This window comes from Bombina bombina, chromosome 4, assembly GCF_027579735.1.
Source record: "Bombina bombina isolate aBomBom1 chromosome 4, aBomBom1.pri, whole genome shotgun sequence".
NCBI lineage: Eukaryota > Metazoa > Chordata > Amphibia > Anura > Bombinatoridae > Bombina > Bombina bombina.
Window position 1 is genome coordinate 53,556,672 of NC_069502.1, and position 72,089 is coordinate 53,628,760.

Consider the following 72,089-nt stretch of genomic DNA (forward strand, 5'->3'; position numbering starts at 1 on the left):
TGCTTTGGAGATTTTAAATACAGTAATTTTCTTAATACACAGACCAAAGACACACAGGAAATAAAAGAAGGGGAAAAAATAACCTTGCCGCAACTCTCCGTCCCTCTCCCTCCCTCTGAAGTGTTTTTGTTAATAAAAATGAATAGAAATATATTGTAAAAAAAAATATTATCCTCATTACACTTTGTAACAGAATCACTTAAAGGGAAATTGTACTGTTAAATATTCACCCTTTTAATATATTACCAAAGATCAATTTTACATCATTTACATGATATTAAAATAAATATAAGTGAAAAAAAGAGAATATATATCAACAGGTGAAGGAAATAATGACTTAAACATTCGCCTTTTTTTTATTTAATATGTAGATATCCATTCAGAGGCTTATTTGCAACTGAAAGGTTAGAGGGATCGGTATGACATACGCACCAGCTGTGAGCCATTTGTTCACAATGCATTATGGGTATAGGGATGTCTGGGAATTCCTACTTCACAACAGGCATATCTAGGTGCTTAAAGGCAACTTTCTGCCTGCAAGCATCAAGGGCTAATCCCTAATCCTTATTTACTCAAGGATTGCAAATGGAGTTTCAGTCACACGCACATACACACATTAGGTCGCTGTAAAGATCTCCTACATGTATACACCATTTATTTATATATTTGTATGTATTTGTTCCTAAGGGCTTTGTACTTGGGGTTGTCTGTTTGGTTATAGAATAGGGACACAGGTGGGAAGAGACCCTGAAGTGGTTTCTGGGACTATCACCAACTGGCCAAATTCTATAATTAACCCCTTAATCCCCCTAGGATGTTCTATGTGGTCCTAAAAGCATCGAGCTTTAACGCTCTTATGATTGCATGGAGCATCCTACCTTTTTTGGTGTTTTGCAGCCCCCTCTTTTTGTTTAAAGGGAAATCTGACAGGGGGCGTGCCTAGTATTATAGGCAGTCCCCCATGATCCGATCCCGAACTTGAAATCACATGATCGCATTGACGATCGCATGCTTTTATTTTTCAATGTTAGACACTTGCCCCAGGCATGAAGGGGTTCACTCATCAATTCATGCTTTTAAACTAGCTGAGTGCGATTGCTGTGTTTTTTTTTAAAATGGCTGCAGATTGGAAAGTCTCTTAAAATTGCATGCTCTTTCTGAATCATAAAAGTTTAATTTTGACCTTAGTGTTCCTTTTAAGTATAAGAAGGTGATGGATACTTTATAATAGGGCTTACAAAAAAAAATAATTTAAAAAGCATTTGAAACAAATAAATGAAATATTGAAATACAAAGACAAAAAAAATATTGTTAAATTGTATTGTATTAACATTCATAATATAAAATATATAAAAAAAAAATCATTTCACAACTAAAGCTGTTTCTAGTTATTTTGGCCCTCATCACTTTTACACAAAAATGGCAGCTTTTTCTGTGAGGTACCCATATATATTATACCTCACTTTTTTATATCAAATAAAACACATAAAATAGTTGCACCATGATTCATCCTATAGAGAATTTCACAAAATGTCATCTATTTTTACACTTTCCTATTTATTTTTAATCCTGTAATTATTTTTTGGAGAAACATAAATCTATGAGTCCCAAAGTCAACAAGACAACAAAATGTGACTGGCGGTTACTGTTAGGTGATCATTATCACTATTCTAATAACTTAACAGCTAAAAGGACATGAAACTTCTTAATGGAATAATGGGACCTCCCTCTTTCAAATTAGGGGGTCTTTTGATATATTTCTATGGTGAAGGAGGTTATAAAGCCCTCTTAGGAATTATCAGAACCCCCCTAATAAACCAGAGCTGTTATGGCAATCAGCTGGGAGCAGAGAGGACGCAGGACCCCTCACCTGAAAGAGCAGAATTGCTGTTTTTAAATAAGGGGTCTCAGGTATATCCTTGTATAGTAGGGGGACATCATTATGGGGTAGTGCACCCCCATGATGTTGTTACATATGCCTCTGTGTCTGTCAGGTGATCAGCGACTAACCACATGACCTCTCCTCTTTTAAAAGAAGATTGTAGGGCTTATTTTTGGGTGAGTATTGGTGCACGGCCCTCACAGGATATGTGCATATGCGGCACAAAACATAATAACTTTTACTAGAAGGATTTTTGCTAATCAAATTATATTGCAAAAATGCTTCTATTTCAAACTGAAATGCACCCATTGTTTGAGAAACCACCTGTGGAGCCCTTTGTGAGTATACTGCACTCTTGCACTAAGGTGCATAGAAATACTATGCCAATGTGATATTCTTTGAACACAGATAGAGACACAAATCTTTTGGGAGAATCATGGAACACAGAAAGGAATTCTTTGAAGACTCCTAAGAACCAGCGCCTCTATTTGCCATATATATTGATTTTACAGCCTTGAGAGGGACTGTTGGAAGCCAGCAGTTCTAAACAGAAGGAAGTACCTATCCGTATTGTATACATTTTTTCTACTTGCTTTAAAATAGTTAAAAAAATATTTTTGATTTTCAAATGTTATTTTTGAATTTGAATGTTATTTTCGATTTCAAATTATATACTTTATGTTATTTTCAAATTTGAATGTTGCTTTCGAATTCGAATGTCCATGAATGTTCACATATACACATTAGAATTTCGAATCTGTATATTCAATATATTATGCACATTTAAAATCAAAATGAATTTGCATTATTTCAAGTTAGTATTAAAATTCAATTTTATATTAAAAAATAAACATAAAATTTGAATATTTGAACGAATATTACTGAATGTTAATTAAAATTTGAATACCAATATTCGAAATTAGAATGTTTAATAAACATTTGATATTCAATTTGAACGGATTAATGTATAAAAAATTTTTATTTAAATTTCAAATGTTGCAAAATATTCGCCCATCACTAATCTTGAGCTTAGTCTCCAGCAAGTTAAAAATACTGCACAGGGCGTCTACATTTTTAGAACTATTGGATTAGCACAACATCAACCTAACGCTCAAGCAATATTTGACATGAATGTTGCTGCATGCCCCATAGAAGTTTATTATGTGTGGGATTTAGCACACTTGTACCAGTGACGTGCAGTAATAGGAGGCAAGGGAGGCAGTGCCTACCCTGTCCAATCAGAAAAAGAAGTTTTTATTTATGATTAAAAAAAATAAAAAAAGTTTGTGTATTTTTTTTTGTACATTTTGTGACCACGCCCCCCCCAGCTACAATACCCCCCCCCCTTGCCGGCTCCACAGATGCAATACCATCCATTCCCATCCATGTTGCGCAATTAAGAGGCAGTGAGCTGCTCCGCTGCCCTCCATTAATTGCGCAACATGGATGCTAGCTACTGTTTAGTGCTCACTATGAGCTAGCGCCACCCAGTGGTGTCTCACCGGGCCCATGCCTCTCTCTAATAGAGGCGGTTCTCTTAACCGCCGCTATGAGATGGAGGTGACCACAGCCAATCAGCATCAGTGCTGCTAGGGAGGCGTGCCGGCCGGGCTTGTTTGAAGCAGTGACTGGGACGGCTGTTGGCGGGAAATAGTGAACAGGGGGAGCTGCAGCAAGAGAGTGGACTGTCTGAGAGACCGGTGTCAGAGTAAACAGACCGGTAAGTAATAACAGTTTATTTGGGTCATCAAGGTCTATTCCCCAATCCCCTCCCCCCCCATGCTATACACACTCACAGTCACTCGCATACCCTCTCAGCCAGGCCAGCAGACTAGAGCAGTCACTCAGAAGAATGTGTGTCCACCGGCTGCAATATACTTTATTTCAGGATCATCTCTCCTCCTGGGCACTCTGTGTTGTTAAGCAAGTTCTCTCACTGCAGCTGTAATACAGTATGGCTATGTGATGATCGTGGCATGATGTTATTTTTTTTCCTGATCTAAGGGACTGAAGATTCAGAATCATTAGCATTTTCTAATGGGAAATGCTAATGATTCTGAATCTTCAGTCCCTTAGATCAGGAAAAAAATAACATCATGCCACGATCATCACATAGCCATACTGCTGCAGTGAGAACTTGCTTAACAACACAGAGTGCCCAGGAGGAGAGATGATCATGAAATAAAGTATATTGCAGCCGGTGGACACACACTGTTGTGAAGTCAGTAGGGGGCTAGGGACCTCAGGCAATTCCATATACTGAGCTCAGCACTTTCCTGTAACGGCTCTAACTAACACACAGAGCCTGCTGCCTTAGCACAATATAGTAAGTGATTTAGAACTGAGGGGAAATGCAGCCTACAACGGCAGCTGTTATATGACAAGTGGGAACGCTGCCTGATAAGAGAACTATAAATCAAATCCTTCCCTCAGTAGCCCAGCCCTGCATTTACAACCCCTTCGTTCTCAGGGAAGAGCCTGTCGTCCTCCTGCTGCTTAGTGCTGCTATGTAAGGAATGTGCCCTTCTTCTTAGTTTGCTATGTAAGAATACTCTATCTCTAACCTGTGTTTTCTCATGGATTGTGGATCTCTACTTGAAAAGGTGCATGTATGTATTTAGGGAGTGCACTATTTTCTGTGTTATCAATTACTAGTTAACCTCTTTGATGCCTGTGGATTTTAATGAACACTGCTTACAATGGAATGCAGTAGCTCTGGCACCTTGTAAATTAAGAGCACTCTGCCTTCCTTTGTAAGCCTTCCCTACACAGCTAGCTATTGTGTAGAATAAATCTCATTTTACATTTCCACATGTCAGTTTGCATTGCAACACACACAGCACATCACTAATGCATGCAGTTGGCATTTAAAGTTAAAGAAGAATTTTCTTCCCATTGTGCCTGGGTCATTCCTGTCCTTTCTGGGGGAATATAATGAATTTGCTGATTTGTAGCTCTGGTTCTTATTGGAAATAGGGGGAAAATGTAAATATATTACAGTGAAAATCAGCACAGAAATGTAGCTTGCAACATTGCTGCTGATTATGGATTGCAAAACTTTTCTTAGCCTTTATCCCAAACCCTAAAAATAACCACATCTCTTATCTCTAACCCCAAATATTTATCTATTTCCATGAGTTATGAGTACTGGATTTGCATATTTAGTATTTACAAATTGCATTAAACTCTATGCTTTTTAAAATAAATATAAATATTAAATATAAATAAGCACATGGCTCTTTATAAACACTGTGTGTGCATTTGTAAGCTTAGTATACAAGTCTGTTTGTCATTGAGTCAAGTGAACTTAGTGAAGAGTGCTCAGTGGTACTAGTAGTGCTTTATCTTTTACTATATATTGAATTATTCCTGTTTTTATTTTATTTTTTAAAAACTCCCCTCCTTTATCCCTGCATGAGCCAGAACACAACACTTGATATGTACAGTGTGTGTGTGTTACTGTCTGTGTGGGTTTGGGGGGGTCTGTGTGTGTATGGATCTGTGTGTGTGGGTTTGTCTGTCTGTCTGTGTGTGGATGTGTGTGTGTGTCTGTGTTTGTGTGACTGTATGTCTGTGTGTTTGGGGGTCTGTGTGAGTGGGTCTGTGTTTATGTGTGTGGATTTTTCTGTGTGTGTGTTTGGGGTGTCTTTGTGTGTGGGTCTGTCCCTGTGTGTATACCTGTGTGTTTGTGTGGGTATGTGTGTGTCTGTTTGGTAGGGGTCTATGTTTGTGGGTCTGTCCCTGTGTGTGTCTTTGTGTGTGTGGGGGGTCTGTCTGAGTGTGTGTTTCTGTCTGTGTGTTTGGGGGTCTGTCTCTGTGTGTGCATCTGTTTGTGTGTGGGTCTATTTCAGTGTGTGTGGGTCTGTGTGTGTGAGTCCAGTACTTGTGTTATGTGCTATTTCCCATAATGCTCAGTCACCATTTCAGCTGGGAAATCTAGTTCCAAAACCTCTGGAGGGTCACAATTGATGAGCCCTGTGCTGTAGGTGAACATAACTAACTCTTTTCAGGTGCAAAATATTTGTTGGTGCCAGTAATTTAGTGATATTTATATATGTGTGTGTGTATGTATGTATATGTATGTGTATATATATATATATATATATATATATATATATATATATATATATATATATATATATATATATATATATATATATATATATATATTTACACACACACATATATACATATATATGTGTGTGTGATTCTTGTGCGTATCATTGTCAGTGCCTCACTAGCCGCTGACGTCACTGCACGTCACTGACTTGTACTCAGTGTGCATTTTAATATAACTCGTCAGATAAATATAACTATTGATTGCCCTCAACTGATCTTAACACATAACATTTTTGCACTCCACTTGATATATTGTCCTATATGCAGGTCACAGTAGACATATACACATATACCCAAAGGTATATGAAGATAACATAATATATAATATTTTTCACACTTATTGATAGTTTTAGAGTTTTGACATGTCATGACATATACAAAAAGTAATGGTTCCTCACTGAAAAATTGCCTATACTATATGTGACCACACTCTACAAACTCTAAAACAGCTCAGCACAGGGAGAGAAATGATCCAGTAGGTAACCCCTTAAAGGGATATGAAACCCAACTTTTTTTTTTTCTTGCTTAACACAGAGCATGTAGTTTTAAATAACTTTTCAATGTATTTCTATTATCTAATTTGTTTTGTTCACTTTATATCATTTGTTGGAAAGTATACCTAGGTAGGCCCAAAAGCTGCTGATTGGTTGCTGCACATATATGTCTCTTTTCATTGCCTTTCAGCTAACTCCCAGTTGTGCATTCCTGCTCCTTCAACAAGGAATACAGAGAGAATGAAGCAAATTAGATATTAGAAGTAAATTGGAAAGGTGTTTAAAATTGTTGGCTCTGTCTGAATCATAAAAGAAAAAGTTTGGGATTCATGCCCCTTTAAGGACAGTGAATTTAAGAGAAAAACTTGCCCAAAGTACCAGAGAATGTTTTGCATTTTTTGCCATCACTCCATTTAAACAGACATATAGCATATGTTTTTTTTTTAATATAATTTATTTATCTATCAACACTATCTGCTAGATTATGAGTTTTGCATTATGAGTAAAAAAGCAGCGTTATGGGTCATAACGCTGCTTTTTCACTACTGCTGTTACGAGTCTTGTAGGTACAGCTGTCCTGCACACTTTTTTGGCCGTACCGCAAATTAACTTACGCAATTTGCGTAAAGTCTTTTTTCAATGGGACTTCCATAGCGCCGATATTACAAGCTTTTTCTGGGAGGCCATAAAGTGAGCGGTACAGCCTATCCCGCAAGATTTGTAACGCATTCTAAAATCAGTAGTTATGAATTTTACTCTAAAAGGCTGTAACATAAAACTCATAACTAAAGTGCTAAAAAGTACACTAACACCCATAAACTACCTATTAACCCCTAAACCGAGGCCCTCCCGCATTGCAAACACTAAAATACAATTATTAACCCCTAATCTGCCACTCCCGACATCCCCGCCACTATAATAAACATATTAACCCCTAAACCGCCGCACTCCCGCATTGCAAACACTAGTTAAATATTATTAACCACTAATCTGCCACCCCTAACATCGCCGTCACCTACCTACATTTATTAACCCCTAATCTGCCGCCCCCAACGTCGCCGCCACTATACTAAATTTATTAACCCCTAAACCTAAGTCTAACCCTAACACCCCCTAACTTAAATATAATTAAAAGAAATCTAAATAAAAATTCCTATCATTACCTAAATAATTACTATTTAAAACTAAATACTTACCTATAAAATAAACCCTAAGCTAGCTACAATATAACTAATAGTTTGCATTTATTTTAACTAGGTAGAATAGTTACTAAATAGTTATTAACTATTTACTAACTACCTAGCTAAAATAAATACAAATTTAACCGTAAAATAAAACCTAACCTGAGTTACACTAACATCTAACCTTACATTACAATTAAATAAATTACCTAAATTAAATACAATTACCTAAATTACACAAAATAAAAAAAGAAATTATCAGATATTTAAACTAATCTAATAGCCCTATCAAAATAAAAAGCCCCCCCAAAATAAAAAAATAACCTAGCCTAAACTAAACTAAACTACCAATAGCCCTTAAAAAGGCATTTTGTGGGGCATTGCCCCAAAGAAGTCAGCTCTTTTACCTGTAAAAAAAAATGCAAACAACCCACCCAACAGTAAAACCCACCACCCACACAACCAACCCCCCAAATAAAATCCTAACTAAAAAAACATAAGCTCCCCTTTGCCATGAAAAGGGCATTTGGATGGGCATTGCCCTTAAAAGGGCATTAATCTCTATTGCTGCCCAAACCCTAATCTAAAACTAAAACCCACCCAATAAACCCTTAAAAAACCCTAACACTAACCCCCAAAGATTCACTTACAGTTTTGAAGACCAGACATCCATCCTAAAAGAGTCCGGGAGAAGTCCTCAGCGAAGCGGCAAGAAGTCCTCAATGAACCTGGGAGAAGTCTTCATCCAAGCCGGCAGATGTGGTCCTCCAGACAGGCAGAAGTCTTCATCCAGACGGCATCTTCTATCTTCATCCATACGGAGCGGAGCGAGTCCATTTTCAAGACATCCGGCGTGGAGCATCCTCTTCTGTTGATAGCTAACGACGAATGAAGGTTTTAAATGACGTCATCCAAGATGGCATCCCTTGAATTCCGATTGGCTGATTGAATTCTATCAGCCAATCGGAATTAAAGTTGAAAAAATTCAACAGCCAATAGGATTGAGCTTGCATTCTATTGGCTGATTTGTATTTATTTGAACTAGGTAGTAAATAGTTAATAACTATTTAGTAACTATTCTACCTAGTTAAAATAAATACAAACTTAGCTGTGAAATAAAAATAAACCCTAAAATAGATACAATGTAACTATTAGTTATATTGTAGCTATCTTAGGGTTTATTTTACAGGTATTTAGTTTTAAATAGGAATAATTTAGGTAATGATAGTAGGTTTTATTTAGATTTATTTTAATTATATTGAAGTTAGGGGGTGTTAGGGTTAGACTTAGGTTTAGGGGTTAATAAATTTAGTATAGTGGCGGCGACGTTGGGGCAGCAGATTAGGGGTTAATAAATGTAGGGAGGTGGCGGCGATGTTTGGGGCGGCAGATTAGGGGTTAGTAATATTTAACTAGTGTTTGCGATGCGGGAGTGTGGCGGTTTAGGGATTAATATGTTTATTATAGTGGTGGTGATGTCCGGAGCGGCAGTTTAGGGGTTAATAAGTGTAGGTAGGTTGCAGCGACATTGGGGTCAGGAGATTAGGGGGTTAATAAGTGTAATGTAGGTGTCGGTAATATTGGGGGCAGTAGATTAGGGGTTCATAACTGTAATTTAGGTGTCAGTGATTTCCGGGGCGGCAGATGTGGGGTTAATAAGTATAATGTAGGTGTCAGCGATGTCAGGGGCAACAGATTAGGGGTTAATAAATATAATGTAGGTGACAGCGATGTCGGGGGCAGCAGATTAGGGGTGTTTAGACTCGGGGTTTATGTTAGGGTGTTAGGTGTAAACATAAATTTAGTTTCCCCATAGGAATCAATGGGGCTGCGTTACGAGCTTTACACTGCTTTATTGCAGGTGTTAGGCTTTTTTTCAGCCGGCTCTCCTCATTGATGTCTATGGGGAAATCGTGCACAAGCACGTAAAACCAGATCACCGCTGCCTTAAGCAGCACTGGTATTGGAGTGCGGTATGGAGCTCAATTTTGCTCTACACTCACTTCTTGCCATATAACGCCGGGTTTATGAAAACCTGTAATACCAGCGCTATAGGTAAGTAAGCAGTGACAATAACGTGCAAGTTAGCACCGCACCCCTCTTACAGCAAAACTCGTAATCTAGCCGTATATTTTTTTACTAGAAAACCCAATGTATTCATCTAGCACCATTTTGGTATGTGTCATGCAACAATTATATATATATATATCTTTAATTTTGTCACAAACTTTGGGTTTGTTACTGAAATTATTTACACACAAGTACTGCAGTCATAAGACATGGTTGTAAAATCTTCTCTCCGAAACAGCAGACATGCATGGCTTTGTCATTGTTTTTGGCAATTAGAAGGCAGCTAAATGCAGCTGAGAACCACACTTCTGTAATTCCCAGTAGTGAAAGGGTTAATGAAGTAGCTTGTAAGGTTTATATTTTCTGTAGTGTAGAGATTACCCTCTCACCTGGCACCTCCCACCCCCTGATACCTACCTGATCCCTCCCAAACAGCCCCCCCCCCCCCACTAGTCACTGCCATCTTAGGTATTGGCAGACTGTCTGACAGTATGCAGTTTAGGGAGAATATTTATTATTTTTTTCAGTAGAATAGGGACCCCTCCTCATCCACTCACCTCGCTGATCCCCCCCCCCCCACACACACACACACAAGCAGCTCTCTAATAGGGATCGGCGAATGTGTTTATATTCTAATTCAAATGTTATTAAAAAAATTATTGTAGAAATTCGATTTAGATGATAGAATGTTGATAAGAACGGATATTCTTAAAAATTCTATTATTGAATGTTATTTATAGTTTTCGAATGTCACTTTCAAATTCGACTGTCACTTTCGAATTTGAATGTCACATTTGAATGTCACATTCGAATACTATTTCGAATTTGAATGTTACATTTGAATTCGAATGTAGAATTAAAATTCGAATATTACAAACATTTAACAGTATTAGACTAGAAATACTATTTCGAATTTGAATGAATACATAGCTAAAAATTCTATTATTTGAACGAATATTTTCGAATTTTATTCAAAAATTCAAAAACATAAATTCGAAAATAGAATGTTAGAATGTTCTATAAACATTCAAAATTTGATTTAATCGAATGTATCAAAATTCGTTTTAAAATTCGAATTTTTAGCAACATTCACCCATCCCTACTCTCTAACCCTCCCCCCTCTCACTAAGTGCCGCCATTTTAGGTACTGGCAACTGTCTGCGGTACCCATTTTTTATAGATTTTTTTGTTTTAATTATTTATATATGTTTTAAAAATTCTATAGTGTAGTGATCCCCCTAACCCTCCCCCTCAACCAATTATATGGAGTAAAGATGGGGAATGGGTAATAAAGGGATTATCTATCTTTTTAAACAATGCACATTTTGGAGTAGACTATCCCTTTAAAAAACAAAATCTGAAAAATTGTAATCAGCTGCATCATTTTAGAAATTCTTACATTTTAAAAAAAAAAATCTAAAAGAAGCTGCAGAAGTAGCAAAAATGTCCCCCTAATGCAAGTGGGTTATATTTTAAAAAGATAATTTTGCACTATGGAATTTGGTGCCACTTTATAAATAAACAAAATGTTGTTGGAGGACACAGTGAGAAAGTTACAGATTTAATTGTTTCCAAAACATTTTTTTTCATGCTAATCTTTTGCAATGCCCCGCAGATCGTTAACGTAATTAAATAAACAAACAAACAAAAGGAAACATTAGTTAGAGCCATTAATTACTATAGCTACTGTATTACCCTTTCTACTGACTGTATTAGGTGGGTAAAATGATAACATGCATTGGGAATAAAGGGAGTAAAACAATAAAATAGAATAAAAAATTACATATTTTTATTGTAGTTATTTAAATAGGTCTAAGAATCAATAAAGAAACTGAAATATCACATTTTATATTATAAAATATAAAATCAAATTTACAATAAATAGTATGGTTCATTGCATGTTTTTTTTTGTAATAAGGGTTTGGATATGCGAATAAAATTGGTAAATAAATATGAATAATGCTGTCTACACATCTGTGGAATAAACTGCAATAATTTTTAGAGGAATAACGACTGGGAAAAAAAGTATTTATTATAATTACTAAAATAAATGTCTCTTGTAGACTATTGATTATTTAAGAGTGAAATACAAATGGGTACAGAGAAGCTACAAAAACAAAAAAAAAATACAGTAGATGAAATTATACTTCTAGTGGAGATTGTAAAAGAGAAAGGTACTAAAATGTTAAATTTCAATTATCTCAGACATAGATAAGACAAGGAAGTGTTATATATAAAGGTAAAAGATAAGATAATCAGATGTCTTCTATCTACAAGCTCAGCCTATTTTAATGGGTTCTGGTTTCAAAGATCAAAAACAGCTATATAAAAAAAACTAAAGAAGTAATATCCCATCATTTTATACTCTGCAACTGGTTTAAGACGTCATTTGAAATATGTTAAGGGGAAACCAGTTCTGTGTTATTATGCCCCCTTATTTTTTATTCTTTTTTAACATTAACCTTATTATTATTATTATTATTATTATTATTATTATTATTAATATTATTATTTATTTTATAGTACAGGTGACCCTCAGTTTACAACGGTTCAATTTGCAACGGTTCAGAATAACAACCTTTTTTTTCAGTCATGTGACTGCTATTGAAAAGCATTGAGAAGCAGTGAATTGATTAAAAAAGCCAGTAGGTGGAGCTGTCTGCTTGTGTTGCAGCAAAGATATGCAAGCCAAGCAAGCTGAAATTAATCAGTTTAACCAGACCTGAGCTATCGAGCAGATTTCAAAGGAACAAGATCTTCCTGTCTATAAATCAGTCCAGATTTGAATGCATAGAAATAACTGTTTGCAGAAAAATGCAAGTGAAGTCTGTGATGTGTGATTATTTTATTAGGTTTATAATGCTGTTTAGCAAATGTTTTTGTTCATTTAAATTAGTTTAATTTTATATTCTGTGTTGTGTGATTATTTTATTAGGTTTATAATGATGTTTAGCACGTAAAGTCTTCATTTTAAAGCTTTAAAAATAATGTATTAGGTGTTACTTATGACAATTTTGAGAGGGGCCTGGAACCTAACTCCCTCACTTCCCATTGACTTACATTATAAATTGTGTTTCAATTTACAACGGTTTCGATTTACAACCATTCCTTCTGGAACCTTACTCCAGCGTAAACTGAGGGCTACCTGTATTCGTGTTACAAAAAGGCCACAGCTTCTTACAAAGAGTTACAATTTATCATTTGATCTAACGTTGCAAAAGACTGTGATCCGGTGCAATCTTGTAAACCAATGGAGGTCATAAAAAAATAATTAGAAATATCTGCAAAACTGTAAAGTTTTATGAAAATATATTTGATTTTAATTGCAACAAAGTCACAGGTACTTCTAATGCTGCAGTTTTGTGTTTTGTTTAGTTGTTTGTTTTTTGCCTACGGTTACAGTTGAAGGAAATGTTACATTTTAATTTAAAAAAAAAAAGCTATTTGTTTTATCATCTAAGTTCACAGAACCATTGTTATTTATTAGGATATAATAAAAAAACGGAAGCATGAAGCTATGAATGACAGTCAAGAAGTGCACATCTCCCCCAGCCATCACTGCTGTACACAAAAAGTATGTTAATACTTTATCACATTACCATTTCAAGTCGCACTCTAATCTGCATTGCAAGTGGAAGCTAAATTGGTATCACTTATCCTTAATAAGTCCTAGAACCATAAAAGTGTATTATTTAGAATTGTAAAGGACTTGCAATTACTATACAAACAACAGAAACAATGACTGAAAATTGGTATTGCCGAACAATAAAAAAAAAAAAAAAAAAATTATTGAGTAATTTTGTTTAAGGCTTTTTTTTATTTGCTTTTGCACAAACTCCTTTCTACCTTATGTTTACAGAAAAATAAACCTCTGATTAGAAGTCTTGTCCTGCTTAATTAATGTAGCATACTAATGTGATTGAGCTATAAGGGATTGTATATTAAAGAAATACATATTTTTAAAAGAAATAATTATATACATAGAAACATGGAGCATTCGTGTAGCTAAGATGTAAACCATTTGATCATATCTAGATTGAATTTAATAATTTAAAATATACTTTTATCTATACAACTGTACTTGACTAATAAGGCCTTTTGCAAAATATAATGGGCTAGATTACAAGTGTAGCGCTATCGTTTGAGCGTGAGCATTATACATTTAGTGGCCATTTGCACGCAAGTTAAATTCCACTTGAATTACAAGTAGAAAGTAAATGTGAACAAAAAATAAAAAAAAATCCGGAACAGCCAAAAGAATGCAAGCTCAATCTGATTGGCTGATTGGATCAGCCATTCGGATTGAACTTGAATCTGATTGGATGATTCAATCAGCCAATCATATTTTTCCTAACTTAATTCCGATTTGCTGATAGAATCCTATCAGCCAATCGGAATTCGAGGGATGCCATCTTGGATGACGTCACTTAAAGGAACCTTCATTTGTTGGTAGTCGGAAGGAAGAGGATGTTCCGCGCGGGAGGTCTTGAAGATGGAGCCGCTCCTCGTCGGATGGATGAAGATAGAAGATGCTGCTTGGATGAAGATGTCTGCCGGTCCGGATGTCCTCTTCTACCCAGATAGGATGAAGACTTCTGCTGCTCCGGATGTCCTCTTTTGGTCCATCGGTGCACGGCTGGGTGAACACGGCTCAAGGTAGGGAGATCTTCAGGGGGTTAGTGTTAGGTTTATTTAAGGGGGGTTTGGGTTAGAGTAGAGGTATGTGGGTGGTGGGTTGTAATGTTGGGGGGTGGTATTGTGTTTTTTTTTTTTACAGGCAAAAGAGCTGATTACTTTGGGGCATCCCCCGCAAAAAGCCCTTTTAAGGGCTGGTAATAGAGCTGTTAACTTTTGTAATTTAGATTAGGGTAGGGACATTTTTTATTTTGGGGGGCTTTGTTATTTTATTAGGGGCTTAGAGTAAGTGTAATTAGCTTAAAAATCTTGTAATCTTTTTTTATTTTTTGTAATTTAGTGTTTCTTTTTTTGTAATTTAGTTTAGTTTATTTAATTGTATGTAATTGTAGGTTAATTATTTAATTAATTTATTGATAGTGTAGTGTTAGGTTTAATTGTAACTTAGGTTAGGATTTATTTTACAGGTAATTTTGTAATTATTTTAACTTGGTAGCTATTAAATAGTAAATAACTATTTAATAGCTATTGTACCTAGTTAAAATAGATACAAAGTTGCCTGTAAAATAAATATAAATCCTAAAATAGCTACAATATAATTATTTGTTATATTGTAGCTAGTTTAGGGTTTATTTTACAGGTAAGTATTTAGTTTTAAATAGGAATACTTTAGTAAATAAGAGTTAATTTATTTTGTTAGATTAAAATTATATTTAACTTGGGGGGGTGTTAGGGTTAGGGTTAGACTTAGCTTTAGGGGTTAATACATTTATTAGAGTAGCGGTGAGGTCCGGTCGGCAAATTAGGGGTTAATACTTGAAGTTAGGTGGCGGCGATGTTAGGGAGGGCAGATTAGGGGTTAATACTATTTTTTATAGGGTTATTGAGGCGGGAGTGAGGCGGTTTAGGGGTTAATAACTTTATTAGAGTAGTGGCAAGGTCCCGGTCGGCAGATTAGTGGTTAATAAGTGTAGGTAAGGTAGCCGCGACGTTGGGGGGGGCAGATTAGGGGTTAATAAATATTATGTAGGTGTCGGCGATGTTGGGGGCAGCAGGTATAATGTAGGTTGCGGTGGTGTCCGGAGCAGCAGATTAGGGGTTAATTGTGTAATGCAGGTGTCAGCGATAGTGGGGCGGCAGAATAGGGGTTAATAAGTGTAAGGTTAGGGGACGGGGTGTTTAAACTCGGGGTACATGTTAGGGTGTTAGGTGCAGACTTAGGAAGTGTTTCCCCATAGGAAACAATGGGGCTGTGTTAGGAGCTTAATGCTGCTTTTTTGCAGGTGTTAGGTTTTTTTTCTGCCCAAACTGCCCCATTGTTTCCTATGGGGGAATCGTGCACGAGCACGTTTTTCCAGATAGCCACTACCGTAAGCAACGCTGGTATTGAGGGTTGAAGTGGCGGTAAATTTGGCTCAACGCTCCCTTTTTGGAGCCTAACGTAGCCCTTCAGAGAACTCTAAATACCAGCATGGTCTTAAGGGTGCGCTGGAAAAAAAAGCAGTGTTAGCTACGCGGGTCTTTACCGACAAAACTCTAAATCTAGGCATAAGAGAATATAACGTCCCCCTGTTCAGCTCAACAGCCAAGGCTGGAACACTTGCTACAGAAAATTAAAAAACGCTTGGATTTTTTTTGCTTTGTTGGTACAATGTTAACTTCAGATTTGAAACTATTTTAAACTGTGTACATTAAATTTGATTTTTTTTTTGCAAACATTAAATACTTTTGCTGAATACTTTTCATATCATTTTATAAGCATCATTTAAGATTTTTCCTTAGTAATTTCAATACACTTTTTAAAAGTGACAGTCTAGTCCAGAAATTGTATTGCTTAAAAAGACAAATAATCCATTTATTGCCCATTCCCCAGTTTTGCATAATCAACACCGTTATATTAACCATTTAAGGACACAGCTTTCAGTTTGCTCAATTGTTTTGTGACGGAAAAATTCCGTCATATGTCCTTAAGAGGTTAATGCACTTTTTACCTCTGTAATTACCTTGGATCTAAGCTTCTGCAGACTGTCTCCTTATCTCAAATCTTTTGACAGACTTGTATTTTAGCCAATCAGTGCCCTCTCATAAGTAATTAAATGGGCGTGAGCTCCCTGTTATCTTTATGGCACACATGAACTAATGCCCTCTAGCTGTGAAAAACTGTCAAATGCATTCAGATAAGCGGCGGCCTTCAAGGACTTAGAAATTAGCATATGAGCCTGCCTAGGTTTAGCTTTCAACAAAGAATAGCAAGAGTACAAAGGACATTTGATGATCAAAGTAATTTGGAAAGTTGTTTAAAATTGAATGCCCTGTCTGAATCATGAAAGTTTAATTTTAACTAGACTGTACCTTTAAACGGCTAATTTTATTAAGCTACACTTTATTAAGCTACAGAATAGCTTTTATAGAGCTGTACTGTTGTAGTTGTGCCTTTGCATTTAGAAATGGAGGGTATGCCCCTTAGCAAGATATTTTAACCTTCATAAAATCCAGTGAAGAACCCCATAGCACAGACTATTTTTTTTTTAATAATATTGTGGAGAGCTTCAGATTATTGGATCCTTATGCACAAACAGCACAATTAATAGTGAAAACTATAAGTTTCTATGGGAGCCATAAAATATTAGATTTCCCAGCATCAGTCTTGCTGTATTGTTGCTAAGCAGACACTACATCACCATTTTTGGCTTATAACCTGGGTTATGCTTGGTTATTGGTTTGCTAAATATAGCCACCAATCATCAAGCGCTATTCAGGGTGCTGAACCTAAAATGGGCCGGCTGCTAAACTTTATGTTTCTGCTTTTTAAATAAAGAAAGCAGGAGAACGAAGAAAATTGATAATAGGAGTAAACTAGAAAGTTGCTTAAAGTTGCTGCTCTATCTGAATCATTAAAGAAAAATATTGGGTTTAGTGTCCCTTTAAAGGGTCATGAAACTTAAATGTTTTCTTTCATGATTCTGAGAGAGCATTCAATAATAAACCACTTTCCATTTTACTCCTAGTACCACATTTGTTTTATTCACTTGCAATCCTTTGTTGAAGGTGTAGCAATGCACGACTGGGAACTAGCTGAACAAACTGGGTCAGCCAATGACAAGATGCATATATGTACAGACACTAATCAGCAGCTAGCTCCCAGTCAGGTATTGCGGCTCCTGAGCCTACCTAGGTATGCTTTTTCAACAAAAGTTATCAAGAGAATGAAAAAACTTAGATAATAAGAAGTAAATTGAAAAGTTGTTTACAATCATATGCTCTGAATCAGGAAAGAAAACTATTTGGGTTTCATGTCCCATTATCATTATTTATTGGAAACAACAGTGACGTATTCCTCAGTATCAACAACTTCCTTTCTTTCTTTTTTTCAATATGGCTTCTTTTTTGTGACTGTGCTGTAGTCATTAGATTTTATTATCTAATTTTACAGACATTGTGTGCTGTTTAGGTGAAAACAAATTGTATTTCATTTGTACTGGGATTCAATTGTGCAGTAAGAATGAAAGAGATATGTGATATGTGAAAAAATATAAATCTGGAATCAACAATTTTATTATAAATGTATCTATCTATGTATCTGCCTTTCTCTATGCCTATCTCTCTATCTATCTATCTATCTATCTATCTATCTATCTATCTATCCATCTGTCTATAATATTTCTGTCTGTCTGTCTGTCTATCATCTATCTATGTATCTATCTATCTATCTATCTATCTATCATCTGTCTGTCTGTCTATCATCTATCTATCTATCTATCTATCTATCTATCATCTGTCTGTCTGTCTGTCTGTCTGTCTGTCTAAATATCTATCTGTCTGGTATCTATCTATCTATCTATCTATCTATCTATCTATCTATCTGTCTATAATATTTATGTCTGTCTGTCTATCATCTATCTATGTATCTATCTATCTATCTATCTATCTATCTATCATCTGTCTGTCTGTCTATCATCTATCTATGTATCTATCTATCTATCTATCTATCTATCATCTGTCTGTCTGTCTATCATCTATCTATCTATCTATCTATCTATCTATCTATCATCTGTCTGTCTGTCTGTCTGTCTAAATATCTATCTGTCTGGTATCTATCTATCTATCTATCTATCTGTCTATAATATTTATGTCTGTCTGTCTATCATCTATCTATGTATCTATCTATCTATCTATCTATCTATCTATATATATCTATCTAACTGTCTGTCTATCATCTGTCCATCTGTCTATCATCTATCTATCTATCTATCTATCTATCTATCATCTATCTGTCTGTCTGTCTAAATATCTATCTGTCTGGTATCTATCTTTCTATCTATCTAATCTATCTATCTATCTATATATCTATCATCTGTCTGTCTGTCTATCATCTATCTATCTATCTATCTATCTATCTATCTATCTATCTATCATCTGTCTGTCTGTCTGTCTAAATATCTATCTGTCTGGTATCTATCTATCTATCTATCTATCTAATCTATCTATCTATCTATCTATCTATCTGTCTATAATATTTATGTCTATCTATCTATCTATCTATCTATCTATATATATCTAACTGTCTGTCTATCATCTGTCTGTCTGTCTATCATCTATCTATCTATCATCTATCTGTCTGTCTGTCTGTCTAAATATCTATCTGTCTGGTATCTATCTATCTATCTATCATCTTTCTGTCTAGCTATCATCTATCTATCTGTCTGTCTACCTATCTATCTGTCTATTTATCTATCTATCTATCTATCTGTCTATCTATACATTTGTATCAGTTTTTGGTATTCTTTTTTCACAATAAAAATATAAATAACTAAAAAAATTAATTACAGGAAATGGGAACAAAACAAATAATAAAAGAATATTACCTAAAATGCAATATAGTGCAATATAGTTCTAATAAATTTTTAATCATATACTCAACATTGTAGTTTATAGCAGTTCATAGCAGTTTAATTTTCAATTTTATTCTCTCAAATATGTAACAAATTTGGTAGTAATTAAAAATTAAATCATGGGATAACTTGGATTCCAACCGCACAAACGTAAATATTTATATAAATAAAGAAGTCAATTTACATTTCTATGAGGAGGTTCTCTGATGAGAAAGTAAGGATTTACATTTTAAAAGTTTATGCTCATTGGTTAGAGGTTGGTTTCTTCCAGAATATAAAAACCCCACCATTTATTTAAAAAAGGACTGAGACACTAATAGCTTTAAACATAACTTCAGAGAGCAGAAGATATATTGATTTGCAGAGAACGAACATATTATGAAGATGACACAAACACACTTCATTGCAACACTTGCTTGTCTGTTAGGGTCTGCATTCAACGTACCATTACCAGTAAGTCAATACGTTATAATGCTTTAAAACACGGTCATGCAGATTCATTTAAGTTTTAATTGATAGGTTTTGGTTAGTTTATCTATGATTAGATCTTCAATTTTTATTTATAAATTTAGATATATTTTATTGATATATTTAATATATTTTATTGATATACATTAATATTAGTCCATATCAGTACAAACTCCATGTATTCTAATGCTTGTGCATTTTGTTTTTCGGAATTTTACATTTCATCGAACATATTTGATAGTTATTCAACAACATTCTAATGTCAAAAAATCTTTTTCTTTCAGAATTTATTTCCAAAAGTTAAAAATATTGGTAAGCTAACCCTTCTTCTTTTTTTTTTTTTTGTTAATAATAATTATTCAGCACCATTATAATTATTCAGCTATTGATTATATAAATTATGCCTTTTATGTTATGTATTTTATTATTTTATTTATCTGCTACTTCTGATTAGAATAAATATATCATAAATAATAGTAATAACAATAATAATAATGATATATTATTTTTGTAGGCAAAAAAGATAACCAATAAAATGTTTTAATGTAATATAAACCTATTACTTAAGCTTTTTAATGATATTTTTCACTAGTTCTCTTGTTTCGTAATGCTACTATAGCTATGTAATTATGGCAAAACATTAAGAATTCAAATAGTGCATAGCAAACCCATTTGTTAGGGCGCCATTATCCTTGGGCTTGAGTCATGGATTTGGAGCCAATGACGGCATCACAATTCTGCCAACTTTTTAATTTTCATATCATTTTTTTTTCAAGGAACATATCCACCAGGCACAGATTTTAAAGCCAATGAAGGTAAGTGCAGAACAAGATATAGAGAAAAGATTAAAAAAAAATGTTCAGGATATTTTTCACTCATCATTTTTGCTTCATTTACTTGAATTTCAGTCTTTCATTTATTTATTTTTTAGGAACAACTCCATCAGGCACCGATATAAAAGACAATGAAAGTAAGTGCATATTAAGTCATGAATAGAAGGTAAAAAAATGTTATCATGTTATACATGGTAGCCTAAACTAAATAGAAGGACCTCATGATTGGCACATAGATCTGTAGCCACTACCTGCAGCCAAGCAGCCATTTTGTTTTTGTGTGTAATTGTGGAGCACGGCCTAGTAAATCTCCTGTAGACAATCCTTGAAAGCTACAATTTACAGTGTATTGTGGCCTAAACAGTTTTCTCAGTTCTAGATCTAGTTTATTCTCTTGTTCTATCAGCCTTCTCTTCTGCCTCCTGATAACCACTCTCCCCTTCCTTCACTACTACTGAGGCAAGCTCTAGGGTTTATATAGTCAAGACAAAAATGTATTATAGATGGATGACTATTTCTATAAGCTTATAGGCTATAGAAAATCCTAAATCTACACATTTTATGATTGAAACATAATTTTAACTGGATGTAAATCTTTATATTTGTTTATTTTTAATTTATTTATTATTATTGGGTGCAGAATAATTAATATAAAATAGTTTGAATTATTGACACCATTATATTTTTTCAAACATAAATTATCTAACATATGTACTTGGATTTTACATATTACTACTCACTTATGATTTATGTGTATATGTATATATATATATATATATATATATATATATATATATATATATATATATATATATATATATTTATTTATTTTAGAAACAAGGCAACCAAACAAAGATCAAAAAGACAGTCAAAATAAAGGGACAGTCAACACCAACATTGTTATGGTTTAATAAGATAGACAAACCCTTTACTACCCATTCCCCAGCTTTGCACAACCAACATTGTTATATTAATTTACTTTAAACCTCTCAATTTCTGCCTTTTTCTTATCCACTACAGATAGACTCTTATCACATGCTTTTTTATTAGCTTTTCACAACAGGAGACTGCTAATGCATGTGAGCCATATAGATTACATTGTGCTCACGTCCGTGGGTTGTGCATGACACTGCACTAATTGGCTAAAATGCAAGTCAATAGATAATAAATAAATAGCCATGTGATCAAGGGGCTTTCAAAAGAGGCTTAGATACAAGGTAATCACAGAGGTTAAAAGTACATGAATATAACCATGTTGGTTATGCAAAACTGGGGAATGGGTAATAAAGTGATTGTCTATCTTTTTAAACAATTCAACATTTGGAGTTGACTGTCCCTTAACTGCAAAACAAGGTCTAGACAGATGCTGGGTGTGCCACTACTATTGTATTAACAAGATCCCAAACAGGGTGGTGCTTATTATATCTGCCTTACACTCTTTCAGCTATCAGAACTGGAAAATCCACAATTTTCAGACTTAAACGGATATGAAACCCAAATGTTTTCTTTCATGATTCAGATAGAACATACAATTTAAAACAACTTTCTAATTTAGTTCTATTATTAAATTTGCTTCAGTCTCTATGTATCCTTTGTTGAAGGGGCAGTAATCCACTGCTGGGAGTCAGCTTAAAGGCAATAACAAGAGGCATATATATGCAGCTACCAATAGGAAGCTTATTAGCCTACCTAGGTATATTTTTCCACAAAGGATACAAAGAGAACTATACAAATTAGATAATAGGGATACATTGGAAAGTGTTTACAATTGTATGCTCTGTCTGAATTGTGAAAGAAAAAATGTGAGTTTCATGTGAGTTTCATGTCTCTTTAAATTACAGAAAAATAGGCAAAATAAACAATGCAAGGTATATAGCAAATTTGTTTTATTCTGTATAATTAGTTTTATATTACAATCAGAAAGGGTTTACTGTCATTTTAAGCTACATTAAAAGAGGACTCTATAAATAATGAAAGTCTACTATTTTTCACTGCACATAATTAGATTTTTTTATTTATTACAACCATAAACTGATGAATGTACCTTTCAGTATCAGGGGTTTGAGAATGTTTTCTACTGCTGGTAGCCAGACCGTTTTTTTCATATTATTAAAGGTCTTTATTTCTGAATAGACTGTCCTTAAATGGACAGTAACGTTAAAATGAATTTACTTCTGTTATCAAATTTGCTTTGTTTTTTTAATATCATTTGTTGAAAAGCATTCCTAGCTGCTGAATGGTGGCTGCATATATACAGTATGTCACTTGTCATTGATGCTTTTTTGAGAATAGAAGAAAAGGGAAAATGTTATGTTCTATCTGAATCATGAAAGAAAAGAAAAAATGTGTTTTGTGTCTTTTCAACTGTAAATATTATTATTATTATTATTATTATTATTATTATTATTATTATTATATTATTATTATTATTATTATTATTATTATTATTATTATTATTATTATTATTATTATATTAGTATTATTATTATATTATTATTATTATTATTATTATTATTATTATTATTATATTATTATATTATTATTATTATTATTATTATTATTATTATATTATTATATTATTATTATTATATTATTATTATTATTATTATTATATTAGTATTATTATTATATTATTATTATTATTATTATTATTATTATAATTGTTATTATTATTATTATTATTATTATTATATTATTATTATATTATTAATATTATTATTATTATTATTATTATATTATTATTATTATTATTATTATATTATTATTATTATTATAATTATTATTATTATTATTATATTATTATATTGTTATTATTATTATTATTATTATTATTATTATTATTATTATTATTATTATTATATTATTATTATTATTATTATTATATTATTGTTATTATTATTATTATTATATTATTATTATTATTATTATTATTATATTATTATTATTATATTATTATTATTATTATTATTATATTATTATTATTATTATTATATTATTATTATTATAATGCAATAAAAAAGAGTAATATTGTTTTAACATTACAAGTACACATTATATATAAGCCCTAGTTCCATTAAATATGTTAGAGATCATGGCTTATTTAGGTAATCACAGACTCACATGATAGGATGCCCATTGTGCTTAAAGTGCCATAAAATAGCTTAAAGAGACAGTGAAGTCATAATTAGGCATTCCTGATTTAGACAGAACATATCATTTTACTTATATTATTTAATTTGCTTCCTTCTCTTGTTATCATTTGCTGAAAGGCTTATTAAGGAAAGCTCAGGAGCAGCAAAGAACCTAGCTCCTATCTGTTGATTGGTGGCTGCATGTGTTCAGTTATAACCCAGTGGTGCATTGCTGCTCCTTCAACAAAGCATACCAAGAGAATGAAGCAAATTTGAAAATAGAAGTAAACCGGAAAGTTGTTAAAAATTGTTTGTTCTATGTAAATCATGAAAGACATTTTTTGGGTTTCATGCCCGTTTAAGATTTGTGCATATGCCTATAATTATTTGTACAAATGATGCTAAATTCATGAACAATGAATGCTGTAACTAACGCCTTGATAGTGACTATAAAAAGTAAGTTATGTAAACCCAGCTGTAATCCACCTCCCAGTGAGGGAGTTCCTGCAGCAGCTTTGAGTACAAACTGATGCTTAAGTACCTTGTACATTTATAAATTGTCCTGCTCCTGCATTGTGAGCCCTGAAATCACAACAAAACCACTCACTGCCTTTCATAGCAACATAATTGGTTTGGTTCAGACTGGAGAGAGTTTTCCTGTGAAACCCCTAGGTGGTCCCTGGGAAATACATGATGTGGCCTGAGGAGCGTTCTTTGTTCCGGTTCCTCCTCTTTTCCCAGTCAGAATTTCTACAAATATTAAAGGGATATGAAAACCCACATTTGTTTCTTTACTGATCCAAATAGAGCAGCCATTTTAAGTAACTTTCTAATTTACTTTCTAATTTACTTCTATTATCAATGATTCTTCATTCTCTTGTATCTTTATTTGAAAAGGCAGGAATGTACATTTAGCCACCAAATCAGCAAGGGCTACCCAGGTGCTGAACCAAAAATGGGCCGTCTCCTAAGCTCACATTTCTGCTTTTCAAATAAAGATATCAAGATAATTAAGAAAAAAATGATACTAGGAGTAAATTAGAAAGTTGCTTAAAATTATCTGAATCATGAAAGAAAAATGTGGATTTCATATCCCTTTAACTTGTATTCTACTTTATTTTTTCAGCTGATTTCTTCCCTCCGGGCTTCATTGCTGTGAATAACGTATTTGTAATTTGTCATTTCAACAGCTTGATAGCTTTTTTGGTATCTGGAAAAATGCTAAAATAATAAAGACAAATGTAGTTCTATTAATAATATGTTTAGACATAGCTTTAAGTGATTAGACTGTAATTATTATGTGCAGTTTTATTAGAGGGACATAATACTCATATGCTAAATCACTTGAAACTGATGCAGTATAACTGTAAAAAGCTGACAGGAAAATATCACCTGAGCATCTCTATGTAAAAAAGGAAGATATTTTACCTCACAATCTCCTCAGCTCAGCAGAGTAAGTTCTGTGTAAAAAGCTATACTCAGCTGCTCCCAGCTGCAGGTAAAAAAAAGAAAAAGAAATGAACTGCAGCCAATCAGCATCAGCAGTGCTGAGGTCATGAATTATTTTACTGTGATCTCATGAGATTTCACTTAACTCTCATGAGATTTCATAGTAAACTTCCTTACACTGAATAGGGAAATAAGATGAGAGTGCATGAGGCTCATCCCTTCGGCTGTCCCGGGACAGACATACTAATTTGCTGCTTAGAACTAGAAGTCCTTTACAATGGGATGTGGCTACTGAGAAACTTTTGAGGTAAAATATCTTTCTTTTTTACATAGAGATGTTCAGGTGATATTTTCTAGTCAGCTTTTTATAGTTATACTGCATCACTTTCAAGTGTTTAAACATTTGAGTATTATGGCCCTTAAAGGGACACTGTACCCAAAAAAATTCTTTTGTGATTCAGATTGAACATGACATTTTAATCAACTTTCTAATTTACTCCTATTATCAAATTTTCTTCATTCTCTTGGTATCTTTATTTGAAATTCAAGAATGTAAGTTTAAACGCCGGCCCATTTTTGGTGAACAACCTGGGTTGTACTTGCTGATTGGTGGATAAATTCATCCACCAATAAATAAGTGCTGTCCAGATTACTGAACCCAAAAAAACTTAGATGCCTTCTTTTTCAAAGAAATATAGCAAGAGAACAAAGTAATATTCATAATAGGAGTAAATTAGAAAGCTGCTTAAAATTGCATGCTCTTTCTGAATTACAAAAGAATTTTTTTGGGTTCAGTGTCCCTTTAATATAAACATATAAGGTATTGATGCAATAATGTTGTTCAATTGGTTATTGCATATCTGTACTTGTTTTTCCTGTCTTTTAATTTATGTATTTTTTTATTAACAGATGGATATGACATCTATACCACAGTAATAAATGCCAATCGCAGTAAGTAGAAAACAATACTTTCTTGACTGAGATAATTGTATTTTTGTTTGATAACTGTACTATAATTAGGAATGGGCAAATGTGCTGAATGTGTAATTCGTTTGGAAGAACAAATAGTCCTGTGGACATTCATTTTGGACAATTGAATGTTGATAAGAATGAAAATCCAATAAAATTCGTTAATCGAATTCACTTTCATTTTTCGAATGCTCAGAATTAAATCGAATATCCACATTCGAAATTTAGAATGTAACAATAATGTTCAGTAGTTCAATAGTTCATGTGGTAGAGAATTTAGTAAATTGATACTTAATAGATACAAATATATCAATTTGAATGTTTCTATTTTAAATATTGCATAATTTGAATATTACATTTAAAGAGAGCATAAGAAATACTATTAGAAATACATAGATTCGCAATTTTTAAATTCTAATTTTGCATAATTCGAATCAATTTATTAGAAATATTTGAACTGAATATTACATTTAAAGAAAGCATTCGAAATTTTATTACATTAAACAAATGTTAAAATGTTGATCATACATTCAAAATTCAAAATGAACAAATGTGTTAAAATTTGTTTCATTTTTTAAAATGTTGCAAAACATTCGCCCATCCCTAACTATAATTATGTTATAAATTGTGACTACACTCATTAAAGGGACAGTAAATACATAGTAATAACAAGGTATTTCTGTTGGTGGTTCTACAGAGTGGCCGTCTAAATTGTTTTCCATAGTCAAGCTCCACCTACCATTTGTCTTATTTAGAGGAGCCAATCTGGTCTTTAGTTTGCAGACAACAAGGCTAGTCACAGCCATAATAATTGTTTTGCAGTTCAATTAGCTGTGAGAAGTCAGCAGGTGCATTTCAAGTGCTGAAAATTAGAAAATCCTCAATTTTCAGAGCTGATTTACATGAAAGGGGGGCAAAAAAAAGAATTAACATATATTGCAAAGCTATTTCATTATGCATAACTAAACGGTCTATATATAAATTTCAATGTTTTAGTGTCCCTTTAATAAAGTTCTAGTGAGTATTAAGTTAATTGGGATTTAGTGTTTTGTTTTGTTTTCAGAATAATGCATAAACAGGCACCAGTTGCTAAATTTTCATTATATCTAATGGACATATATATATATATATTCTATTTTTCTTGTAAAATCCTTTCTTGACTTTGGATGTAGAGATTCCACATCATATGATTTACATTATTTTGGTTACGTTATTTTAGAATGTAACTAACTAGAACAGGAACAACACATTGGTAATCTATAATTCCTTATTATGGGCATCTCAGAATTACAGTACTACAATATCACAGGGAGGAGAAAGAAGATTGAGATTTGTTTGCAATGTTATAAGTTAATTATATGTAAGTTCTTTTAAAAAAATGTATTATTTATTTTGCTTTAAAGGGACATTAAAAACCTCAGAATAGTAATATAAATTGTTTAATTACATATAGTAAAACAACTTTGCAATATCCTTTCATTATTTATTTTGTTCTTCTTTCCTGTAATTTCATTCTGGCTTTCCAATTCATGTTAAACATGGAAGACATGGACACAGAGCTATATTCCACACAGTCATTGGTTGCACACTCTAGTAGGCCATTTATAACCATTCCTAATTTGCCTTAGCATGAAATGGTAACTTAAGTTACAATATGGTAGCCCTTTATGGATATTAACTTTACCCTTACTTCATTCAATATTTTAAGAACTAATGTAATTTTTAAAAATACATGTACAAAATATTCTTAGGCTGAGCTTTGCTCTGGGTACATCATTCAATAATGTATTTAGTGTTTAATGTCCCTATAATATGTAGCTTATAAAAGCAAGGCTCTATGATCTGCTGTCAGGTGATCATTGTTATTATATCAGTTGACAGCTATAAGGCTGTGCCAACTAATTTTTTGAAAAGGTATAAAAAATACAATAAATGTGGTTACTTATTTCAGAATGTAAGAGGCTTATATACCAGGGCGACATAGCTTTCAAGGTTGGACGCAACGCTTATAGCTGCACAGACTGCTTGTGGCCCAAATCCAGCAGCGGAATTGTCAACGTGCCATATGTTCTATCATCTGATTACAGTAAGTTGCATTGATGACTGTGTTTGGATTGTGTACATCAAATCATTTAACATATGGTCAATAAAATATTTATTTCTAGTTTATAATTGTTAATCTTTCTTGCAGGTGACAGTGACATATCTATAATCACTGCAGCTATGCAAGAATTTATGACTCTGACATGTGTGAACTTTGTTTCTCGTTCGGTAGAAACAGACTATCTGGATATTAAGCCTAATGATGGGTACGTTTTATTGATATGAATATGTGCATAGACATGGGGTTCACTTCTCCATATGAACACAAAGCAAACATCAATATAAAATGTCAACAATCAAGTCCAAATTAAACTTTCATGATTCAGATAGGGCATGCAATTTTAAACAACTTTCCAATTTACTTTTATCATCAAATTTGCTTTGTTATCTTATTTTAGTTTGTTAAAAGCTAAACCTAGGTAGGCTCATATGCTAATTTCTAAGCCCTTGAAAGTTGCCTCTTATCTCAGTGCATTTTGACAGTTTTTCACAGTTAAGAATTGGTAGTTCATGTGTGTCATATAGATAACATTGTGCTCACTCCTGTTAAGTTATTTATAAGCCAGCACTGATACATTCTATACAGTGTAAGCAATATTTTAGATGGAGTTTAATTAATCAGTTGTAATGAAGATAAACTATAACTTACTTTTTAATGTAGCGCTGAAGTTCAAATACCCGGCGCAAAAATATATATTTTTTTTTAACAATCAGTGCTCTAGATACAAAAAAAAGTGTGAGTGACGTATAACAAGAGTGCTGATTAGACAAGAGTTTTTAAAATGTGTCCCTTTAATTCAGACACGTTTTAAAAAGGGCTGGGCTTTCTCTCTTCCACCTCCCACTGGGAGGTTGATTTTCTTTCTGAAGCCTTTTCTTTACAAACCTTTTCTGTAGCCATTATTGCAAAATTCAAATTTTAAGAACAGCTGAACGTTTCATTGGGCAAAAGCAGCTTTTTCAAATGACAAAATAAAGGTAAATGATCTACAACTTAATACACTTCAACAGGTAAACTGGATAAAGGGAAGACAATTTTATAGAACACTGTCTTTTTAACATTCCAAAACCTATGATAAATTTTTTCAACAAACAGTATTTTCTTGAACATTTTGTTAAAAGGACAGTGTACTCAGGCTTGCAGTGTATAGTAGTTTATTGTATTAAAAGGGATGTTTAACAGTAAATACATGCTGCTAGACATAATTATGTATTCAAAGAAAAGATTAGCCTTAGAATAATATACAGATGTATTGTTCTATTAATTATTAATTATGTATCAATTAAATTAGTCCTCAAAATATTGAAGATATAACGTTTTAGTTTCTACAAAGTTATGGCCATGTTTCAACTTAGATTTTCCACCTATCTCTCAGTTCAGCTAAGGACAATTAGGGATAGATATAAATTAGGCAATAAAACAGAATTTGCCATTAATTAAAACTAATTTTATAGAAACAAAGACTTTATTATTATTATTATTATTATTATTGGTTATTTGTAGAGCGCCAACAGATTCCACAGCGCTGACTTTACACATATATTCAATATTTAATAACTAATATAATTGTAGAAAAATACATCTGCATATTATTCTAAGGCTAACCTTTTCTTTGAATACATAATTATGTCTAGCATGCGTTTACTGTTAAATATCCCTTTAAATACAATTAACCACTATATGCACACGAGGGATAGAAAGTTCAACATTGAAATGTGCCTAAATGCATTTAATATTAATGTTTGCAATATATTTTCATTAGCAAAAATGTTTCTGGTAAAAGTCACAACTGTTTCAGTGGCATATGCACATAAGCTACGTGTGACAGTGGATCAGGATTCAAACACCATTTCAGCTCAGAGAGATGGTGGTTAAAACATAATTTGTGTCATGCAATCCACTGCTGACACTCTGAGAAGGTGTGATTTTTTAATGCTGGTGCACAGGGCCTTCACAGCATTTGTGCATATGCCTTTGGAGTTTGGAAAACCGTAATAATTTCTACTAGACGCATTTTTGCTAATGGAAGTATATTGAGAATATCTGAAAATTAAATGCATTTGTGCACATTTCAATTTTGACCTTTCTATCCCATAATAGGACACACTACACATTTTATATTACAATCTCATACTCTATAATATCCCTTTAAAGCTAATTCAGGAACACCCTTTAAAAAGGGCTGGGCTTTCTCTCTCTTCCATACCTCACTGGAAGGTTCTTTTTTTTTTCTTGAAGCTTTTCGTTTGCATAGTTTTTCAGTAGGCAAAAGTTTAAGCAGAAAAAGCAGATAATTCAAACAACAAAATAAAAGTAAAGAAACTATTTGTAAACAATATAATACACTCCAGTCTGTAAAATAAATAGTTTGGAACAAAATAAAAGCAAGGAATATTTTTCTGTGTATGTCCCTTTAAATCAAGTGCATGAGAAACGATGCAAACTTTGTTTTAACTGCTTTTACAAAGTAGTTTTAATTTAATTTTTTTGCATTTTTTTATTTCAGTTGCTGGTCCTTCATTGGAATGACTCATGGAGTTCAGACCGTATCTCTGAGTCAGGGTGGCTGCATTAGACATGGAACTGTCCAGCACGAGTTGAACCACGCTTTGGGATTTCTTCATGAGCAGTGCAGAAGTGACAGAGATGACTATGTCACTATCATGACACAATATATATCACCAGGTAAGGGGCATGTCCTGATATGTTATGTCAAATGTATTGCGTTATATGTAATTAAACAACTTTGCAATGCATTTGATTTATTTTTAATATATTTTAGCTCCAAAAATGTAGCAATTTCTAATTCTCAGAACATGAAAAGCACCTTGCTGACTCTCAAGGCTAAATCATTATATATCTGTACCTAATTTGCTTTAACTGGTAACAACATCAAATCAGATCCCTTTATAATAACAATATGACTCTAGCTAGTCTTGTTGTCTGCAGTCTAAAGCCCAGATTGGCTCCTGCAAATAAATTAAATGTTGGGTGGAGTTTGACTATTGAAAAATAATTTCAGTAAAAAGGATCTTAATCTAAGTCTTGGCTAAAAATGTTATTCTATAGCAACACAACAGAAATGTCTTGTAATTACAAGGTGTTTACTGTCCCTTTAAGGATTAAATAACCTTAAAGGGAAATTAAACACATTGTTTTTCTATTCAGAAAGAGCATACAATTAAAATATATAATAATATATAACAAAGTCACCTAGGCAGGTAGCATTCATATGTCTGGAACACTGCTGCCATCTAGTGCCCTCACAAATGTATAACATTAAAAACATTATTTCTGCAAAACTGATGCAATATAGTTCTCCTAACATGTGCACACTCCTCAGCCTAGCTACCTGTTTTAAGCAAAATATACCAGATAGAACAAAGTAAATTTGCTAACATATGCAAATTGGATTTTTTTTTACTTTGTACACTCTATGACGTGTGATTCTCTATAGATTTTAATAAAATACATGTTTTACCACCAGATTCAAAATTTACCAATTCAATTGAAACTAGCCCTTTATCTACTTGTACCAGAAAGTCAGCTTTTTTTGTCTAGCAAAACCAACTTAAACTGAGTTTTGCAAGGTGCTAGTTGTACAATGTGACTTGACAACGCATTTGTCTTTATAATTTTCTCCAAGTCAGCTGTTTTACTTGACTTTTAAGAAGTTATTACTTGGTCAGTTCTAAGTCAGATTTTTGTGAATATCCCATTTTGTACTAGGGAGACAGTTACATACACGTTAATCCCCAAGCGTAAAAATTACATTACATATGTTGTTCCATGTAAAAGTACATCTATTTACGTCTTAGATTTGATAAAATATTTACCTCATTTTAACCCTACCTTAAAATATAGCTGTTGGATATACTGTATAGTTAAGCAATGTTATGAATTATTGCCCTGCCCTTAATCATTGCACACAGTCTTATTATGAAGTTTATGTAAGCAAATTCAGAGAAATATTTAATATTTGATATATTTGTCAATTTATTACAATCTGTTTGTTAAGACATTTATATATCCCAGGTATTCCATCACTTGTAATTATGTTTTTACCATCAACAAAACCTATATATACAGTTACTTAGCTAAACTAACAATAACCCAATCCAACTGCTCTAATGTGTTAAGTGACCAGTAAATTTCATTCTTATCTGATAAGCTTCATGAATCCTTCTCTTTTATAGATAAAATGGGTAACTTTAATAAGGAGAACACAAATAACCTTGGTATTGAATATGACTACTCATCAGTAATGCATTATTCAAGGTAATTGAGATTTTTGTTTAGTTTGTTTCTTTTTTTCTTTCCCCTTTCTCTTTACTTCACACTCCCCTATTCTGAGTACTGAAAGGGACATTAAAGGGACAGTCTACAATAGAATTGTTATTGTTTTAAAATATAGATAATCCCTTTATTACCCATTCCCCAGTTTTGCATAACCAACACAGTTATATTAATACACTTTTTACCTCTGTGATTACCTTGTATCTAGGAACCTTCTTCCAGCCCCCTGATCACATGTCTTGCATTTAGCATTGTTTTGTGCTAAATCTTAAATAACCCCCTGTGCCTGAACACAGTGTAATCTATATGGCCCACATGTACTTCCAAGTCTTTTGTTGTGAAAAACAATTTTAAAAGCATGTGATTAGAGGCAGCCCTCAAGGGCTTAGAAATTAGCATATGAGCCTACCTAGGTTTAGTTTAAACTATATATACCAAGAGAAAAAAGCAAATTTGATGATAAAAGTAAATTGGAAAGTTGATTAAAATTACATGTCCTATCTGAATAATGAAAGTTTAATTTTGACTAGACTGTCCTTTAAACACTTTGAGATGGTAATACAAAATGATAAATCATATATATATATATATATAGAAAAAAAACTTTGCAATATACTTTCATTATTTATTTTGTCCGCTTTTCCTGTAATTCCATTCTGAAATTGTGAGCTTTTCAGTTCCTGTTAGAAATAGAAGTGCAGAACACTGTTATATAACAGACAGCCATTGGCTGCACTCTCTAGTGACCTATTTATAACTGTCCCTAATTGGCCACAGCAGAGAAGATAACCTAAGTTACAACATGGCAGCTCCCATTGTTTTATAGACACTAAAGCTTTACACTTATTTTGTCAATATTTAAACAGCTTATGATAATTTAAAAAATACATCTACATGTTATTGTCAGACTAATATTTTCTTTGAATGCATCATTCTATCTAGCATTTATTTATTTAGGCCTAGATTTGGAGTTTGGCGGTAGCCGTGAAAACCAGCGTTAGAGGCTCCTAACGCTGGTTTTAGGCTACCGCCGGTATTTGGAGTCAGTCAAAAAAGGGTCTAACGCTCACTTTTCAGCCGTGACTTTTCCATACCGCAGATCCCCTTACGTCAATTGCGTATCCTATCTTTTCAATGGGATCTTCCTAACTCCGGTATTTAGAGTCGTGGCTGAAGTGAGCGTTAGAAATCTAATGACAAACTCCAGCCGCAGAAAAAAGTCAGCAGTTAAGAGCTTTCTGGGCTAACGCCGGTTCATAAAGCTCTTAACTACTGTGCCCTAAAGTACACTAACACCCATAAACTACCTATGTACCCCTAAACCGAGGCCCCCCCACATCGCCGACACTCGATTCAATTTTTTTAACCCCTAATCTGCTGACTGCAACCTACGTTATCCTTATGTACCCCTAATCTGCTGCCCCTAACACCGCCGACCCCTATATTATATTTATTAACCCCTAACCTGCCCCCCACAACGTTGCCGCCAGCTACCTACACTTATTAACCCCTAATCTGCCGTCCGCACGCCGCCGCCAGCTACATTATAGCTATGTACCCCTAATCTGCTGCAGTGACGTGCAGTGAGTTCAGAGGCTGGTGAGGCATTAGATATGACACGCCGGAGAAACACATGTACAGAGGGCCGCGAGTACCCCCAACAGGGCAGGTTTAAACGATAGCTGAACCAGTGCACAAGTGACATAATCAGTTGATGGGTGAGAGCAAGTTAGTAACCACTGAGTTACTGATCAGCTGATTATTTCACCTGTGCACTGATTCAGCTATAATGAAAACCTGGCCTGTTGGGGGTACTTGAGGACCATTGTTGAGAAACACTGCACTAAAGCACCAGCTCATCAGAAATGTATTGATTACCTGGAGAATAAAGCACACATACTCTGCTCACTGACACCCACACACACTCTGCTCACATACACACTCACAGAATTCTGTGGCACAGTGCCAGTTACTAAGCAATTAGAATGATCCACAATCTCTTCTCTACTCACTACTGTATTGTAAAAATAGAAATAATTTACCATACAAGTTTTACACAAATGACAAATTATCAATACTGCCAACACAGCTGCTGCAATATGGTGTTCAATAAACGTACGTGCACATCCCACTTAGGTATGCTCTTCAACAATGGACACCAAAGGATACCAAAAGAATTAAGTACATAATAATAAAAGTAAAATAGAAAGGTTTTTTTTTTTTTTTTGTGCGCAATTTCTATCTGAATGATGGAAATGTAATTATGACTTTCATGTTCCTTTCAAAAACTAATTTGATTTGCTGACATGGGGCCAGTAACAGTTGATGCTAATTCTCAAAATATAAATAACTAGAAAAGTCTATTAAAATAGCATGCTCTACCTCAATCATGAAAGTTTAATTTTAATTTCTAAAAACATTTAACTGCAATAATTACATATATTTTTTAAATGACTCATTATCTCCTTTTTATTAATATAAACTTGTATTAAAGCAGCACATATTAAAAACACAATGCAACAGCTTTCAATTGATTTGTGAATTACAAGTTAACAGCAGTCTTTAAATAAATGGAGACACAGAGAAAAATAAAAATAGATACTGCAGCCTCTGACTGAACAGACATAACATATATGGAGTTTGTACCAAATTAAATAAAATAATATTCAATGCCAAAAACTTTAATTTAAATAATGTGGACACTGCACACTTAACTTCAAACTCTGGGTTTTAAATTATGGATTTAAATTTGAATTGACCCTTTGACTTCCTGTCAGTATTGGGCTATGCTCACTTACTGTCCCCCTGTTAATGAGCTGTATCTGAACACAATTTGTGAATCACAAGAGATGTAGAATACTACTTTACTCTTCTGCTTGGTGTCATCTGTTCTTAGGTTACCTCAGCTTCCAGTTGTGTCACATGACTCTGCTCACTGCATCCTCCTTCTGATTAATTTATATATATCCTTCATTTGCTAGGAGGCATCAAGAGGGGTGCCTCCTATTGGTCCCAATTTTTGCTGCTAATATATTGACAGAACACAGGTGGCACTGCAGCACAGCTTTTCCTTTGACCCATGTACTGCAATGGAGAGAAGTGTTCCTGTACATGCCCCTCCATAGCATTACATGGGGGGGGGAAATATATATTTTTTTATTTTTTTATTGTTTTAATTAAAATTTAATTAAGCTTTGGCCACATATGGCAGGGTAGGCACTGCCTCCCCTGCCTCCTATGAGTGCACGTCCCTGATCTGCTGCCCTAACATCGCCGACCCCTATATTATATTTATTAACCCCTAACCTGCCCCCCACAACGTCGCCGCCACCTACCTACAATAATTAACCCCTAGTCTGCTGACCACAAAGAGCCGCCACCTACATTATAGCTATGTACCCCTAATCTGCTGCCCCTAACACCGCTGACCCCTATATTATATTTATTAACCCCTAATCTGCCCTCCCTAACATCGCCGACACCTAACTTCAATTATTAACCCCTAATCTGCCGACCGAATCTCGCCGCTATTCTAATAAATGTATTAACCCCTAAAGCTAAGTCTAACCCTAACACTAACACCCCCTAAGTTAAATATAATTTAAATCTAACGAAATTCATTAACTCTTATTAAATAAATTATTCCTCTTTAAAGCTAAATACCTACCTGTAAAATAAATCCTAATATAGCTACAATATAAATTATAATTATATTATAGCTATTTTAGGATTAATATTTATTTTACAGGTAACTTTGTATTTATTTTAACCAGGTACAATAGCTATTAAATAGTTAAGAACTATTTAATAGCTAAAATAGTTAAAATAATTACAAAATTACCTGTAAAATAAATCCTAACCTAAGTTACAATTAAACCTAACACTACACTATCAATAAATTAATTAAATACAATACCTACAATTACCTACAATTAAACCTAACACTACACTATCAATAAATTAATTAAATACAATACCTACAAATAACTACAATGAAATAAACTAACTAAAGTACAAAAAATAAAAAAGAACTAAGTTACAAAAAATGAAAAAATATTTACAAACATAAGAAAAATATTACAACAATTTTAAACTAATTACAGCTACTCTAAGCCCCCTAATAAAATAACAAAGCCCCCCAAAATAAAAAATGCCCTACCCTATTCTAAATTACAAAAGTTCAAAGCTCTTTTACCTTACCAGCCCTGAACAGGGCCCTTTGCGGGGCATGCCCCAAAGAATTCAGCTCTTTTGCCTGTAAAAAAAAAACATACACTACCCCCCCCAACATTACAACCCACCACCCACATACCCCTAATCTAACCCAAACCCCCCTTAAATAAACCTAACACTAAGCCCCTGAAGATCTTCCTACCTTATCTTCACCTCACCGGGTATCACCGATCGGTCCTGGCTCCAAAATCTTCATCTAAGCCCAAGCGGGGGCTAGACATCCATCATCCGATGGCTGAAGAAGTCCAGAAGAGGCTCCAAAGTCTTCATCCTATCCGGGAAGAAGAGTAGATCCGGACCGGCAACCATCATCTTCCAAGCGGCATCTTCTATCTTCATCCGATGAGGACCGGCTCCATCTTGAAGACCGCCATCTCGGATCCATCCTTCTTCTCCGACGACTAGACGACGAATGACGGTTCCTTTAAATGACGTCATCCAAGATGGCGTCCCTCGAATTCCGATTGGCTGATAGGATTCTATCAGCCAATCGGAATTAAGGTAGGAATATTCTGATTGGCTGATGGAATCAGCCAATCAGAATCAAGTTCAATCCGATTGGCTGATTCAATCCTATTAGCCAATCGGAATTCGAGGGACGCCATCTTGGATGACGTCATTTAAAGGAACCGTCATTCGTTGTCGTTTCAGAGCATGGTTTGTAAGAATCAGAATATTTTCTAAAATGCTATTTACTTAAATGGACAGTCAAGTCAAAAATAAAATTTCATGATTCAGATTGGGCATGCAATTTTAAACAACTTTCCAATTTACTTTTACCATCAAATTAGCTTTGTTCTCTTGGTATTCTTTATTCAAAGCTAAACCTAGGAAGGCTCATCTGCTAATTTCTAAGCCTTTGAAGGCCGCCTCTTATCTCAGGGCATTTTTACCGTTTTTCACAGCTAGAGGGCATTAGTTCATGTGTGCCATAAAGATAACATTGTGGTCATGCACGTGAAGTTACCTAGGAGTCAGCACTGATTGGCTAAATGCAAGTTTGTCAAAAGAACTGAAATAAGGAGGCAGTCTGCAGAGGCTTAGATACAAGGTAATCACAGAGGTAAAAAGAAAATATATATATATATATATATATATATATATATATATATATATATATATATATATATATATATATATATATATATATATAATATAACCATTTTGGTTATGCAAAACTGGGGAATGGGTAATAAAGGGATTATCTACCTTTTTACATAATAATAAATCCCCGTGTAGAAATGTCAATTATATGTTATTAGTGTAAAAAACTAATGTATATATATATATATATATATATATATATATATATATATATATATATATATACATATGCAAGGTAGGGAACCAGCACTCAGCGTACAGGACAACCTCCGGGGTGTACTCCCAATCAAAGTAATATCATAACCAGCAAAGAAGGCACTCTCGGTTTTTTACAATACCATTTATTCAATACGGTAAACGTTTTTGGGGGTCTCACCCGTCCTCAGACCCCGAAAACGTTTACCGTATTGAATAAATGGTATTGTAAAAAACAGAGAGTGCCTTCTTTGCTGGTTATGATATATATATTTGTTCTTATAAACGTTTTTCTTGAAGGTATATGCTGAAATATACACCATTGGGGATTTTGTTAATATAATACATTTTTTATTTTGATGTTTCAGGTACGCATTTAGTAACACACCAGGCCAAGCTACTATAGTGCCAAAACCTGATCCAAACGTCCCCATAGGTCAATCATATGGGTTGAGTAGTTTGGATGTTTCTAAAATTAACCGTCTCTATGAGTGTGGTAAGTTTTGTGCATTTTTTTCTAAGCAGAGTTATATATATATATTTATTTTAATGAAGGTAAATTAGTCGAATGCTTCTCACTTTAGTCAGAACTGGAGCAAAACCAAATGAGTGGAATGTATCAAGTTGGTAATAAACACCAACATTTAATTTGAATAGCAATTCCCAAGAAACTGCACCATGTAAATTGCCTTGTTTTACAACTGTCTTTTTCAATGATCTCTGTTTGCCAACTCGTATGTGGTTTAATGAGGAAGTGTAAAATTCTGCAGCAATTTCTGCTATTAAGTATTTAAAGGGAGATTAAAAGACATAATTATAATATTTTTCTGATGTCTGAGTGTGAACAGTTGCACAACAGAATAACTGTTTGTTTTCTGCAAGTGTTTGGCAACGGCTAAACAATATCCTCCACTGTTAGTGATGTACACAAGGTCTACTGCCATTTTGTTAATAAAACTTACATTTTGGAACAGTAATGAAAACATGAATATAGTTTAAAGCCAAATGGTGGAATGTAAGCAAACCTAGTAGTTTGTTAGCAAAAGTTAAATTATTTTGCAGTTCCTTATATGATAACGTCTGATGGGGTAAAAAAGGGAAAGATGTTTGTTATGGTTAGGCTTGTGAAGTCTGAAATGTGTATTTTTAATTCTAATAAAATTACATTCAATGGAGGCAAAAAAAAATATATATATTTTTTTACTACTGTCAAAGGGTGAAAAAATTAGAGTGATAAATAAAAAGAAATGTAATTGTGTCAGTAAAACAATATATTCAAATCTGTCTTTGTTCTTTCTAGATGCCATTCTTATGAAATGCATTTAAAAAAAGTACTGAATTTATTTTGTTTGAAACACGGGGTCTGATTTATCAAGGGCCAAATGGCCTCTGATGCCCTTTTTTCTGCATGATCACCAGAAACATCAGTTATGAAGCAGCAGTGTTAAAGGGACATTAAACTCAAATTTTTTTCTTTCATGATTTAGAAAGAGCATGCCATTTTAAACAACTTTCTAATTTACTTCTATTATCTAATTTGCTTCATTCTCTTGATATACTTTGCGGAAAAGCATATCTAGATAGGCTCAGTAGCTGCTGATTGGTTGCTGCACATAGATGCCTCATCTGATTGGCTCACCCATGTGCATTGCTATTTCTTCAACAAAGGATATCTAAAGAATGAAGCAAATTAGATAAAAGAAGTAAATTGTAATGTTGTTTAAAATTGTATTCTCTATCTGAATCATGAAAGAACATTTTTGGGTTTAGTGTCCCTTTAAGACCGCTGCTCCTTAACTGGTCCACTGCCTCTGAGGCTGTGGATATCAATCCGCCCGATCCTATACGATCGGGTTGATTGACACCCCCTGCTAGCAGCCGATTGGCCACGACTTTGAAGGTGGCAGCATTGCACAAGCAGTTCACCAGAACTGCTTGTGCAATGTTAAATGGCGATAGCGTATGCTGTCTGCATTCAGCGATATATGTCAGACATGATAGGCTACAGCGTATCATGTCGCCAAAGACATTGATAAATCGGCCCCACAGAATGGACCTCAATTTTCATGCTCACTGGTCCTTTTTTCATTAGCTCAATGTGGTCCAACTCAAAGATAAAGGTAAGAAAAGAATAAACATACAGTACTTTTTTGTTTCTTTTAGATATATGTAGCAGTTTGCTTGTTGATTCCAGTGGAACATTCACCTCAGCAAACTATCCATCTGCATATCTAAATAATGCCAACTGCTTATGGCTGATCCGTGCCCCAGAAAATAAGGTAATTTGCCGTATGTATGTAGGTAATAAATATACAATTTAGGCCCGATCTCAAGTTTAAAATTATTATTGCTAACAAAATATGCAGAGCGCTTTCCACTGCATGTCAGTCACATTACATAAGCAGAATATGTTATTTTAGCTGCTACGGGTGAGCCATTTTTTATGTCAACGCTATTACAGCCAACACAGTTCTGAGTCATTTTTCTCTTATTGACTTCAACAGTTAAGAGGATTCCATAAACAATGGACAACCCTTTTTGACTTATTACACAAAAGTTTAATAATATAACATTGTTTTTGCGCACACTGAAATTACCACCTCCATATTGGGTGAAGTTATGAAATAACATCAAAAAACAAACACCAAGTGCTCAATCAATTACATTTAAAAATAATAATAATAATAATTTTTTATACTAATTAAAATGAGCAAAATCAATAGCTCAGCAAACACACACGCCCACTATAATGTCCCTGTTCCAATTCATAATAAAGACATAAACACAGATAGATATGGTTTGAAATACAACAGGTTAACTGCACACAACCTATTAACATCACAACACATTAATAATGGTGGTTAACCTACTGGCCATTCATCCCGTGATGCAATCACTAAACACAAGAAACTGCCATTTTGTTTGTCATTAATTTGGGTATTGGAATAAGTATCATGATAAGGATGTTGTGTTGTTTTTGGAGGTAATGAGTATTATGAGCTTCATGAGTATTATCAGCAGAAGCATTTTTGGATTGTGATCACTGAAAAAAAACACACTGACAATACAACTCAAGTTTCAGAAATTCGCTATTACCAAAAACAAGAGCAAGATTCTAATAAACACCTACATGTCCTACAATTAGATATATGAAGTAACTTTATATTAATTTTCCACAGGTTTTCCTGACATTTGAAACATTTAATGTCCAGTCCTCAAAAAACTGTGCATCTGACTATGTAACTGTATATGATGGAGCCAGCAAAACATCTAAAGTTCTCCTTAATAGAATTTGTGGTTCTGGAATATCGACCCCAATTGTAGCATCCAGTAATACAATGCTTGTGGAATTCGTTAGTGATGGAACCATTACAGCAACTGGATTTAAAGCTTCATACAGTACATGTAAGTCTTAATATGCACCTGCTATAGAGACATGAACCAAAATGTTTATTTCATGAATCAGATAGAGCATGCAATGTTTAACAAGTTTCCAATTTACTTATATTATTTAAAGGGACAGTCAACACCAGAATTTCTGTTGTAAATGATACCTTTATTACCCATTCCCCAGGTTTGCATAACCAACACAGTTATATTAATATACTCTTTACCTCTGTGATTAAATTGTATCTAAGCATCTTCTGACAGTCCTCTGATCACAGGGCTATTTATTTATTATCTATTGACTTTCATTTTAGCCCAATTAGTGCAGTGTCTGCCACAAGCCACGGGCGTGGTCGCAATGTTATCTATATAGCTTACATGAACTAGCTCTCCCCTGTTGTGAAAAGCAAATAAAAAAGCATGTGATAAGAGGCGGCTTTCAAGGGCTTAGAAATTATCATATGAGCCTTCCTAACATAGTAACATAGTAGATGAGGTCCATCAAGTTCAACCTATACAAATCTAAAATACTTACAAAAAGCTCCAGTTAACATTAAATAATCCCACTAAAAGGTGACCCATTTAATACTAGCAATCATATCCATGAATTTTGTTTCTAGAGAGATATGTATCCAAACAATTTTTAAATGTATCTAGGGTATTGGCATTCACTACCTCCTTTGGTAATGAGTTCCACAATTTTATTGCTTTCACAGTGAACAAATGTTTCCGTTGCAGGAGATTAAATCTCCTTTCCTCCAACCTTAAATTGTGACCTCTTGTCACAAACAATTTTCTTGGAATAAACAGAGTTTCTGTCATCTCTGTATATGGCCCTTGAATATATGATTAAAGGGACACTGAACCCAAATGTTTTCTTTCATGATTTAGATAGAGCATGCATTTTTTATCAACTTTCTAATTTACTCCTATTATCAATTTTTTTTGTTCTCTTGCTATCTTTATTTGAATCTAAGCTTTTTTTGGGGGGTTCAGACTCTGGACAGCACTTTTTTATTGGTGGATGAATGTATCCACCAATCAGCAAGAACAACCCAGGTTGTTCATCAAAAATGGGCCGGCATCTAAACTTACATTCTTGCATTTCAAATAAAGATACCAAGAGAATGAAGAAAAAATTATAATAGGAGTAAATTAGAAAGTAAATTAGAAAGTTGCTAACAGATTAAAAATCCCAAAACACAATGTGGCAAATTCATTCTAAAACAACACAGGACTGCTATTGCTAGTCTCTTTAGTAATGTGGTTCAAATATTAGACAAAAGGCAAAAACTTAAAGGAAAATGTATCATGAACAAAAAAAAAAAAATCACAGTGCATTCATATAAAACAGAATTACACCAGACAGTTTCAAATTAAAAGGTGAAAAAAATCAGAAAATCCTATTTACTCACTACTAGAAAGATAAAATGTATTTCCTGCCCCAAGAAAGCTTTGGCCAATAAATAGACATCCAGTATAACACAGGTTGGCTCCCCATTGAATAACAAAGTTCTTAGTTCTCCAAAATATTTTAGAAGTAATGTCAGGAAATATCAGGTTGCTAACTCTTCCCCTTCTGCAAAGGCAAACAGAGGCACCTGGGATGGGCTTTCACAAGGTGCCAAAACTAGCTAAAAAGTTATACTACACTATATTTTATATTCAGATGCTGCTAACCCAGAAACTCTATAAGAAACTACGCAGAAAATATTATCCAAATTATTTTGGTACCAAATATGATGTGTCGTCTAATAGATGTCTAAAATGCATAACATTTAGAAAAATCTTATTCTGATTTAGCTCTCTCTTAATTGACCTCAGGACTATGTGATGAAGACCTTGGGCCATAAACTGACTTGTGCTTTAACTCTAGTGAAATTTAAAAACTATTTACGGCAGGAGGTCTGTTTTATAGGGGTGAACACAGGGAAATACTCATCTCAAAACAAAACACAGAGAAAAGGTTAGCCCCTCACAAGCTAAAATCATGAGTTCTTAATGACAAAGAGGCATTAAAGTAGGGTGACCACATTTCCAAACTGCCATTCAGGGACACCCTCCCTCCAGGGACACCCCCAGGACACACCCCCAACCCCCCAAAAAAGCTGATTTTGATACTTTTTATTTTTGTGCCAATTTTTGTGTCACTTCACTGAGGCAATTACATTTTGTTTTAAATTATGCAGCAGCATATTATTTTATAAAATTACTTTTATAATTTTAAATAAATTAATAAATTATGCCTATGCCCTATAAGTGAGTCATATACTAGAGGCTGCCTGTTTACTATCTATAAATAATACAAACAGTTATATACCATATTACCTACCTCTCTAAGATTAACTGAGAGTCTAACTAAAGCGTATTCTGAATTCTTAGTCTCTCTCCGTCACTGACACTGTGAGTGACTGGGTTGTTGTGCACTGGTAATAACCTAGATTGATAACCTATATGTGTATGCTTGTATAAAATGTGTTGACTTTGTTACTCATGCATTTTAAATTGAAAAAATAAAGCAACAATGTTTCAATGATTAAAAAAAGGTGAAAGCCAGCCTGGGTGATTTGAACTATCTTTGTAGTTACAGCTATCGCTTCCCATTTCTTTTTTCATTGACAAGTTACAAGTTGTCACCTTTTTTTTAACCATTAAAACATAGTTGCTTTATTTTTTCAATTGGCCTTCCGGTCACCATAGCAATAACCGGACAGAATCTTACTACTACCTGACTCAGTCACTAACTATCTCCTCATACTAGCAACCGGCTTCCTGCTCCTTTCCCATTGCCCGCCATTACTTCTCCGCCTATCTGACTCACACACTCTGACTCCTTGTCATCGGCTCGGCTCGAGTCCAACTGTCCAGGGCAGGCGCTCCACCACCCACATCCACAGCGCAGTGCAAACACACTAGTACTGTAGGCACTGTAGGCAGGCACCAGAGGGGGCGGGGATATATGAAAAATAACATATATATCCCTGCTCCCTCCCTCATAACTGGTGGTAGCTCTGGTCTGGAGTTTGGCCCTGGCCCGCCCCTGTCCCCTGGGAAAATGTCTTCTAGACTCTATGAGTCTCACGATCTGTGCTGCGGGAAGCCAGCATCAAGCCGCCCTAAATTCCTGAGACTTCAATCCTATTCCCTACTAGTCAATCCATCAGACATCACTGCTGTCAGTGCTGGCTGTCAGTTTGTTTAATTTCATTCCGGGACACTGAATGAAGGTAACCGGGACCCGGGACAGACCTTTAAAATGCGGGACTGTCCCGGGCAATCCGGGATACGTGGTCACCCTACATTACATCTTCTTTAGAATGTATTACAATGTTTGTATTATGATTTTGTAAACCAAATAATCCTCTGCAGAAAAAAATGTGTTTATGCTTATAATACATATTAATGTCAACCAATAAAGTAGTGAGAGGTCTGCTGATTACCCAATGAGCAATCAATCCTTAAAGGACCAGTCAACACAGTAGTTTTGCATAATCAACAAATGCAAGATATAAAGACAATGCAATAGCACTTAATCTGAACTTCAAATGAGTATAAGATTTTTTTCTGACAATTTTAAAAGTTAGGTCTTTTTCCACTCCCCCTGTACCATGTGACAGCCATCAGCCAATCACAAATGCATATACACTTATTCTGTGATTTCTTGCACATGCTCAGTAGGAGCTGGTGACTCAAAAAGTTTAAAGGTAAAAAGACTGCACTTTTTTTAATGGAAGTGAATTGGAAAGTTGTTTACAATTGCTGCTCTATCTGAATAATGAAAGTTTTATTTTGACTTGTGTGTCCAGTTTTATACAGATAATCACCTCTGGTTAGCATCAAAACAAAAAAACAGAATTAACTTATTTTTTTTTTGCATCACAACATCAGTAAATAGTTTTCTTTCACTTGCTAATATATCTTTTGTATCTCTTACCATCTCTGTAAGCGTAGGGCTGTGCTCTAGAACACCAAAGCATTTATCTACATCATCATAGACATAAATACATATTTATTTATTTATTATTATTATTATTATTATTATTATTATTATTATATAAAAGGCCAAGTGTGCTTGTCCGAAGCTGTCATGCGCAGTAGAGACAGCACGAGGACAAAAACACCTGGCCTTACCTTACAATCCATTATTATTGCTATTATTATTATTGCTATTATTATTGCTATTATTATTATTGCTATTATTATTGTTATTATTATTATTGCTATTATTATTGTTATTATTATTATTGCTATTATTATTGTTGTTATTATTATTATTATTATTATTATTATTATTATTATTATATGAATTACAAAGAACTTTATTGTTTGCAGTTTATTGTGGTGATTCATTAACTACTTCACCTGGGATTATAACATCACCAGGATACCCTAATCTATACCCATCTTCTGTTGACTGTATGTGGCTTATTACTGGTCCCCCGAAAGCCATGGTAAATTATTATCATTATGATTGTTATTATTATTGTTGTTATCGTTATTATTGTTATTATTATTGTTATTATTATTATTGCTATTATTATTGTTATTATTATTATTGTTAATAGTATTATTATTGTTGTTATTATTATTATTATTATTATTATTATTACTGTTATTAGAATTGTTATTATTGTTATTATTGATATAATTATTATTGTTGTTATTATTATTATTACTGTTATTAGAATTGTTATTATTATTGTTATTATTATTAATATAATTATTATTGTTATTATTATTGCTATTATTAATGTTATTATTATTATTATTATTATTATTATTATTATTACTGTTATTAGAATTGTTATTATTATTGCCATTATTATTGGTATTGTTATCATTATTATTGCTATTATTATTATTATTATTATTATTATTATTATTTATATAATACAACACATTACATCCCCTGGAGATGTAATGTATAACTGGGCATCACTGTAACATAATTGAATTGTTTTCCATACCTACATAACTTTAAAATGCTATCACTACTAAGGATGGGCAAATTACTGTATTTTGACAGAGTTATAAAAGAAAGTCAATATTTCTCTTTATGTTTAAATATTTCAGAGATTTAAATGTTTCTACAGAACATATTGAACATTTTGAACTCCAATATTACATTTGGTATTGATTTCAATACTTACAGGCAGCTTTTACGTCATATGTTATGCAAATTAAATATTTAGATACTGTCAGGAAGTTTAACACCTAGCAATTTATTTACAGAAGCTAATTTATGTTTGGTTCCTAAAAACAATAAAGACCCTTCTTTTGTGAGTTCTTACAGACCAATATTATTGTTGAATACAGACTACAAGATCTTAACAAAGCTCATTGCTAATTGATTGAGTCAGATAATGTTAATTAATAGTGTTAGATAAAGACAAGGGGCTAGATTACAAGTGAGGTGCAAAATTGTGCTTTTGCCATTTTCATTTCGCTAATATTACAAGTGGAGCAAATTTGCGATTGCGCTAGTGCAATTGCCCTTTACACTTTAATCCTTACCGCGATCTCAGAGCTGTGCATAACTGTTTTCCGAAGCAAAAAAGTTGCACAAAACACTTACAAAATACATTGCAAAGTACAATTACACTCATATTAACACTGTTTAAAAAGAATTATTTTAAAAAAATATTGCAGAAAATAGTTATAAGGGCTCAAAGACATGAGATCTTGAGTGTTAGAAAAAAAAGGCAGGCAAATGGCTTTAAAGGGACATAAAACAGGTTTAGATATGTGCATATGCTAAAAGGGCTGATTAATTAAAAATAATTTGCATAAAAGAATTGTTTAAAAATTGGTGGCAAGTATTTTAAAATAATTTTAAAATATTAGCAAAATTAATTACATAGCTAAGCTGCCTGGAAAAGCCAACTCCACCCCCTTATCAGTGTTTAGACACAGGCATTGTATTTAAACTGAGCTCACAGCTTCTAGGTATGCTCCAGCAGATAATCCCAATGCACTTTTGCATTCTACTAAAATAACAATAGGTATAGATACAGCCATAGAAGGAAATGTGTGGGGGGAGTTAGAGCTTTACAATTCAGAAACTAAAAAGAAAGGGTTAATGGCGAGGTACTGCAGAATAAATTTGCAGGCAAAGTAATTAAAGTACATATTATCATATTTTGTCTCTATCCCAACTTGTTTTATGTCCCTTTAACATTGAAATATGTATTTGTACAGTATGTGTCTATATATGTATACATATATATTAATGTATGTGTATTTATGTATTGACAATCATATATACACATATAAAAACATTAATATACATATACACAAATATAAACATATATATAAGTACATTATAGCCTTTTGCCATTACGTAAATAAATCATGATAAAACATATTTATGCAATATTCTTATTTAATAAAGATGTTAACTATGTATTTACTGTAAAGATTTGCTAGTGCGAATATGCTATGTTGTTTGCGCGATGGGTGTTTGTTTTTTTCAACAATTTTTGTTTCCATTTATGGGAATGCGAAAAGGCATTGGAACTTTGAATTTCATTTTTTTTATGGCATCCTTTATCTGAATCATGAAAGTTTCATTTTAATTATTTTCCATTTAAACTTCCTTACAGATTTTAATAAAATTTGATGTCTTTAACTTGGAGACAAATGATTACTGCATTTACGACTATGTTCGTATCTATGATGGAAAAACAACATCATCCCCAAAACTCGGCACATTCTGTGGCAAGAATTCTTTCAACACGGTATCATTTGGTAACTCTATGCTGGTAACCTTCCACAGTGACAATTTAAATCAATATACCGGATTTCATGCTACATATAAATTCAGTAAGTTCCTCAGCATATCACATTTATTATATGTTGTTTTTTATATTTGGTCTTTTTTTAAATGTAACATTATTGCTGGTGTAAATGTAACATAACTTATTCAGTTCCAACGCATCAGGGTCGGCATCATTATAGGACCAGCTGGCACCTCAGTACCCAGGTTGCCTTTGATAGAAATTACTCTAATATGGGGTCTGTTAGCTGGGTATCTGAGCACTCTTGTGTGCAATAACAGTTGTAATCACCATCACACACTAGAAGTTACTCACATCAGACAGAAAATAAAATGAGTTTATATCATAGTCATCATGGTTTTATATAGTCCCTATACATTTCCTTCTGTTAGTTACTTGGCTCCAGGATCATACGCTCAGAGTCCCTCCAGGATCCTCCTGGGAGGGGCCTGTTGTCTCACACAAGCCTCCCTAAAAGCCTCCCTTAACCACATATTCTTACGGGATCTAACACCAGACTGAGGCGAAAACTTTAGGACCTCTAAACAGAAGATCCTGGAGCCGAGTAACCGACAGTAGAAGGCGGATAGGGGACTACATGGTAGCCAGGAGACTATTAGATACATTGATTTTATTTTCTGTCAGATGTGAATTTAACTTCTATTGCACATGATAGTCATTACAACTGATATTAAAGTCATTGGAATTTCAGATGCTCTGTACTTCTGTTTTTTTAGGCTGCTACTTGCATTTTGGCAGTTAAAGGGGCAGTATACACTCATCTTCATATAACTGCATGTAATAGACACTACTATAAAGAATAATATGCACAGATACTGATATAAAAATCCAGTGTAAAACATTTTAAAAACTTGCTTAGAAGCTCCCAATTTAACACTGTTAATGAGATAAGCCTGGGACACCCACTTAAAGGGGCTGACAGCAGAACCTCCCCTGCATATGAAAAGACCCATTATACAAACAGCAGCAGTCTGACGTCTGTATACATCAGTATACATCTAAAACATTGCAGCTTGGATGGGAGCCTGAAAATCAGCACAATGTTATTTAAAAATAAGCAAAACTATACATTTTTACAAAAACACACCCAGATGGACTATATACATAGATCATCTACAAAACATTAATGCAAAGAAAAATCTAGCGTATAATGTCCCTTTAAGAGAAGGGGAACTGCATGAAAGTTACATAGCTGCACTCTACTCAAGAACACCTTTTGGGTGAACATTTAATGTCAGTACATTAATCAGGAGTAATAATTGTTTCTTATTGGAAAATAAACATTGACTACTTACTATTTATAAATACATATAGCTAGATTACATTTTTATATTTAGATATATTACCAAAAACAAATCTGACATATGTAGAAATGTGTAGTTATTAATAAATAGAACATATTCTTCTAAGTAAAGAACATTGGAATGTGACATATTCATATTTTCATATTGGGTTAGCACACATTAGAATATATGATCGGGTTTGCGCTCGAGTTGGGTGGGGGTTTTTTCCCCACTTTTTATTGCTCTATTTTCTTCCAAGAGGAATTCGTGAACTTGCATGCAATATTCTAAATTCAGCTTTTTGCACTTGTTGGGTTAGCGCGAGAGCGAAAACAGTTTACTTTCAAATCATAATACAAGTGCAACCTGACGAGCGCAAAACTTTAACTATGTCCTTAAACCTTTGCAGAGGGTAAACACCTAAAGTTGCAGGGTCACTAGTGCTAAAATTATTTGCTTTAACGAATTAGAGCATGTCATTTTTCCACTATAACGGCTAGTAAGAAATCTGTTCATAGGAAAAAGATTTTTTTATCTTTTTTCATGCAAAATAAGTATTTCAATTGTTAGAAAATGAATGGAACTTTTAACTAATTAATAAATGAACTAATTAAAATTCATTGACTTGTTCATTCATTAAGGAGATAATCAACCATTTAACATGAATGTTTATCTCTAATGAATTCATTAAAGAAATCAACTAATTGCATTAATTAGTTAATTATTTAATTAGTTAACAATGCCACTTTTTTAATAATTTACAAATTAAAACTTTGAATAAGAAAAATGAAATAAAAAAATGGTAATGCTTATATTGTGTTATTTTACGTGTTGTTAATTTGGTTGTTAACAACTTTAGTAATAAAGAAATAAAGATCATTAGTATTGTATTTTCGTGCACTGCTAAATACGGAAGAAGGCAGACGCTAGAGGCATTTGAAATTCTTGAAAGCCGGACCAGCATGTTACTTTTCAACTTCCAGGAATGGAGCGGCCTTGAATAGATACGCTATGCTGCGCACAAGGCTCGCTCTGTGTCCTGTCTGGGAGCCTCCCTCTGCACTTTTTGCCAGGATGTGGCTCTGCGGTGCCGGCAGCCCACCGGAAAATTTCCTGGCATCCGGAGGGCCAATCCGTCACTGTATTTGACTCTTTTCAGAGCCAGATTTCTTTTTGTAAAAGTGCGACCCATTGAGATATGTGCAAATCCAGATCTTAGTATTTTGCACTTTCACAAGAATAAATTTGGCTCTGAAAAGAGTCAAATGTCTCAAGCGGCCTCCTTCTTCTGCCGAATGCACGTGTCTAAAGCTCATATATGCTAAATGATCACTCTTTCTTACATGTAGGTAAAATCAATCAAATATGATTTTTTTCTTAATACATTTTTAACATTCTTCGAATGCAACACCTGTGTAAAAGTTACTTTAAAAAAACAACATTTATGCACAAATATATATATATAAAAAACATTTTTTTCTTTCTGCAGTTCAAATGAATAAATAAATGGATTCAGCTTCCTTCAGATGAAAGACATCATCACATGAAAGATCTAGTATGGCTTCTGTTAAAGTTTGTTCACTCTGAAAATACAGGATTCAAGCTCATATTTCCACAATAAAATCTTACATGGAACCGTTTCAAATACCATCATTGTTGTGATCAGCGGTTTGCTTAGTTATGACCTTAAAATTGTAGCAGTGATCATATGTACTGAAATAATTATTAAATGGCCTAATAATATGTAAATATGCTGTATATTAAACATATGGTTGCTTTACACTTGTTTTTTATTTTATAACTATTAGAGAATCAAAAAAGATGGACAAAATGTTCCACATTCAATACGATATTAAGCTTTTTTTTAGCTTTTTGTATTGTAATTTTTTATTATCAAACATGTATTTAAGTTGATTTTACTTAAAGGAACAGTCCACTCCAACATTTTTATTGTTTAAAAAGATAGATAATCCCTTCATCACCCATTCCTCAGTTTTGCACAGCCAACAGTTATATTAATGCACGTTTAACCTCTGTGATTACCTTGTATCTAAGCCTCTGCAGATTGCCCCTGATCACATGACTTTCTATTTATTATCTATTGACTTGAATTTTAGCCAATTAGTTCAGTGTCATACACAACTCTACGGGTGAGCACATTGTTATCTATATGGCCCACATGAACTAGCAGTCTCCTGTTTCAGATTTACATTACAGTAAAAGAGGAAACAATATATAATGAAAGCATATTGCATAGTTTTCTTTACTTTGTATAAATAAACATTTTGTATTCCAATCTAAAATTGTATAATGTCAATTTAACAGCTGATTTATGCTATGAGTTAATGTCCCTTTTAAAGTAACAAATTATCTGAAACGTAATTATTTTGTGTAATGTATTATTTTGTTTAAATTTGTAAATAAGAGTGATTAATAAAGTGCTGTGGAATTTTTTTGTGTCATTCAAATAATTTCTGATGATATTATAATGCAGTGTGCTGGAAATACAGTAATTTATGAAAACTGAGACTCTGCATAATGATATTTAAAGGGACATGAAACCCAAAAAAACTTCTTTCATGATTTAGACAGAGCATAAAGTTTTAAACAACTTTCCAATTTACTTATATTTAATCTAATTTGAGTCTTTCTCGTGTTGTCCTTTGTTGATAAGCATACCTAGGAAGGCTCAAGAGCATAAATGTACTACTGGGAGCTGCTGATTGACTGCACATATATGCCTCTTGCTATTGGCTCACCTGATGTGTTCAGCTAGCTCCCTGTAGTGAATTGCAGCTCCTTCAACAAAGGATACCAAGAGAATGAAGCAAATTAAATCCAAAGTCAATTTGAAAGTTGTTTAAAATTGTATGCTCTATCTGATTCATGAAAGAAAAATGTTGGGTTTCATATCCCTTTAAGGTATTAATGAACTGTACAGCACATACAGAGCTAGATTAGGAGTGGAGCACAAAATTGTGCTAATGCAAGCGTGATATTTGTGCTCCACTCGTAATACCAGCACACGAAAATGTGCACTGGTATTTGAGGTGAAATGCAAAGCGAACGTGAGCCTTGCATAGAAGCTTTGCCCCCAATAGAGAGCACTTCCATATGCTCCAATAGGAGCCTCGTTCTGATGCCGTCATACACGGCACAGAACCTAAGTGCAGTGAAGGGCGTAAGTGGCGCAATGATGGGAATCAAATTGAAATATATATGTATATGCTGATACATATATACTGAATATGTATGTGTTTATATATGTATATGCTGATACATATATACTGAATATTTATGTGTTTATATATGTATATGCTGATACACATATACTGAATATGTATGTGTTTATATATGTATATGCTGATAAATATATACTGAATATGTATGTATTTATATATGTATATGCTGATAAATATATACTGAATATGTATGTGTTTATATATGTATATGCTGATAAATATATACTGAATATGTATGTATTTATATATGTATATGCTGATAAATATATACTGAATATGTATGTGTTTATATATGTATATGCTGATAAATATATACTGAATATGTATGTATTTATATATGTATATGCTGATAAATATATACTGAATATGTATGTGTTTATATATGTATATGCTGATAAATATATACTGAATATGTATGTGTTTATATATGTATATGCTGATAAATATATACTGAATATGTATGTGTTTATATATGTATATGCTGATAAATATATACTGAATATGTATGTGTTTATATATGTATATGCTGATACACATACATTGAATATTTATGTGTTTATATATGTATATGCTGATAAATATATACTGAATATGTATGTGTTTATATATGTATATGCTGATACACATATACTGAATATGTATGTGTTTATATATGTATATGCTGATAAATATATACTGAATATTTATGTGTTTATATATGTATATGCTGATAAATATATACTGAATATGTATGTGTTTATATATGTATATGCTGATAAATATATACTGAATATGTATGTGTTTATATATGTATATGCTGATACACATATACTGAATATTTATGTGTTTATATATGTATATGCTGATACATATTTACTGAATATTTATGTTTTATATATGTATATGCTGATACGCATATACTGAATATTTATGTTTTTATATATGTATATGCTGATACGCATATACTGAATATTTATGTGTTTATATATGTATATGCTGATAAATATATACTGAATATGTATGTGTTTATATATGTATATGCTGATAAATATATACTGAATATGTATGTGTTTATATATGTATATGATGATAAATATATACTGAATATGTATGTGTTTATATATGTATATGCTGATAAATATATACTGATTATGTATGTGTTTATATATGTATATGCTGATACATATATACTGAATATTTATATGTTTATATATGTATATGCTGATACATATATATTGAATATTTATGTGTTTATATATGTATATGCTGATACATATATACTGAATATTTATGTGTTTATAGATGTATATGCTGATAAATATATACTGAATATGTATGTGTTTATATATGTATATGCTGATAAATATATACTGAATATGTATGTGTTTATATATGTATATGCTGATACACATATACTGAATATGTATGTGTTTATATATGTATATGCTGATAAATATATACTGAATATTTATGTTTATATATGTATATGCTGATAAATATATACTGAATATGTATGTGTTTATATATGTATACGCTGATACACATATACTGAATATGTATGTATTTATATATGTATATGCTGATAAATATATACTGAATATTTCTGTTTATATATGTATATGCTGATAAATATATACTGAATATGTATTTGTTTATATATGTATATGCTGATACACATATGCTGAATATTTATGTGTTTATATATGTATATGCTGATAAATATATACTGAATATGTATTTGTTTATATATGTATATGCTCATACACATATACTGAATATTTATGTGTTTATATATGTATATGCTGATACATATATACTGAATATTTATGTTTTTATATATGTGTATATGCTGAAATGCATATACTGAATATTTATATATATATATGCTGTTAAATATATACTGCATATGTATGTGTTTATATATGTATATGCTGATAAATATATACTGAATATGTATGTGTTTGTATATGCTGATAAATATATACTGAATATGTATTTGTTTATATATGTATATGCTGATACACATATACTGAATATTTATGTGTTTATATATGTATATGCTGATACACATATACTGAATATTTAGGTGTTTATATATGTATATGCTGATACACATATACTGAATATTTAGGTGTTTATGTATATGCTGATACACATATACTGAAAATGTATGTGTTTATATATGTATATGCTGATACACATATACTGAATATGTATGTGTTTATATATGTATATGCTGATACACATATACTGAATATTTATGTGTTTATATATGTATATGCTGATACACATATACTGAATATTTATGTGTTTATATATGTATATGCTGATATACAAATACTGAATATATATGTGTTTATATATGAATATGCTGATACACATATACTGAATATTTATGTGTTTAGATATGTATATGCTGATACACATATACTGAATATTTATGTGTTTATACATGTATATGCTGATATACAAATACTGAATATATATGTGTTTATATATGAATATGATGATACACATATACTGAATATGTATGTGTTTATATATTTATATGCTGATACACATATACTGAATATTTATGTGTTTATATATGTATATGCTGATACACATATACTGAATATTTATGTGTTTATATATGTATATGCTGATACACATATACTGAATATTTATGTGTTTATATATGTATATACACATATTAACACATAAATGTATATGTATTTAAGTATATACATATATATTTGCAGAGAACACACAGTTCCCGTAAACTGCAATGTTGCCCATTTACGGGCGTGTGACAAATCTAGCACAATCTCATATATAAACAGTAGTGCAGCTAGGTTACTAAATATTATTTCTTTCATGTAATTAGCAAGAGTCCATGAGCTAGTGACGTATGGGATATACATTCCTACCAGGAGGGGCAAAGTTTCCCAAACCTTAAAATGCCTATAAATACACCCCTCACCACACCCACAATTCAGTTTTACAAACTTTGCCTCCTATGGAGGTGGTGAAGTAAGTTTGTGCTAGATTCTACGTTGATATGCGCTCCGCAGCAGGTTGGAGCCCGGTTTTCCTCTCAGCGTGCAGTGAATGTCAGAGGGATGTGAGGAGAGTATTGCCTATTTTGAATGCAGTGATCTCCTTCTACGGGGTCTATTTCATAGGTTCTCTGTTATCGGTCGTAGAGATTCATCTCTTACCTCCCTTTTCAGATCGACAATATACTCTTATTTATATACCATTACCTCTGCTGATTTTCGTTTCAGTACTGATTTGGCTTTCTACAAACATGTAGATGAGTGTCCTGGGGTAAGTAAGTCTTATTTTCTGTGACACTCTAAGCTATGGTTGGGCACTTTGTTTATAAAGTTCTAAATATATGTATTCAAACATTTATTTGCCTTGACTCAGGATGTTCAACATTCCTTATTTTCAGACAGTCAGTTTCATATTTGGGATAATGCACTTGAATCAATTATTTTTCTTACCTTAAACATTTGACTTTTTTTCCCTGTGGGCTGTTAGGCTCGCGGGGGCTGAAAATGCTTCATTTTATTGCGTCATTCTTGGCGCTGACTTTTTTGGCGCAAAAAATATTTTCTGTTTCCGGCGTCATACGTGTCGCCGGAAGTTGCGTCATATTTTGACGTTCTTTTGCGCCAAAGATGTCGGCGTTCCGGATGTGGCGTCATTTTTGGCGCCAAAAAGCATTTAGGCGCCAAATAATGTGGGCGTCTTATTTGGCGCTAAAAAATATGGGCGTCGCTTTTGTATCCACATTATTTAAGTCTCATTTTTTCTTTGCTTCTGGTTGCTAGAAGCTTGTTCATTGGCATTTTTTCCCATTCCTGAAACTGTCATTTAAGGAATTTGATCAATTTTGCTTTATATGTTGTTTTTTCTCTTACATATTGCAAGATGTCTCAAGTTGCATCTGAGTCAGAAGATACTTCAGGAAAATCGCTGTCTGGTGCTGGAACTACCAAAGCTAAGTGTATCTGCTGTAAACTTTTGGTAGCTATTCCTCCAGCTGTTGTTTGTATTAATTGTCATGGCAAACTTGTTAATGCAGATAATATTTCCTTTAGTAATGTACCATTACCTGTTGCAGTTCCATCAACATCTAATGTTCAGAATGTTCCTGATAACATAAGAGATTTTGTTTCATCAAGAGTCCATCAAGAAGGCTATGTCTGTTATTCCTCCTTCTAGTAAACATAAAAAATCTTTTAAAACTTCTCTTTATACAGATGAATTTTTAAATGAACATCATCATTCTGATTCTGATGACTCTTCTGGTTCAGAGGATTCTGTCTCAGAGATTGATGCTGATAAATCTTCATATTTATTTAAAATGGAATTTATTCGTTCTTTACTTAAAGAAGTACTAATTGCTTTAGAAATTGAGGATTCTGGTCCTCTTGATACTAATTCTAAACATTTAGATAAGGTCTTTAAATCTCCTGTGGTTATTCCAGAAGTTTTTCCTGTTCCTAGTGCTATTTCTGAAGTAATTTCCAGAGAATGGGATAAATTGGGTAATTCATTTACTCCTTCTAAACGTTTTAAGCAATTATATCGTGTGCCGTCTGACAGATTAGAATTTTGGGACAAAATCCCTAGAGTTGATGGGGCTATTTCTACCCTTGCTAAACGTACTACTATTCCTACGTCAGATGGTACTTCGTTTAAGGATCCTTTAGATAGGAAAATTGAATCCTTTCTAAGAAAAGCTTATCTGTGTTCAGGTAATCTTCTTAGACCTGCTATATCATTGGCTGATGTTGCTGCAGCTTCAACTTTTTGGTTGGAAACTTTAGCGCAACAAGTAACAGATCATGATTCTCATAATATTATTATTCTTCTTCAACATGCTAATAATTTTATCTGTGATGCCATTTTTGATATTATCAGAGTTGATGTCAGGTTTATGTCTCTAGCTATTTTAGCTAGAAGAGCTTTATGGCTTAAAACTTGGAATGCTGATATGGCTTCTAAATCAACTCTACTTTCCATTTCTTTCCAGGGTAACAAATTATTTGGTTCTCAGTTGGATTCTATTATCTCAACTGTTACTTGTGGGAAAGGAACTTTTTTACCACAGGATAAAAAATCTAAGGGTAAAAACAGGGCTAATAATCGTTTTCGTTCCTTTAGTTTCAATAAAGAACAAAAGCCTGATCCTTCATCCTCAGGAGCAGTTTCAGTTTGGAAACCATCTCCAGTCTGGAATAAATCCAAGCCTTCTAGAAAAGCAAAGCCAGCTTCTAAGTCCACATGAAGGTGCGGCCCCTCATTCCAGCTCAGCTGGTAGGGGGCAGGTTACGTTTTTTCAAAGAAATTTGGATCAATTCTGTTCACAATCTTTGGATTCAGAACATTGTTTCAGAAGGGTACAGAATTGGTTTCAAGATGAGACCTCCTGCAAAGAGATTTTTTCTTTCCCGTGTCCCAGTAAATCCAGTGAAAGCTCAAGCATTTCTGAATTGTGTTTCAGATCTAGAGTTGGCTGGAGTAATTATGCCAGTTCCAGTTCTGGAACAGGGGATGGGGTTTTATTCAAATCTCTTCATTGTACCAAAGAAGGAGAATTCCTTCAGACCAGTTCTGGATCTAAAAATATTGAATCGTTATGTAAGGATACCAACGTTCAAAATGGTAACTGTAAGGACTATCTTGCCTTTTGTTCAGCAAGGGCATTATATGTCCACAATAGATTTACAGGATGCATTTCTGCATATTCCGATTCATCCAGATCATTATCAGTTCCTGAGATTCTCTTTTCTGGACAAACATTACCAGTTTGTGGCTCTGCCGTTTGGCCTAGCTACAGCTCCAAGAATTTTTTCAAAGGTTCTCGGTGCCCTTCTGTCTGTAATCAGAGAACAGGGTATTGTGGTATTTCCTTATTTGGACGATATCTTGGTACTTGCTCAGTCTTTACATTTAGCAGAATCTCATACGAATCGACTTGTGTTGTTTCTTCAAGATCATGGTTGGAGGATCAATTCACTAAAAAGTTCATTGATTCCTCAGACAAGGGTAACCTTTCTGGGTTTCCAGATAGATTCAGTGTCCATGACTCTGTCTTTGACAGACAAGAGACGTCTAAAATTGATTTCAGCTTGTCGAAACCTTCAGTCACAATCATTCCCTTCGGTAGCCTTATGCATGGAAATTCTAGGTTTTATGACTGCTGCATCGGACGCGATCCCCTTTACTCGTTTTCACATGCGACCTCTTCAGCTCTGTATGCTGAATCAATGGTGCAGGGATTACACAAAGATATCTCAATTAATATCTTTAAAACCGATTGTACGACACTCTCTAACGTGGTGGACAGATCACCATTGTTTAATTCAGGGGGCTTCTTTTGTGCTTCCGACCTGGACTGTAATTTCAACAGATGCAAGTCTCACAGGTTGGGGAGCTGTGTGGGGATCTCTGACGGCACAAGGAGTTTGGGAATCTCAGGAGGTGAGATTACCGATCAATATTTTGGAACTCCGTGCAATTTTCAGAGCTCTTCAGTCTTGGCCTCTTCTGAAGAGAGAATCGTTCATTTGTTTTCAGACAGACAATGTCACAACTGTGGCATACATCAATCATCAAGGAGGGACTCACAGTCCTCTGGCTATGAAAGAAGTATATTGAATTCTGGTTTGGGCGGAATCCAGCTCCTGTCTAATCTCTGCGGTTCATATCCCAGGTATAGACAATTGGGAAGCGGATTATCTCAGTCGCCAAACGTTGCATCCGGGCGAATGGTCTCTTCACCCAGAGGTATTTCTTCAGATTGTTCAAATGTGGGAGCTTCCAGAAATAGATCTGATGGCGTCTCATCTAAACAAGAAACTTCCCAGGTATCTGTCCAGATCCCGGGATCCTCAGGCGGAAGCAGTGGATGCATTATCACTTCCTTGGAAGTATCATCCTGCCTATATCTTTCCGCCTCTAGTTCTTCTTCCAAGAGTAATCTCCAAGATTCTGATGGAATGCTTGTTTGTTCTGCTGATAGCTCCGGCATGGCCTCACAGGTTTTGGTATGCGGATCTTGTCCGGATGGCCTCTTGCCATCCGTGGACTCTTCCGCTAAGACCAGACCTTCTGTCGCAAGGTCCTTTTTTCCATCAGGATCTCAAATCCTTAAATTTAAAGGTATGGAGATTGAACGCTTGATTCTCAGTCAAAGAGGTTTCTCTGACTCTGTGATTAATACTATGTTACAGGCTCGTAAATCTGTATCCAGAGAGATATATTATAGAGTCTGGAAGACTTATATTTCTTGGTGTCTTTCTCATCATTTTTCTTGGCATTCTTTTAGAATTCCGAGAATTTTACAGTTTCTTCAGGATGGTTTAGATAAAGGTTTATCCGCAAGTTCTTTGAAAGGACAAATCTCTGCTCTTTCTGTTCTTTTTCACAGAAAGATTGCTAATCTTCCTGATATTCATTGTTTTGTACAAGCTTTGGTTCGTATAAAACCTGTCATTAAGTCAATTTCTCCTCCTTGGAGTTTGAATTTGGTTCTAGGGGCTCTTCAAGCTCCTCCGTTTGAACCTATGCATTCATTGGACATTAAATTACTTTCTTGGAAAGTTTTGTTCCTTTTGGCGATCTCTTCTGCCAGAAGAGTCTCTGAATTATCTGCTCTTTCTTGTGAGTCTCCTTTTCTGATTTTTCATCAGGATAAGGCGGTGTTGCGAACTTCTTTTGAATTTTTACCTAAAGTTGTGAATTCCAACAACATTAGTAGAGAAATTGTGGTTCCTTCATTATGTCCTAATCCTAAGAATTCTAAGGAGAAATCGTTGCATTCTTTGGATGTTGTTAGAGCTTTGAAATATTATGTTGAAGCTACTAAATCTTTCAGAAAGACTTCTAGTCTATTTGTTATCTTTTCCGGTTCTAGAAAAGGCCAGAAAGCTTCTGCCATTTCTTTGGCATCTTGGTTGAAATCTTTAATTCATCATGCCTATGTCGAGTCGGGTAAAACTCCGCCTCAAAGGATTACAGCTCATTCTACTAGGTCAGTTTCTACTTCCTGGGCATTTAGGAATGAAGCTTCGGTTGATCAGATTTGCAAAGCAGCAACTTGGTCCTCTTTGCATACTTTTACTAAATTCTACCATTTTGATGTATTTTCTTCTTCTGAAGCAGTTTTTGGTAGAAAAGTACTTCAGGCAGCGGTTTCAGTTTGAATCTTCTGTTTATGTTTTTCATTAAACTTTATTTTGGGTGTGGATTATTTTCAGCAGGAATTGGCTGTCTTTATTTTATCCCTCCCTCTCTAGTGACTCTCGCGTGGAAAGATCCACATCTTGGGTAGTCATTATCCCATACGTCACTAGCTCATGGACTCTTGCTAATTACATGAAAGAAAACATAATTTATGCTTACCTGATAAATTTATTTCTCTTGTGGTGTATCCAGTCCACGGATCATCCATTACTTATGGGATATTAACTCCTCCCCAACAGGAAGTGCAAGAGGATTCACCCAGCAGAGCTGCTATATAGCTCCTCCCCTAACTGCCATTACCAGTCATTCGACCGAAAACATGCAGAGAAAGGAAAACCATAGGGTGCAGTGGTGACTGTAGTTTAATGGAAAAATTACCTGCCTTAAAGTGACAGGGCGGGCCGTGGACTGGATACACCACAAGAGAAATAAATTTATCAGGTAAGCATAAATTATGTTTTCTCTTGTTAAGTGTATCCAGTCCACGGATCATCCATTACTTATGGGATACCAATACCAAAGCTAAAGTACACGGATGACGGGAGGGACAGGCAGGCTCTTTATACGGAAGGAACCACTGCCTGAAGAACCTTTCTCCCAAAAACAGTCTCCGAAGAAGCAAAAGTGTCAAATTTGTAAAATTTGGAAAAAGTATGAAGAGAAGACCAAGTTGCAGCCTTGCAAATCTGTTCAACAGAAGCCTCATTCTTAAAGGCCCAAGTGGAAGCCACAGCTCTAGTAGAATGTGCTGTAATTCTTTCAGGAGGCTGCTGTCCAGCAGTCTCATAGGCTAACCGTATTATGCTACGAAGCCAAAAGGAGAGAGAGGTAGCCGAAGCTTTTTGACCTCTCCTCTGACCAGAATAAACGACAAACAGGGAAGACGTTTGTCGAAAATCCTTAGTTGCCTGTAGATAAAATTTCAGGGCACGGACTACATCTAGATTGTGTAGCAGACGTTCCTTTTTCGAAGAAGGATTAGGACACAAAGATGGAACCACAATCTCTTGATTGATATTCCTGTTAGTGACCACCTTAGGTAGGAACCCAGGTTTAGTACGCAGAACTACCTTGTCTGAATGAAAAATCAGATAAGGAGAATCACAATGTAAGGCAGATAACTCAGAGACTCTTCGAGCCGAGGAAATCGCCATTAAAAACAGAACTTTCCAAGATAACAACTTGATATCAATGGAATGAAGGGGTTCAAACGGAACCCCCTGTAAAACATTAGGAACTAAGTTCAAACTCCATGGTGGAGCAACAGTTTTAAACACAGGCTTGATCCTAGCTAAAGCCTGACAAAAAGCTTGAATGTCCGGAACTTCTGACAGACGTTTGTGTAAAAGAATGGACAGAGCTGAAATCTGTCCCTTTAAGGAACTAGTGGATAAACCCTTTTCTAAACCTTCTTGTAGAAAAGACAATATCCTCGGAATCCTAACCTTACTCCATGAGTAACTCTTGGATTCGCACCAATATAAGTATTTGCGCCATATCTTATGGTAAATCTTTCTGGTAACAGGCTTCCTAGCCTGTATTAAGGTATCAATAACTGACTCAGAAAAACCACGTTTTGATAAAATCAAGCGTTCAATTTCCAAGCAGTCAGCTTCAGAGAAATTAGATTTTGATGTTTGAAGGGACCCTGTATCAGAAGGTCCTGTTTCAGAGGTAGCGACCAAGGTGGACAGGATGACATGTCCACTAGATCTGCATACCAAGTCCTGCGTGGCCATGCAGGCGCTATTAGAATCACTGATGCTCTCTCCTGTTTGATTCTGGCAATCAATCGAGGAAGCATCGGGAAGGGTGGAAACACATAAGCCATCCCGAAGGTCCAAGGTGCTGTCAAAGCATCTATCAGAAGCGCTCCCGGATCCCTGGATCTGGACCCGTAACGAGGAAGCTTGGCGTTCTGTCGAGACGCCATGAGATCTATCTCTGGTTTGCCCCAACGTCGAAGTATTTGGGCAAAGACCTCCGGATGAAGTTCCCACTCCCCCGGATGAAAAGTCTGACGACTTAAGAAATCCGCCTCCCAGTTCTCCACTCCCGGGATGTGGATTGCTGACAGGTGGCAAGAGTGAGACTCTGCCCAGCGAATTATCTTTGATACTTCCATCATTGCTAGGGAGCTTCTTGTCCCTCCCTGATGGTTGATGTAAGCTACAGTCGTGATGTTGTCCGACTGAAACCTGATGAACCCCCGAGTTGTTAACTGGGGCCAAGCCAGAAGGGCATTGAGAACTGCTCTCAATTCCAGAATGTTTATTGGTAGGAGACTCTCCTCCTGATTCCATTGTCCCTGAGCCTTCAGAGAATTCCAGACAGCGCCCCAACCTAGTAGGCTGGCGTCTGTTGTTACAATTGTCCAGTCCGGCCTGCTGAATGGCATCCCCCTGGACAGATGTGGCCGAGAAAGCCACCATAGAAGAGAATTTCTGGTCTCTTGTTCCAGATTCAGAGTAGGGGACAAGTCTGAGTAATCCCCATTCCACTGACTTAGCATGCACAATTGCAGCGGTCTGAGATGTAGGCGTGCAAAGGGTACTATGTCCATTGCTGCTACCATTAAGCCGATCACCTCCATGCATTGAGCTACTGACGGGTGTTGAATGGAATGAAGCTTTGTTAACCTGTCTTCTGTCAGGTAAATCTTCATTTCTACAGAATCTATAAGAGTCCCCAAGAAGGGAACTCTTGTGAGTGGAAAGAGAGAACTCTTCTTTTCGTTCACCTTCCATCCATGCGACCTTAGAAATGCCAGTACTAACTCTGTATGAGACTTGGCAGTTTGAAAGCTTGAAGCTTGTATCAGAATGTCGTCTAGGTACGGAGCTACCGCAATTCCTCGCGGTCTTAGTACCGCCAGAAGAGCACCCAGAACCTTTGTGAAGATTCTCGGAGCCGTAGCCAATCCGAATGGAAGAGCTACAAACTGGTAATGCCTGTCTAGAAAGGCAAACCTTAGATACCGGTAAAGATCTTTGTGAATCGGTATGTGAAGGTAAGCATCCTTTAAATCCACTGTGGTCATGTACTGACCCTTTTGGATCATGGGTAAAATTGTCCGAATAGTTTCCATTTTGAACGATGGAACTCTTAGGAATTTGTTTAGGATCTTTAAATCCAAGATTGGCCTGAAAGTTCCCTCTTTTTTGGGAACCACAAACAGATTTGAGTAAAACCCTTGTCCTTGTTCCGACCGCGGAACCGGATGGATCACTCCCATTAATAAAAGATCTTGTACGCAGCATAGAAACGCCTCTTTCTTTATTTGGTTTGTTGACAACCTTGACAGATGAAATCTCCCTCTTGGGGGAGAGAATTTGAAGTCTAGAAGGTATCCCTGAGATATGATCTCTAACGCCCAGGGATCCTGGACATCTCTTGCCCAAGCCTGGGCGAAGAGAGAAAGTCTGCCCCCCACTAGATCCGTTCCCGGATCGGGGGCCCTCGATTCATGCTGTCTTAGGGGCAGCAGCAGGTTTCCTGGCCTGCTTGCCCTTGTTCCAGGACTGGTTAGGTCTCCAGCCTTGTCTGTAGCGAGCAACAGCTCCTTCCTGTTTTGGTGCAGAGGAAGTTGATGCTGCTCCTGCTTTGAAATTACGAAAGGAACGAAAATTAGACTGTCTAGCCTTAGGTTTGGCTCTGTCTTGAGGCAGGGCATGGCCTTTACCTCCTGTAATGTCAGCGATAATTTCTTTCAACCCGGGCCCGAATAAGGTCTGCCCTTTGAAAGGTATATTAAGCAATTTAGATTTAGAAGTAACGTCAGCTGACCAGGATTTTAGCCACAGTGCTCTGCGTGCCTGAATGGCGAATCCGGAATTCTTAGCCGTAAGTTTAGTTAAATGTACTACGGCATCTGAAATAAATGAGTTAGCTAACTTAAGGGCTTTAAGCTTGTGTGTAATCTCATCTAATGGAGCTGATTCAAGTGTCTCTTCCAGAGACTCAAACCAAAATGCTGCTGCAGCCGTGACAGGCGCAATGCATGCAAGAGGTTGCAATATAAAACCTTGTTGAACAAACATTTTCTTAAGGTAACCCTCTAACTTTTTATCCATTGGATCTGAAAAGGCACAGCTATCCTCCACCGGGATAGTGGTATGCTTAGCTAAAGTAGAAACTGCTCCCTCCACCTTAGGGACCGTTTGCCATAAGTCCTGTGTGGTGGCGTCTATTGGAAACATCTTTCTAAATATCGGAGGGGGTGAGAACGGCACACCGGGTCTATCCCACTCCTTAGTAACAATTTCAGTAAGTCTCTTAGGTATAGGAAAAACGTCAGTACTCGCCGGTACCGCAAAATATTTATCCAACCTACACATTTTCTCTGGTATTGCAACTGTGTTACAATCATTCAGAGCCGCTACCACCTCCCCTAGTAATACACGGAGGTTTTCCAGCTTAAATTTAAAATTTGAAATATCTGAATCCAGTTTGTTTGGATCAGAACCGTCACCCGCAGAATGAAGCTCTCCGTCCTCATGTTCTGCAAATTGTGACGCAGTGTCTGACATGGCCCTAATATTATCAGCGCACTCTGTTCTCACCCCAGAGTGATCACGCTTACCTCTTAGTTCTGGTAATTTAGCCAAAACTTCAGTCATAACAGTAGCCATATCCTGTAATGTGATTTGTAATGGCCGCCCAGATGTACTTGGCGCTACAATATCACGCACCTCCCGAGCGGGAGATGCAGGTACTGACACGTGAGGCGAGTTAGTCGGCATAACTCTCCCCTCGTTGTTTGGTGAAATATGTTCAATTTGTACAGATTGACTTTTATTTAAAGTAGCATCAATACAGTTAGTACATAAATTTCTATTGGGCTCCACTTTGGCTTTAGCACATATAGCACAGATATCTTCCTCTGAATCAGACATGTTTAACACACTAGCAAATAAACTAGCAACTTGGAAATACTTTTCAAGTAATTTACTATAATATGAAAACGTACTGTGCCTATAAGAAGCACAGAAAAAGTTATGACAGTTGAAAATTAATAAACTGAAAAGTTATAGCATCAAATCTTTGTAAAAAACACAATTTTAGCAAAGGATTGCTCCCATTAGCAAAGGATAACTAACCCTGATAGCTAACAGTGAGAAAAAAATAGTGCCCAAAAATTTTTTTCACCCAGTACCTCAGAAAATTAAACGATTTTACATGCCAGCAAAAAATGTTTAACATTAATAAATTGAGTGTTATTAAAAAGCCTGTTGCTAGTCCCTGCAAATTAGGCTAAAGTCTTATGCATACAGTATAATTCCAGTGAAGTGCCATTCCCCAGAATACTGAAGTGTAAAATATACATACATGACAGCCTGATACCAGTTGCTGCTACTGCATTTAAGGCTGAGTTTACATTATATCGGTATGGCAGAATTTTCTCATCAATTCCATTGTCAGAAAATAATAAGCTGCTACATACCTCTTTGCAGATTAATCTGCCCGCTGTCCCCTGATCTGAAGTTTACCTCTCCTCAGATGGCCGAGAAACAGCAATATGATCTTAACTACTCCGGCTAAAATCATAGAAAAACTCAGGTAGATTCTTCTTCAAATTCTACCAGAGAAGGAATAACACACTCCGGTGCTATTATAAAATAACAAACTTTTGATTGAAGGTATGAAACTAAGTATAATCACCACAGTTCTCTCACGCATCCTATCTATTCGTTGGGTGCAAGAGAATGACTGGTAATGGCAGTTAGGGGAGGAGCTATATAGCAGCTCTGCTGGGTGAATCCTCTTGCACTTCCTGTTGGGGAGGAGTTAATATCCCATAAGTAATGGATGATCCGTGGACTGGATACACTTAACAAGAGAAAACATAATTTATGTAAGAACTTACCTGATAAATTCATTTCTTTCATATTAGCAAGAGTCCATGAGGCCCGCCCTTTTTTGTGGTGGTTATGATTTTTTTGTATAAAGCACAATTATTCCAATTCCTTATTTTATATGCTTTCGCACTTTTTTCTTATCACCCCACTTCTTGGCTATTCGTTAAACTGAATTGTGGGTGTGGTGAGGGGTGTATTTATAGGCATTTTAAGGTTTGGGAAACTTTGCCCCTCCTGGTAGGAATGTATATCCCATACGTCACTAGCTCATGGACTCTTGCTAATATGAAAGAAATGAATTTATCAGGTAAGTTCTTACATAAATTATGTTTTTGTAGCAACTGATTGTAAAAGCCCTTCGGTTTAACTCCCCATAATTAATGGGCCTTTTTCCCTGTCTGTTCATTCCCACCAGATCAATATTAGAGCTACTCCACCTATTATGGGGTTGATAATAATCTTGTTAATATTGGACTCGATTACAAGTGGAGTGCAATTGCTAGAGCAGGGTTCATATTGCGATCCTGCGCCAAGAATATGGCACAATCTGGTATTACAAGTATTTAAAGGGACGTGAAACCCCAAATTTTACTTTCATGATTCAGATAGAGCAAACAATTTTAAACAACTTTCCAATTTACTTTTATTGACTAATGTGCCTCTTTCTCATGGTATATTTGTTGAAAAGCATTACTAAGTAGGCTCAGTAGCTGGGATCTAACTTCTGTTTGGTGGGTGCACATATATACCTCTTGTTATTGGCTTACCAATGTGTCCAACTAACTCTCAGTAGTACATTGGTGCTCTTTCAATAAAGGATATCATGAGTATGAAGCAAATTGATAAAAGAAGTAAATTGGAAAGTTGTTTAAACGGTAAACACAATCTGAGTCATGAAAGAAAAATTTGGGGTTTAATTTCCCTTAAAAAAAAAAAATACTAGAGAATCCTTATGGCACAGTGTAGTCCAAAATAAACTTTCATGATTCAGATAGAGCGTGTCATTTTAAACAACTTTCCAATGTACTTTTATCACCAATTTTGCTTTGTTCTCTGGGTATTCTTAGTTGAAAGCTAAACCTAGGAGGTTCTCATACTAATTTCATAGCCCTTGAGGGCTGCCTCTTATCTGAATGCATTTTGACAGATTTTCACCACTAGAGGGTGTTAGTTCACATGTGTCATACAAATAGCATTGTGCTCATGCACGTGGAGTTACCTAGGAGTCAGCACTGATTGGCTAAAATGCAAATCTGTCAATAGAACTGAAATAAGGGGGCAGTTTGCTGAAGCTTAGATACAAGGTAATCACAGAGGTAAAACATATATTAATATAACTGTGTTGGTTATACAAAGCTAAGGAATGAGTAATAAAGGGATTATCTATCATTTAAAACAACAATAATTCTGGTGTATACTGTCCCTTTAACTCCGCAAACAATTTTTAGCACAGGGTGGTGAGTTGAGTATTGTGCTGGAAACATTAGCGTGCTTGGAGACCTAAAGTAAAATGTTAAAGGGACACTGAACCCAATTTTTTTCTTTCGTGATTCAGATACAGTATGCTATTTTAGGACACTTTCTAATTTACTCCTATTATCAAATTCTCTTCATTCTCTTGGTATGTTAATTTGAAAAACAAGAATGTAAGTTTAGATGCCGGTCCATTTTTGGTGAACAACCTGGGTTGTCCTTGCTGATTGGACAGCACCAATAAACAAGTGCTGTCCATGGTTCTGAACTAAACATTTGTTGGCTCCTTACTTAGATGCTTTCTTTTTCAAATAAAGATAGCAGGAGACTGAAGAAAAATTGATAATAGAAGTGAATTATAAAGTTGCTTAAAATTGCATGCTCTATATGAATCATGAAAGAACAAATTTGGGTTCAGTATCCCTTTAAGGCATGATTAAATGCATATCAAAGCACATGTGAAATATCTTGAAGAATTTCACACATTTTAAAGGTTTTTTTTTTTTTTTTGGGGGGGGGAGTTTACAAGTTATTTAATGGGATATGGTCTATGAGAAGGTGATGGAATGGGAAGGCTCAAACATGTATATGAATGTGTGTAGGTATATGAGTGTATGTATGTGTGTAGTTATATGAGTGTATGTATGTGTGTAGATGAGTGTATGTGTGTCGATGAGTTTATGTATGTGTGTAGATACAGTATATGAGTGTATGTATATGTGTAGATATGAGTGTATGTATGTGTGTATATACAATATATGAGTGTATGTATGTGTGTAGGTATATGAGTGTATGTATGTGTGTAGGTATATGAGTATATGTATGTGTGTAGGTATATAAGTGTATGTATGTGTGTAGATGAGTGTATGTGTGTAGATGAGTGTATGTGTGTAGATATATGAGTGAATGTAGGTGTGAAGATGAGTGTATGTATGTGTGTAGATACAGTATATGAGTGTATGTATGTGTGTAGATATATGAGTGTATGTATGTGTATAGATACAGTATATGAGTATATCTATGTGTGTAGATATATGAGTGTATGTAGGTGTGTATATGAGTGTATGTATGTGTGTAGATGAGTGTATGTGTGTAGATGAGTGTATGTGTGTAGATATATGAGTGAATGTAGGTGTGAAGATGAGTGTATGTATGTGTGTAGATACAGTATACGAGTGTATGTATGTGTATAGATACAGTATATGAGTGTATGTATGTGTGTAGATATATGAGTGTATGTATGTGAATAGATACAGTATAAGAGTGTATATATGTGTGTAGATATATGAGTGTATGTATGTGTATAGATACAGTATATGAGTGTATGTATGTGTGTAGATATATGAGTGTATGTATGTGTATAGATACAGTATATGAGTGTATGTATGTGTGTAGGTATATGAGTGTATGTATGTGTGTAGGTATATGAGTATATGTATGTGTGTAGGTATATGAGTGTATGTATGTGTGTAGATGAGTGTATGGGGCCTAGTTATCAAGCCGTCAACCTCAAATACGCTGGAATTCCGCAGCGTATTTGTGGCGAGGCTGATTCGCCTTAGTTATCAAAGGCTAGAGACCAGCAAAAGTAGAATTTTGTGACGTAAACTTCGATCCGCCGGACTCAGTCCGACACAGATTGATTCTTACGTCACTCCAGATGTTCCGCACACAAGTTCGGCACAATCTGACTACTTTTGCTAGTTATCAAAAAACTAGCAGGTACGCTCGGCACTTTTCCGGCCCAGCGTACCTGGTTTTCAAACCACCACCCTGGAGGCGGCGGATCCCATAGGAATCAATGGGAGTCTGACCATAGCGAAAGTACAAGTTATCTGCTGCCAGACATCCCATTGATTCCTATGGGAACTGTCTACACCTAACACCCTAACATGTACCCCGAGTCTAAACACCACTAATCTGTCCCCCCTACACCGCCGCAACTAAATAAAGTTATTACCCCCTAAACCGCCGCTCCCGGAGCCCACCGCAAGCTACTCTATACATATTAACCCCTAAACCGCCGCTCCCTGACCCCGCCGCAACTATAATAAATGTATTAACACCTAAACCGACGCTCCCGGAGCCCACCGCAAGCTACTCTATACATATTAACCCCTAAACCACCGCTCCCGGAGCCCACCGCAACCTATATTAAATTTATTAACCCCTAATCTGCCCCCCTACACCGTCGCCACCTATAATACATTTATTAACCCCTATCCTGCCCCCCACTACACCGCCGCCACTGTAATAAAATTAGTCTAACACTAACCCTAACACCCCCCCTAACTTAAATATTAATTAAATAAATCTAAATAATATTTCTATTATGAACTAAATTAATCCTATTTAAAACTAAATACTTACCTTTAAAATAAACTCTAATATAGCTACAATCTAAATAATAATTATATTGTAGCTATCTTAGGATTTATTTTTATTTTACAGGTAACTTTCAATTTATTTTAACTAGGTACAATAGCTATTAAATAGTTATTAACTATTTAATAGCTTACCTAGCTAAAATAAAGAGAAATTTACCTGCAAAAATAAATCCTAACCTAAGTTACAATTAAACCTAACACTACACTATCATTAAATAAATTAAATAAATTACCTACAAATAACTACATTTAAATACAATTTCATAAACTAACTAAAGTACAAAAAATAAAAAAAGCTAAGTTACAAAAAATAAAAAAAATAGGTTACAAACATTTTAAAAATATTACAACAATTTTAAGCTACTTACACCTAATCTAAGCCCCCTAATAAAATAACAAACCCCCCAAAATAAAAAAATGCCCTACCCTATTCTAAATTAAAAAAGTTCAAAGCTCTTTTACCTTACCAGCCCTTAAAAGGGCCATTTGTGGGGCATGCCCCAAAGAATTCAGCTCTTTTGCCTGTAAAAGAAAAATACAACCCCCCCCAACATTAAAACCCACCACCCACATACCCCTAATCTAACCCAAACCACCCTTAAAATAACCTAACACTAATTCCCTGAAGATCATCCTACCTTTAGTCGTCTTCACTCAGCCGAGCCACCGATGGAACTGAAGAGGAGACCCGGACCGGCAGAAGTGATCCTCCAAGCGGCGCTGAGGAAATCTTCCATCCGATGAAGTGATCCTCCAAGCGGCGCTGAAAAAGTCTTCCATCTGGGCGATGTCATCTTCCAAGAGGCGCTGAAGAAGTCTTCTATCCGGGCGATGTCATCTTCCAAGCCGGGTCTTGAATCTTCATCCGCCGACGCGGAACATCCTTCTTTACCGACGGAATACCGACGAATGAAGGCTCCTTTAAGGGACGTCATCCAAGATGGCGTCCCTTCAATTCCGATTGGCTGATAGGATTCTATCAGCCAATCGGAATTAAGGTAGGAAAAATCTTATTGGCTGATTGAATCAGCCAATCAGATTCAAGTTCAATCCGATTGGCTGATCCAATCAGCCAATCAGATTGAGCTTGCATTCTATTGGCTGATCGAAACAGCCAATAGAATGCAAGCTCAATCTGATTGGCTGATTGGATCAGCCAATCGGATTGAACTTGAATCTGATTGGCTGATTCAATCAGCCAATCAGATTTTTCCTACCTTAATTCCGATTGGCTGATAGAATCCTATCAGCCAATCGGAATTGAAGGGACGCCATCTTGGATGACGTCCCTTAAAGGAGCCTTCATTCGTCGGTAGTCCGTCGGTAAAGAAGGATGTTCCGCGTCGGCGGGATGAAGATTCAAGACCCGGCTTGGAAGATGACATCG

At 34.7% G+C, this 72,089-nt stretch overlaps 1 protein-coding gene across 1 annotated transcript; it reads left to right on the forward strand.

The window, feature by feature from the left end:
• Window positions 1-3,575: 3,575 nt before the first annotated feature.
• LOC128655235 (embryonic protein UVS.2-like) lies at window positions 3,576-51,975 on the forward strand (the record flags this gene model as incomplete). The annotated part of the gene is made up of 15 exons (XM_053708900.1): window positions 3,576-3,602; window positions 20,026-20,053; window positions 20,518-20,556; window positions 20,673-20,711; window positions 26,064-26,105; window positions 28,075-28,209; window positions 28,315-28,432; window positions 30,734-30,912; window positions 32,424-32,505; window positions 38,424-38,551; window positions 40,219-40,334; window positions 41,235-41,460; window positions 45,775-45,893; window positions 48,045-48,264; window positions 51,012-51,975. Coding segments are annotated over 15 exons (1,515 nt in total), but the record flags the coding sequence as incomplete, so codon positions are not given.
• Window positions 51,976-72,089: the final 20,114 nt, after the last annotated feature.